The sequence below is a fragment of the Panicum virgatum genome, chromosome 2K, assembly GCF_016808335.1.
Source record: "Panicum virgatum strain AP13 chromosome 2K, P.virgatum_v5, whole genome shotgun sequence".
NCBI classification, from domain to species: Eukaryota; Viridiplantae; Streptophyta; class Magnoliopsida; order Poales; family Poaceae; genus Panicum; species Panicum virgatum.
In genome coordinates, this window is record NC_053137.1 from 57,636,394 (window position 1) to 57,707,178 (window position 70,785).

Consider the following 70,785-nt stretch of genomic DNA (forward strand, 5'->3'; position numbering starts at 1 on the left):
CTGGTTACGTTAAAACTTGAGCTAAAATATTGAAAGTAAAGATCCACTATTATTCGCTTTCCAGCAAAATAAACCCCAGAGCCAAAAGCCTTGCATACTAGGAGTCGGCTAAGTATATACCATAGTCGGGTAAGTCTTGCTGAGTATTAGTATACTCAGGGTTTGTTGTCACCCTGTTTTCAGGTAACTGCTGCTGGTGGGAGCTAACTAGGAATCACATTGGTGGGCTCGATGTGACGTCCTCACGTCATCGTAATTATCATTGTTTTTCTAAACTAAACTTCTATTTAAATTTTGCTGCATGTTGAACTCTGATAATTTGTTTAAAACTTATTTGGTAAAGCTCTGCTTGTAAGTTAAACTTGAGAATTATTGTCTACTTGTAATTATCTGTGCTCGTCTTCGTGCGAGACTTCCAGTGTTTTTCGATCCTTAACCCAACAGACGACTGGATTACACCGTTTTAAGTGCGTGGTAATTTGATTAACCATTAAGATGATAGTTAGCGCACTTAAGCCGGTTTAATTTGGGCGGTTCTGTTACACCCATGCCCGCCGAGGGTCCTGCAAGGGAAAAAGGTACAAGGGGTAGGCAGCACAGTGGGAGGAGGTGTCAGGCAAGTCCGCATAGGGCACCGCAGACTTGCACCACACTAGAAATAGCGGCACAGTAGCGGGCGCAGGTTGAGGGGACTCCGGTCACGTCCGCTGTGTGGCATGATGGCCGACGCCAGACCGCCTGACACCGCCTGACCCCCGCCCCATACCGTGGAGTGGTGGGCGAGTAAATGCGCCCCGTCCCGTCGGGTGGTTGAGCCACCGCCTCAGTCTGCCGAGGGGGGTCTCGAGCGAGGCGGAGTTTCCCCCCGTGCCGAGGCCCTGCGGGGGGCTCGGTTGAGGGATCCTCGAGCGAGGCGGAGATTGCCTGCGCTTCGAGGGGTCTCGGCGGAGGACCCTCGAGCGAGGCGGAGGTTGCCTGCGCTTCGAGGGGTCTCGGCGGAGGACCCACGGGCGAGGCGGAGGTGGTTCCACGGCTAGCGAAGCCTCGAGGGGATGTACCGTGGTGCTAGGCCGTGGGCCGATCGTGACTTGGGCTTCTCGTACCTGAAGAGGCTTCGGGTGTCCGAGTTTGGGGAAAGATCCGTCCCGAGGGCCAAATCCCATTTTGCGCATATTGAGGATGTTTTAGCCCTGGGATAGGGTGCCCCCATGGTAATGGTACCCGACAGTAGGCTCCAAGCCTTTGGTCGAGTCAGGGGACTCGGCCAGAGGGTGCTTTGGCGATTTTACTCCTTGATGTGATTGGTCGGCGTAGCGCTCCCGCTGGGCGCGTCTGAGCGCTCGCCTGCGTGATGTGACGACTCACGCGTCGGGGTAGTGCGCCTGCAGAAAAAGCACTCCGAGGCACGTGCCCCTTCTTGTTTTGTTTCGGTGACGAGACGCGTCACCGCACTGAGCGGGCCAAGGCCATGATAGCGCCTGCCGCTCTGCGTCCAGCGCTGGCGCCGCGTTGTCCGGCGCGCTGGGTCTCAGTTCTGCCTTGCCTGGTTGCCTTGCGATGCGCCGTTCGAGGGCAGTCGGCCAGCATTGATGCTATGCTGCTCGGCGTCCAGAGGCTCGGCTTTGCCTTGTCTGGTCGCGTCTCGGCGCTGTAACCGAGGGCATCCTTTGTTCGTGGAGTGCCGCGCCGTCTCGGGCGGTCCAAACCTTGCCCCTGCGGCAGGCTAAGGCTTGACGCCCGATGTGGCTATAAATAGGGGTCCTGGGACTTCTTTTCTTCTCCAACTTTTCCTGCTATTGCTTCTAGCTTCGCCTGAGTCTCTTAATGTTTCCTTTCGCCTTTCGCGGCCGACCCCCAGACAGGGTGGCCTGGCTTCTTTAGGCCTTGATGCTAGAATAATGCTTGCGAGCGGCGGGCGAATGTTGGAGAGGGCGTGCTCACCATCCCTCAGCTTCAGTGGAATCAGCAGAAGAACATCGAGCCCGTGGGGACCTGCTTCTGCGATGTCCTTCAGCCTGAAGGGGCGTTGAGACGCCTGACCATGGCGTTGGCGCCAGGTTTGGCGGCCGTTCTTTGCACCGTCCCTCTCGGCGACAAGGTCGCTCTCGGGGAGGTGGCGTAGAGGGTGCTGTCCGCCAGCTTGACCCCCCGCAAGGTCTCGGTCGTAATGTCAGCCAAGGACTCGGTGCTCTTCGTTGGCACTCGTTCCTCCCCAAGACAGAAAAGATTGCCACGTTAGTGGCAACGCGTTTGTATCTTTCGACGGCTTCGAGCCAGTAACCCTTTGCAATCTTTGTTTGCAAGAAGTAATGAAATCTTCATTTTCTTGGTGTGGTTTTGCTTCCTGCTTGATTACTAGGGGTTTTTTTTAACTCGAACTGGTGAAGTTCTTACCATGGGGGCGCATCAGCGCACCCACAGGTGTAGTCCCCGAGGCCTAAGGAGGAGTGGAATCACTCGTCCAAGGTGTAAGGATCGATGGACCAAGAGGGGGGTGAATTGGGCCTTTTCAAAATTCTAAAACAAAGTAAAGCAACCTTAACCTATGCAATACTAGTGAGGCTCAATTCACCAACCGGCTAGCTAAGCAAACTACACAAGCTTATGAAGATACAACTAGATAAGAAACTAAGCAAGGTAGAGCTAAGCTATGATCTCTAAGGTCAAGCACATGAATAATTGCATGAAAGTAAGTGCTTGAAAGTAAAGAGTTGGCAAGAGACAACCGGATTTTTTCCCGTGGTGTCGATGTGTTGGCACACACCCCTGATCCACGTTGTGACACTCACTAAGAGTCTTGTCACCTCCCAAGTCACCGAGACGAGGGCGCTCACTAAGAGTCTCCGTTCACCATCCCGGCGTGGTGGAGCTCAAGCCACGTACAACCTTCTTCGGGCTCCCACAATCGTTGGCAAGCTCCGGAAGAAACACCTTCAATCACCAAGATCGCCTAGGTGCTGCCAATCACCAAGAGTAACAAGCTAGGGTCTTCACTTGAGCAAGAACCAATCACCAAGAACGGATGCACACAAGCTTCTCTCTACTCAAGTCCTTAGTCTTGCTTCTTGAATGATTGAATGAACAAATATGTGAATGATGAAGCTCAAGATGGCTCTCAACAATATATGAGTGTATGAATGTTGCCTGGTGTCAAGAGAGTGCAAAATGACCCATTGGAGGGGTATATATAGGCAGCTCACACGAATAGAGCCGTTGGAGAAAGGCTGCCAGAAAACTGCGTAGCGCCGGTTAATCCGACGATCCTCCAATAGCCAGCGTCGGTTTAACCGATGAATGTAAACTGCCCATTCTGAAAACTAGCCGTTAGAACTCGGGCAGATTAACTGACGTATCATCGGTTTAACCGGTGAGTGTAGTTGTCCACTGATCAACTGAAAAACCAAGTCTCTGGACAACTGCACCGACGTTAACTCAAATCTATCGTCGGTTTAACCGGTGAGTACAACTTCTGAAATCCCTGAAGAAACCATCTCACTGGTCAATTGCACTGACGTCTCATTTCAAACAGCGTCGGTTTAACCGGTGTATTGAACCTATCCAGACTCTGCTGACTGCGTTTAACCGACGTATAGAAAAGTGGAAGCATCGGTTAAACTGGTGTATAGACTTTTTCTGATTTTGCCTTTTCTGATTTGAGTCTTGAGTGAAATCCAAATATTCTTGAGATATAAGTTGAAAACCACTTATTTGAACTTCTAGAAACCTGAGTGACCATAGTGTGCATCCATTTTCAAATGACAATGTCCATGCTCAAGTTACTTGACCTTAACCCCTCTTAATAGTGCGATCACTACAAAACTACAAAACCTATACTAACCTAAGTGTCCTTCTCAACCTTACGACACTTAGGACTAGAAAGATCCTTAGTCTTGTTATATATTTGAGATGAATACCGAGATCGCCTTTTTTGAATAACGAAATTGAGGGGCCTCTTTTGACATATGACCAAATGAGTGATAATGATCTATTAAGCTGCACAAACTCATTAGTCACAATAATGGTTGTCATTAATCACCGAAACATACCTTGAGGGCCTAGATTCTTACAATCTCCCCCTTTTTGGTGATTAATGACAACACAAACATAAATAACGAGAGAGCGAGAAAGATAAAACAGGATAAACACAAGCAAACTCGAAAAAAAGACCAAAGAGCTCAACGGCTCAAACGAAATCCATAGATATGTCTCAAACCACAGCATACTCAAGCGACAAAAGTACATATCCATGAATTAACATCAAATGAGATAAAATATCAAAGTACTGATAACTACGAGCTCTCTCTATCTCTACGCTCCCCCTGACTCTCTCCCTCTTTGGCATCAAAGCACCAAAAAGGCGAGCTACTGATCCGGCTGTCGTGGCATGGCAAGGAAGCGGTCCGGGTCGTCGTCGTCGGACGGCGAACCCTCGGTGACAGACGGAAGCTGCTGGTCGGAGCTGACTGGGGGTGTAGCTGTCGTCGAGGCTCTCGTGCTAGCACTGCCTGGAAGGGGGTCCATAGACGTGGTAACCGGCTCAGCAAAAGATGTGTCAACATCTGAAGTAGTAAGTGCTGAAGCTGCCGGCTGTGTCGACTGCTGAAGTAAAGACCCCTCTCTTCCTCCCCCTGAAGGTAGTGCATGTGGTACGACGGGGAGAGCGACTGACTGAACTGCCGACGGTGAGTCCTGGAAGAGTGAAGTCGCTGGCAGTGGTGAGAAGAGCGGACGACCGGCAGACCCAAGGAGTGCGGACATCGAGAACGTGGTCTCCGGTGTCACTGTAGTAGCTGGGGCTACATTAGGGGCTGGAGCTGGAGTGATTGCAAGCTGAGGTGCTCCAACACCCTGAAGGCCTGGCTGTCCTGGCTGCTGCGGGGCGAGTCCGGTGTGAGTGTAAAGCTGTGTAATCATCCCGAACATCGCCATCATGCCCTGCTGCATCTGCTGGAACTAAGCGTCTGTCCTCTGTGATACTCGATCAATGAGCCCGACAAAACGCTCCTCTGCTGCAGCACGCTCTCGGGCAGCCTCTCTCTGAATGGCTGCTAGCTGAGCCTCATGGGCTCTCCTGGCCTCCTCCTGTGCTATCCGATCCTCTCGCTGCTGAGTGACAAGCTGATGAAGAAGAGAGGTAAACTCGGACGACTGAGTCACCTGGGACTCTGTAACAGTAGCCGCTGCTGGTGACTCTGGAGCTGGCTCTCGGGACCCTCCTGCCTCGTGGTCGTGACTGGCGAGTGCTGCAGGAAAGTACTCGGCATCCTCGGAGGAGTCTGACTCAAGCTCAGACCAGTGTATCTCATCATCTCCTCCGGGAAGCTGTGCCTCGGCAGCTAGCAGTGCCTCATCCTCCTCTGCCACTCGGGCATGTGCCTCAGGTGACAACTGTGCCTTGGCAGCTCTCTCTGCCTGTCTGCCTCTCCTCCGGTCCTGGGGAGCTGTCGGACGGTAAACTGGGAACCGGGGAGCCTCATCCTGACGGTAAACTGCACTGACGGGTGACTCAGCTGGCACAATCATAGAACAGATATAGCTGATCCAGTGAGCATAAGGAAACTGACGCACAACACCCATCCCGTCAATGATCACATCCTCGATCTCAGCCAAAATGAAGTCAACAATGTCAAAAGGCTCGTGAGTAAGGATGTGTAGAAGTAGTAGCTGCTGCAGCCCTGTTAACCCCTCTGGGTAGGCACTCCTCGGTAACAGAGTCCTCCGGAGTGCCATGTGAATAGCATACGCCTCTGGGGTCAGCAAGCTAGGTACTCTGGCATACGACGCTGGAAACGGCTGGCGGAAGCACTGAGAGATCGCCTCGTGAGAAGGAGCAATCCCGCCAATCATAGCTCTGCGCGGTGGATCTGCGTCTCCATATACCATCTCGTGCAGGGAGACATCAACCAAATCAACTCCAAGTATCCCTGCAATCATCGCCCTCGACAAACCAAAGACCTGGCCTCCAAAAACAAAGTGTACGGCTCTACGCTCAGGAGCTATCCAGGCTGTGGCATAGAAAACTCTGACCCAGTCCTCGATATATCTGTTCTGCTCTATCTGAAGTAACCTGGGTAGGCCTCTGAAGTGAGTGAAGTGCTCTCTGACGTCTGCACCCCTGCGGCTGTCCTCAGTGAACCCAGTCAAGCACTCTGTGTGGGAAGATCCTGTGGCCTTGCCTCTGGTAGGTTTCGTAGAAGCTGGCCTGAAGTAGTGTCCAGAACCTACGGTCGACCCTGCTATCACGGGTCACGGGGAACCAGTCCTCCTCCCCAACACTCCACCTGAGCCTCTTGACCTTCGCCGCATTGGCCTTGGTCAAGTTCTAGAGCAGCACACCTGGCTCCAGACGCACAACAGTGTCCATACGGAACACTGCGCGCTCGGCCTCTAGGGCCTCGGCTCTACGGGCTGCTGCTGCTGCTGCGGCGGACCTGCGAGGCTCCTGTGGCTGGTGACCTCCTCGCGTCCTCGGTCTAGTGCGATGCTCGGTCGCTGGCGAAGAGTCTCCTGCTGGGGACGTCTGCCGAGTACGGCCAGACCGTCGTGGAGTCGGTGACCCCTGAGTGCTCTGCCCCTGAGACTGCTCAGACTGCTCTGCCTCTGAATCTGCATCTGACTCTGCAGCTGTATCTGAGTGATCTGACTCTGCTGCTGCCTCAGTCGTGGCTCTGGTGGCCCTGGCACCTCTGACTCGGCCCATACCTCGACCTCTGCCCCTGGCTGGCTGCTCTCTGATTGCGAACGGGCGAGCACGGCCTGATGCCTGCTCCTCGGCGGCCTTGGCCACCATCTCGGCCCTCTCGGCCTCTCTCTCTGCGCGAGTCCGCTTGCGGACGGGCTTCTCGACCATGACCTCCTTTCCCTTCCTCTTCTCGCGACCCATCTCGACTGGCGGTGGCTAGAACGTGGCGCGGGAGTGCAGGAACGTGAACGCGGCACGAAAACAGCACAAGAAGCGGCTCGGGCAATATCTCAAACACCATGTGAGCACTGGGTGTGAGGGCTGCGCGGGCGAGTGCAGTTGGGCGGCGTAGGCTGCGCTGCGGCGTGGGCGTGTGCGAGTGGCGCGCGGTGGCGTGGAGTTGCATGGCGGCGCGTGGCGGCGGTGGTGACGGCGTGGAGCGGCGCGGGCGCACGGGCGGCGATCGACTTGCGGTGGTGCAAGGTGCGGCGGCGGCTTGGCGTCGGCGGCGTGGATGACCGACGGCGCATGGAGCGTGCAGGGCGCGGCGGCTGTGGCGGACACGGCGGCGTGCAGGCGAGCGGCGACGCGGGATCGGCGAGTTAGGGCGCGGCGGCGGCTCGAGACGAACACGGGTGAAACAGAGGAAAGAAAAGGCGGCGGCACGAGCAAGATACATATATGACATGTGGACCCCGCATTTTTTTCTTTAACGCCGGTTAAACCGATGCCTAGGTTTAGAATGCCGGTTGATTGCATCAGTGCAGTTCACCCGAGACTCTAGCAAAATTCATCTGAGCGCCGGTTGATCCGACGTAATGCATTTTGAACTCGCCGGTTGAACGGTGGTATCACCGGTTGATTGCTGGGATAGAACTTTATTACGTTCACTGGTTGATCCGATGTCCTGACTTTTGCATACGCCGGTTGAACGCCTGAAACTGACTGAGCTGAGACAACACTTAGTAACGCTGGTTAAACCGATGGGTATAGATCCATTAAATGTCGGTTTAACCGGTGAACCCGAAAAACCTTCTCTCAGCTCACTCTTCTATGCTAAGTCCAATGAACTTATAAAATTCAAATAAACTCAAGTTAATGGACTTGCATAGGCGACTTTACCCCTCAAAATAAATAGGATAGCACACTAGCTTAAATAATTTTCTTTTCAAACACAAGGAAAAGCCGCAAAGCGAGACAAAGCGCCAAATAAAATGTATGAGCCTTGTCATAGGAATATTGAAGATAGAGAGCTTCAAATTCATCATGACATGACTCACTAGGCAATAACGCACCTAACACTTTGCTCTTTTCACTTTTCATGAATTAAGATCTTGTATATGAAGCAAGTCTCATTTTCATCAAGTGATCTCCTTTGTGACCCTTACGCATGCAATGATGGTGCAAGTTACAACCACATGCGAAAGTAAAGTAAACATGAAGTGCACATCTATATGACAAGAAATGCATAACAAGAATTCAAGATCTACTTGTCAAGTTTGAACCCACGGGAAGCTTCTTCATGATGAGCCTTTCTTCAAGCCTAGAGGAAAATAAGTGGACCACCACCTCTAGCTAAACCCTTGCTCATCACTATCTTACCATGGTTAGACAAGTGTCCTATATGTATGCATTTTTCAATATGACATGGCAACTTACATGACGTTTGCCGCATCTAACACATTAAGCTCATTCCTTAGCCTAACAAAAGTACTCTCGTCTAATGGTTTTGTGAAAATATCCGCCAATTGCTCCTCGGATCTCACACCTTGAAGAGATATGTCTCCCTTAGCTTCGTGATCACGCAAGAAGTGATGGCGAATATCAATGTGCTTTGTGCGAGAGTGTTGAACCGGATTTTTGGCAATTTTTACGGCACTTTCATTGTCACAAAGGAGTGGGATCCTATCTAGTTTCACACCAAAGTCCAAAAGAGTTTGCTTCATATATAGAATTTGGGCACAACATGCACCGGCCGCTATATATTCCGCTTCCGCGGTGGACAAAGCCACGGAATTTTGCTTCTTACTCGACCAAGAAACTAGAGAACGCCCAAGCAAGTGGCAACCCCCGGAGGTACTCTTGCGATCCACCCGGCTTCCGGCAAAATCCGAATCCGAGTATCCCAAGAGATCTAAGCTAGCGCCTTTGGGGTACCACAAGCCTATGCTAGGGGTGTGCTTGAGATACCGAAGGATCCTATTCATAGCCGAGAGGTGTGATTCCTTTGGGTTTGCTTGAAAGCGGGCACACAAGCACACACTAAATATTATATCGGGCCTAGATGCGGTAAGGTAAAGCAAAGACCCTATCATAGAACGATAGATGGATTGATCAACCGGTTTACCGTCCACATCCAAGTCGAGATGCCCATTGGTTGCCATGGGTGTCTTGATTGGCTTGCACTCATCCATCTTGAATTTCTTCAAGATATCTTTAGTATACTTTTCTTGATGGATGAATGTCCCTTCCTTCAATTGTTTGACTTGAAAACCAAGGAAGAAGGTCAATTCTCCAATCATGGACATCTCGAATTCTCTAGACATCATGGTAGCAAACTCATGGCTTAGTGAATCATTAGTTGAGCCAAAGATAATATCGTCAACATAAATTTGACAAATGAAAAGATCCACGTTGACGTCTTTTGTGAGCAATGTGGTGTCCACCCTCCCAATCTTGAAGCCTTGCATGATTAGGAAGTCACGAAACCTCTCATACCAAGCCCTTGGAGCTTGTTTGAGCCCATAGAGTGCCTTGTGCAACCTATAAACATGGTTAGGATTCCTCGGATCTTCAAACCCGGGAGGTTGCTCAACATAAACAAGTTCATTAATAACGCTATTTAAGAATGCACTTTTCACATCCATTTGATATAACTTAATATTATGATGTGAAGAGTAAGCAAGAAGGATGCAGATAGCTTCAAGTCTTGCGACCGAAGCAAAAGTTTCACCAAAATCCAAACCTTCTACTTGAGAAAACCCTTTTGCCACAAGTCTTGCTTTGTTGCGTATCACCACCCCATGTTCATCTTGCTTGTTTCGAACATAGTGCCGATGATGTTCTTGTCTTTCGGAGGAGCTTCGAGGACCCAAACTTCATTGCGGGTGAAGTTGTTCAATTCTTCTTGCATGGCCATCACCCAATCCGAGTCCTCAAGTGCTTCCTCTATGCTAGTGGATTCAATACAAGAAACAAACGAGACATATTCGCAAAATGAAGCATGCTTAAAGCGAGTTCTTACTCCCTTGGAAGGACTACCAATGATTTGACCAATTGGATGATCCTTGGAGATGCGACCATGCTTCACTAGCGGAACTTGCGTGGATGCTTGTTGGGGTGGATCATGGGTGACTTGTGCTTGTGGTGGAACAATTTGCTCTACTTGTTCTTGGACTTGGGGTGTTGGTGTTGGCACATTTTCTTGAGGTTATGTATCATCTTTTTCTTGATCTTCATCCACTTGGGGTGCCGTGGAGGTGCTTGGTGTAGATGAGGAAGGTCCTCCCCCTTGATCATTGCCTTCATGCACCTCTTCCGGCTTGATATCCCCAATGGACATCTTCATCAAAGCTTCATCAATCTCCTCATCACCTACATTGTCATAGCCAACAACCTCCTCTTGGGAGCCATTAGATTCATCAAACTCCACATCACATGTTTCTTCAACTAACCCGGAGGTTTGATTGAATACTCTATATGCTTTGTAGTTTGATGCATAACCAATAAAGAAACCTTCATCACATCTACTCTCAAACTTACCGAGCCTTTTCTTCTTATAGATGAAGCATTTGCAACCAAAGACTCGAAAGTATGATATATTTGGTTTCTTCCCGGTGATGAGCTCATATGGAGTTTTCTTGAGGAGTCGGTGGGGATACACTCGGTTGGATGCATGACACGCCATGTTGATTGCTTCCGCCCAAAACTTCTCGGATGTGCCATAATCATCCAACATTTCTCTTGCTAGAGTGATGAGTGTTTTGTTCTTTCTTTCCACCACCCTATTTTGTTGAGACGTGTAGGTGGCGGAGAATTCATGCTTGATGCCCTCTTCATCGCACCATTCTTCAATCTTCATATTTTTGAACTCGGTGCCGTTGTCACTCCGGATCTTCACAATTGGGGAGTTGTACTCCCTTTGAGCTCTTCTTGCAAATGTCTTGAAGACTTCCGGAGTTTCACCCTTATCGCCTAGAAACATGACCCAAGTATAGCGTGAAAAATCATCAACGATTACTAGGCAATAGAGGTTATCACCAATGCTCTTGTATGTAGTTGGACCAAAGAGATCCCTGTGTTGTAGCTCGAGCGGCTTGGAGGTAGACAACATCGTCTTGATGGGATGATGTGTTGCAACTTGCTTTCCGGCTTGACATGCTTTACATAACTTGTTCTTGTCAAATGTGACATCCTTCAAGCCGGTGATCATCCCTCTCTTGTGGGCTTTCTTGAGGTTGCTCATGCCAATATGAGCAATTCTTCTATGCCAAAGCCACCCAAGAGACGACTTGGTGAAGAGGCATGTCATGGAGCTTGTTTGCTTTGAAGAGAAATCTACCAAGTAAATGTTACCATGCATAAACCCTGTGAATACTAATGACTTGTCTTCTTCAAGAGTTACTACAACACCATTCTTGTCAAAGGTACACGTTAGTCCAAGATCACATAATTGAGCAATAGAAATGAGATTGAAATTAAGTGCTTCTACAAACAAGACATTAGAAATAGATAAATCTTTAGAGATTGCTATTCTACCCAAACCTAAGACTTTCCCCCTTGAGTTATCACCATAGGTGACATGTTCATGATCGCCGGGGTCTTCAAGAGAGGTGAACATGCTATCATTGCCGGTCATGTGTTGAGAGCAACCGCTATCAAGTACCCAATATTTTTCACCGGCTTTGTAGTTCACCTACACACATGAGAATTCACTTTTGAGTTTTAGGAACCCAAACAAGCTCTGAGCCTTGCACATGTGTGACAAGAGCTTTTGGGACCCAAAGTTGCTTGGGGAGCTTCTTCTTTGACTCCTTAGTGATTTTGCCAATGAATTTGGCCTTCACCTTGCCCTTCACTTTACTCAAAAGAAAATGGTTATTTTGAAATATTGATGAGTAATTCTTAGGTAAGGTAGGGAAAGAACGTGATGGCGAGGTGCACTCCCTAGTGTGGTGCCCGGTGACTTGGCAATGTTGGCAATATGTACCAACTTCCTTGATGAAGCTAGTCTTGATCTCCGGAGAAGGAGTAGTGCCTTGATTTGGCTCCGGAAATGAACCAAGACCTCTTTTGCCATAGTCACGAGCATTGTTGAAGAGAATTTCCTTGTGGATGTATTCTCCTCTTGAGAGTTTCTCCACACTACTCTTGAGGCTTGCCACTTGATCCATCAATTCCTTTTCCCTAGAAGGGGCAAGCTCGGGCACAATATTAGTGGTATTTGCATTAATGAGTAGGTCATCACATGAAGTAGAATCATTGACCTTTTCAATAGTTTCATTGACAAAGTTCTCAAGACTTGGGTCAATTGCTTCATAGGCAAATTCAAGTTCTTGATATTTGTGAGCCAATTCCCTATACTCTTGTTTAAGCTTTTTGTGGCTCTCTTCAACTTACTTAGCAAGTACAAGTGACTCATTGTGCTTTTTGAGCAAGTCATTGTACTTGCCAAGCAAATCGGAGTGGGCAAGCTCTAACTTGGCATGAGTGCTCTCAAGAATCTTGACTTTGCCCTTTTCCCTCTTGATAACGGATGTATACTCATTAATGAGGTTAGTGAACTCATAAGAGTCAAGCTCTTCATCACTATCATTGTCACTATCCACCTCACATACCTTTGTTTTACCTTTTGCCATGAGGCACATGGGAGGTGGAGGTAGCGATGATTCTTCATTGGTGAGGGCGATGGTGATGATATCTTCTTCCTCATCACTTGACTCTTCGCTTGATGAGACATCGGTCACCCATTCTTGTTTTTCTACCAAGAAGCTTCTCTAGGTGTTGCCCTTTTTCTTTGGGAAGAGCTTGGTCTTCTTGTCATGGCTCTTCTTCTTCCGAAGTTTCTTGTTTTTTTTCTTCTTCTCATCATCATCATCATCGCTTTAATCATGGCGATGCTTGCTCTTGTTGTCCTTCTTTCTCTTGTCCGGTTTGGGGCAATTTGGAGCAATGTGACCTTTTTCTCCACAATTGTAGCAATTTTTGTTCTTGACATCTCCCCATGGCCGGAACATTCTTCTTTTAGGATCAAAGTTGAAACCCTTCTTGTTGATCTTGTCATTCAAGCGTGTGAACTTTCTCATCATGAGAGCAAGTTCTCCATCATCTTCGTCATCGGATGAGCTTTCATGATGATCTTCTTCTTCATTGCTTGAGCTTGATTCTTGCTTGACCATCTTGAGCTTGCAGTGCTTGTTGGCCTTGGTTTTGAGAGCAATTGTTTTGCTTGTAGTTGGCTCTTCGGACATACCAAGGATCCCCATTTCATGAGCACGGATTTCACCCACAAACTCTCCCACTTCTATTGTATCAAGATTCTCCTTTTGAAGCATAGCATTTATGATGTTGTATTTGGGCTTTGGTAGGAGCATGAGAATTTTGCGGTTGATGGAGCCACTGTCAATTTTAGAAACTTCAAGTGCATTAATGTCCTTGACAATGACATTCAAGCGAGAATACATATCATTGCAATTTTCATGAGCTATCATCTTAAAGGAATCATATTTAACTCTAAACAAGTGATACTTTTGTTCACGAACTTTTGTAGAGCCTTCATGAATTTCAATTAGCTCTTTCCAAATATCACTTGCTAAGTCCATGCCATTTACTCTAGCAAAGACTTCCTCACTAATGGCTTCAAAAATTGCATTTCTAGCCTTTGCATTCCATTTTAATTGTTCCGTGGTGGGAGTTCCGGTGAACCCGGTCTTAGTTGCCAACCACACTTCGGGGGCAATCGCATCAAGATATGCGGCCATGCGAACTTTCCAATAAGCAAAGTTCTTGCCCTCGAAGTGAGGCGGCGAACCACCCATCTTGGCCATAGCTCTAGGCGGTGAAGCCTAATGATCCAAATGAGCAACGAAGCTCTGATACCAATTGTAAGGATCGATGAACCAAGAGGGGGGGTGAATTGGGCCTTTTTCAAAATTCTAAAACAAAGTAAAGCAACCTTAACCTATGCAATACTAGTGAGGCTCAATTCACCAACCAGCTAGCTAAGCAAACTACACAAGCTTATGAAGATACAACTAGATAATAAACTAAGCAAGGTAGAGCTAAGCTATGATCTCTAAGGTCAAGCATATGAATAATTGCATGAAAGTAAGTGCTTGAAAGTAAAGAGTGGGCAAGAGACAACCGGATTTTTTCCCGTGGTGTCGATGTGTTGGCACACACCCCTAATCCATGTTGTGACACTCACTAAGAGTCTTGTCACCTCCCAAGTCACCGAGACGAGGGCGCTCACTAAGAGTCTCCGTTCACCATCCCGGCGTGGTGGAGCTCAAGCCACGTACAACCTTCTTCGGGCTCCCATAATCGTTGGCAAGCTCCGGAAGAAACACCTTCAATCACCAAGATCGCATAGGTGCTGCCAATCACCAAGAGTAACAAGCTAGGGTCTTCACTTGAGCAAGAACCGATCACCAAGAACGGATGCACACAAGCTTCTCTCTACTCAAGTCCTTAGTCTTGCTTCTTGAATGATTGAATGAACAAATATGTGAATGATGAAGCTCAAGATGGCTCTCAACAATATATGAGTGTATGAATGTTGCCTGGTGTCAAGAGAGTGCAAAATGACCCATTGGAGGGGTATATATAGGCAGCTCACACGAATAGAGCCGTTGGAGAAAGGCTGCCAGAAAACTGCGTAGCGCCGGTTAATCCGACGATCCTCCAATAGCCAGCGTCGGTTTAACCGATGAATGTAAACTGCCTATTCTGAAAACTAGCCGTTAGAACTCGGGCAGATTAACCGACGTATCATCGGTTTAACCGGTGAGTGTAGTTGTCCACTGATCAACTGAAAAACCAAGTCTCTGGACAACTGCATCGACGTTAACTCAAATCTATCGTCGGTTTAACCGGTGAGTACAACTTCTGAAATCCCTGAAGAAACCATCTCACTGGTCAATTGCACCGACGTCTCATTTCAAACAGCGTCGGTTTAACGGGTGTTTTGAACCTGTCCAGACTCTGCTGACTGCGTTTAACCGACGTATAGAAAAGTGGAAGCGTCGGTTAAACCGGTGTATAGACTTTTTTCTAATTTTGCCTTTTCTGATTTGAGTCTTGAGTGAAATCCAAATATTCTTGAAATATAAGTTGAAAACCACTTATTTGAACTTCTAGAAACCTGAGTGACCATAGTGTTCATCCATTTTCAAATGACCATGTCCATGCTCAAGTTACTTGACATTAACCCCTCTTAATAGTGCGATCACTACAAAACTATAAAACCTATACTAACCTAAGTGTCCTTCTCAACCTTACGACACTTAGGACTAGAAAGATCTTTAGTCTTGTTATATATTATAGATGAATACCGAGATCGCCTTTTTTGAATAACAAAATTGAGGGGCCTCTTTTGACATATGACCAAATGAGCGATAATGATCTATTAAGCTGAACAAACTCATTAGTCACAATAATGGTTATCATTAATCACCGAAACATACCTTGAGGGCCTAGATGCTTACACAAGGGCTATGAGCATTATGTTTGTTTGGTTGGTTGGGTGCCAGGGCCTCATAGTGTTCGTTTCAGCCGGCCTCGGCGTTATTTCAGCCGGCATCGGCATTCAGCTGGAAATGCGACCCGTGTCCCCTCTGGACCAATCCAAACAGCTCGTTGAGCGTGCAGGGGGGTTAGTCCGATACGCAGGACTTCACCATCGGGCAATGACCGGCTCATTCGAGGGTGTTGCTCTTTGCCGAGACGTGTGAGGACGCCCGTCGGTGCCGGGGGCCTGACACTCTAGTTGCGGGGAAAGAGGAAAGACGACTACATCCCCTGCAAAAAGACAACCAACAACAACGAGTGAGACCGAGGGTGGTTCTACCTTCGCAACGATGACGGGCGGCTCCCGGCGTACTCCGGCAAGGTGCTGCTGGAGAAGCAGGACGCCTGGGGGTACGGGGTGTCGCCCCCCGAGCGCCAGGCAAGGCTCGAGGTGTACACCAGCGCCCTGCGCCGCCTGGCGAACAAGGGGCTGACCGCGACCGTCGTCATCGCACGCTTCCACCAGCGGAGGGTGCTTCCCCTCATGGAGAGGAAGCTTCCTCTCTTTGGGATGACGAAGGATGCCCCATTCGAGGGTACCTGGATGGCGGCGGAGGAGCTTTCCCAGGAGGTCGCTTCATAGAGAGCCATTCGGGCGGTGTCCCACCCCGCGGGGGGCCACGGGGATCTGTGGAAGCTCCTAATGCGCCCCGACGAGGGGTACATCAAAGTAGTAAGTTTCGTCTCCCGGCTTCGACGTTGATGTTGCCCCTTTTTCTGATCCTGGTCTTGCTCACGGGGGGTGAGCTACAAGGGATACTCCTCGGTCCCTCCGCTCCCCGAAGTCCGAGCCGCGAACCGCGAGTTTGCAAAAAGGAAGAAGGAGCGGAAGGATGCGGAGAAGCAGCGGCGTGACCGGAAGAGGAAGGAGAAGGAGGTGAGGGAGAAGGCGAACCAGGCGCTGGGGAAGGAGGGCAAGCCGCCCATCCCGACACCCGATTCCACGCCGGAGCTAGAGTCTCCGTCCTCCGCGGTGGACACCGAGCCCCCAGTGCAGGCCGAGGGTGAGGACACGCGTGCTCGGTCGCCGGCCGAGGGGTCACTCGGGCAGCCGGACGTGGGGACCCTCGAACGGGCGTCGCCGTCGAGGGGTCGGACCAGCTCGGGCTCGGCACCCGGTGGTCGCTCGGCAGGAGCCAGTGGGTCATCGAGGGCCCCGAGGAGCGGCTCGAAGAAGCGCAAGCTCGACGCCACGTCGGGGTACGTTTCCTTCCACCCATTTCCTGCCATTTGTCAGCTGGTTTACCCAGTTTTAACGCCTTCCCTCCTTGGCTCAGCGTGAAGACCTCCGTCGCCCGGGTTCCCCCACTGGCGCCCACCAAGGCCCTTAAGACGGGGAGGACCGCGACGCCGAGCACGGCGCCGCAGACCCCGTGCGGGGGGCCTCGGTCAATGGAGGAGATGGCCGAGGAGCTCCGGGCGGCGTTAGCCCGAGGGGCTGCGTCGGCCGGGGCGCAGGCCGGCGCGGACGACGCCGGTGGGCGCACCCCGGAGGAGGACGCCCAGCCAAATGCCGAGGGAGAGGCTGGCCGAAGCGGTGCGGAGGAGGCCTCCCGGCCGAATGCCGGTGAAAGAGGTGGAGCCGACGGGGCTGCGCTGGAGCAGCCCGTCGGCCTAGTGGAAGGAGAGAGCCTCGTCCCAGGGCCCGAGGGGGCCAGGAACGAGGGGGCCACGACGGTGGCGGAGGAGACACCGGCGACGGGGCCGGTGGATGAGCCGGTGCTGCAGCCGGTGGTGGAGATGCCATCAGAGGAGGAGCCGGAGGTGTTGGTGTTGGGGCAATCTGCGGACCTGGAACAGGTTGCCCCGAGCACCGTACCTGGCACTGCCGGCGCTGCGGGAGTCGAGTGGGCGATGATCCAGCACGGGGGCGCCCCGGATCTTAATCGCAACGAGCGGGAGGAGGAAGTCTGGAAGGCGCAGTACGAGGTTGGTTCCCAAATCCAGGCCGCCCTCGACCACGCCTTTCAGCTTCATAAGACGATGGATTTCGAATACATATATATGTATATGTATATACATATATATGTATGGGATCGGAAACAACAAGTCCTTCCGCTCACACCCTCCGTCTGCAGCGGCCGAGGCAAATCTCGCGCGACAAGAGCGCCGAGCTGGCCCGGCAGTGCTCCAAGGTGCAATGGCTCGAGCAGTGGAACACCAAACTGATCACGCGACTGGGCGAGGCCAACACCTTGGTGTCCAACCTGGGAGCGCAAAATCGCGCGCGGCAAAAGGAGTTGGCCCGAGCCATCGAGGAGCACGACGCCCAGAGGGCCATGGTGGAGCATAAGGCCCAGGAGTTTGAGCTACTCAACGCTGCGCTGCGGTAGAAGGATGAGGCTCTCGAGGCAAAGGAGGCCCAGTGCGAGCGGCTGGAGAAGACTCTTGAAGCGCAGGCCGTCTCCCTCACGGAGAAGGAGGCCCTCATCAAGAGTCAGGGAAACGCCATCCTCACCGCCGAGACTACCCTCACTGCTGCGAATGCGGAGATAGAGGAGGGGAGGAAGTGCATCGCTAGTAAGTACCGGGATTAAGCTTAATTTGCTTGACTTTGCTGAGACTTATCTTTGTTTCTGCTCAGAGCTACGGAAGGAGGTGACGGAGGAGACCACGTCGAAGGAGGCTCTTCAAGCCGTGTACGCGTCTCTGCAGAGGGACTACGATGACTTGGAGGAAGCCGCCCTAGTCTACTGTGTTGATATGCTTTTATATCCACTTGCAGCCGCAAAAAGGATACTAGAACTTGAAGACATCATAGAGCCAGTTGCTTCTCAAACCACATCTCCAGTTGCTATTGAGAAGGGAAAGGCAAAAAAATTGAAGGTTGTCAGGTCCAGAAAATATTAGAGTGTGCTGAAAAAACATGAAGGCAATATTTTGGAGCACTATAGCTCAAATTATGTTATTTTCTATTGCTGCACTTGCTAGAGAAATGTGGCTGAAACATGTGATGTACTTGCTGCCAAATGTGACTGAAATCATGCCATTTTGTATTGCTGAATCTGACACTTAAATGTCGATGAACCATGTATTTTCTATTGTTGGATATGCTCCCGTTGCGGCTAATAGATCTATTTGAAGGGTAGGGGTATTTTTATCCAGATTTATATGTCTTGTGACTTGTTTGAGGTGAAATTGTTATTATATGAGCTATAGTATCTTTCTACAAAAGAATATGTATTTATAATAGCTTTGAGAAAAACAAACATTTTTAGTGGTTTTCAGCAAAGTCACGCTTCTAACAATGTCCTATGACAAATTTTGCCTAGCCCGAATGTAGTAGCGTTGTTTAACACAAGATCCGAGGTGGTTCGGGCAAAATTCATCCTTTGCTGAGCTCCCGAAAAACGTCTTTGGGGAAAACAGACTCTACCCGGCCCTCCACCACGCCATCGGTAGGGTTCCGGCGACTAGCCATGGCCGGCCGCCACCGCAACCCACTTCCACACTCCTACCCCGGCGGCAGCGGCGCTGGCAACCACCCGCATCATCCTCCGCTCCGCCACCCGCATCACCCCCACCTCCTGCCCCATCACCACATCGACGACTACCGCGAGCCGCCGCGCCTGCCCCCGCGCCACCACCCCGACGACTTCCGCGACCCGACCCGCCTGCCGCCCGGCCACCCCGACAGCTTCCTCGAGCAGCAGCCGCCGCATCTCCGCCACTTCGCGGGCCATGGCCACGGCGGCGGTCCCCTGCCGCCCCAGCCGCACATGCTGGCGGCGCTGGAGGAGCGGCTCGGTGCTGAGATCGACGAGGCGCACGCGCTGCTCGCGCAGAACCAGCGGCTGGCCGCGACGCACGTCGCGCTCGTGCAGGAGGTCGCCGCCGCGCGGCACGAGCTCGGCCGCACCGCGCGCGCGCTCACCTCCGCTCAAGAGGAGGGCAACCTACGTCTTCGCGAGGTGCGGATGCTCTCCCCCCACGAGCTTCAGCGTGCTGAAGCCTGAATGTATCTTCGTTTCTACGCATTACAAGTTTGTTTGCAAATACATACTTATCTGGAAACAGCGTGCTCAATTTAACCCAAGAATTGAAGCTATGTAGAGCTTCAGCCCTGGCCTGGAGGCTCTCTTATGTTTGTTTGGTGTCTACACAGACATAAGATTCTCCCAAGCTTGCAAATTTAGGTCTAATATGACTTCTCAGTGTATATTGTGTGGCAGTGGATCTATTTGGGACTGGGTCATGTGAACTTGAAACTTGTAATGCCATTAAATCAACATTCTGTTTTGTTTAAGTTTATAACACTCCCTTGGGCACCGTATTTGGAGACCACCACCCTTTCATGATAAGTTTGTGCATGACATCCTAGGCCACTAAAATTGCCAAAATAAAAAATAAAAACATGCATGTGCACCTTTTTTTTGGGTCTTGTATAGGACCATCAGTTGGAAAATATGAAAGAGGATATAGAAATGCAACCTGGGCACACATCTGCTAATCTTTTTTGCCGGGTCAAGCACCCCAAACCAGTGTTTGTTTCCTAGTGGTATTTGGTGTGTCCCAAAATAAAATCTGCAAATCGCTCACCTGCACTCAGATTAAACAACTAACACCCGCAACCGTGCCAATGAAACACGACATATAATTGAAAAAGAGGCAAGTTCGCCTTGGGTTTTGGCTGCCTGTGGGTTTGGTGGCTGGCAAGGCAGGGAGGGAGCTGGGTTGCAATTGGGTACTAGATAGGAGAGCCTCCTAAGTAGAAGAGACAAGCCACAGAATTAGAACCTAAGTTTCTTTATGCTATACTTTTTATTAGTTACACTTGTATGTGCGTTTTCCAAGAAATTGCATTAGGTTTGAAACTGCATAACTTGAATAAGTGGGATTTTTATGTTTTAGCTTGACACAAAACCTCTTTTTCAGGTGACATTTTCAAATACTTACATGCTATATTATCATGTAAATTCATGTATCTTTGAGTCTATGACCCGCCTGGCTTAGTTGAATAAGATAGCTCTGCTCCCTATCACATGATAAAGAGAAGCGATTGCGGAAGAATTGTAAACAGAGCAGACTGCCAGAAAGATTGTAAACGTGTCAAATAAAATTATGGTTGTTTTGGTTGTAATGTCCAAAATAATTTATAGGTCTATGAGCGATCAATGAAGATGGAAGCAGAGCTCCGGGCAGTACATGAAATGAGAGCAGAGCTTGCACAAGTTTGTCTGGACATTCAAAACCTGGGTGCAGAGCGACATGAACTCATGGGCCAGGTGCAGGGACTAACACAGGATTTGGCTCGTTCAGCAGAAGACTTGCAGAAGGTGTCTGCACTAAAAGCTGAGATCCAGGAGATCAAACACGAAACACAGCATTTGAGGTAGATCTCTATTAAATCTTTGACCAATTCCCGTTTTTCAAAACAGGTCTAAGGTTTTTCAATCCATGGCATATATGAAAATTGCATTCAGACTTATAGTGGCATTTTCTTTTCTTTTCCCTGGTTTATCTTTATTTCCTCCCCAATAGCATTATCGGTAATCATTGTCGTAGCCATTTTGTTCTTCATTCAGACTTATAGTGGCACTTTCTCTTCTTTTCCCTGGTTTATCTTTATTACCCCCCCCCCCCCCCCCCCCCCCCCCCACAATAGCATTATCGGTAATCATTGTCATAGCCATTTTGTTCTTCCCTTTCACCTGGTCCTTTAACCGTCTTGGCTGTTCTGCCTACAGTCAAAACACACCTCCAAACTGGAATGATATGTCCCTCAAGTAGATCCAATGGAATTTCAATCATCTGTTGAGTAATACAGCGAAAGGCAACTTTACAATGAATGCCTTTGCTTTCTTCAACTTGTATGGTACTTAATTATGGATCAACATGCAGATCTCGTATTGAGCTTGAGAAGAAAGGATATGCCGAGAGTTATGAGCAGGGACAAGAGATGCAGAAGAATTTAATTTCAGTGGCTTCTGAAGTGGAGAAACTCCGAGCTGAGGTTGCTAATGCAGAGAACAGGTCACGGGCTGTCATGTCCGCAGGAAATCAAGGTATGATCTGAGTAGGAGGAAGCTTATATTTTTATTTTTTCTGTCCAGAACAGCATTTGAGTATGTGAATAATAGGCGGGATTGCCTTGGCAATAAATCTAGCCAAATGTTAAGATAGTGTTTTAAAAGATGCTTCCGAGTGATTATGAATTTGAGATGTGAAAAATCTGTGTGCTAAATCCTGACCTATCTATATTCCTTATTCTTTATGAACTACTAGTAACTACCATCCTGTTGTGAAACTTAATGGTGTGTTGGCTGTTCTGTATCAGGCATAATAGGTGAACCTGATTACCTAGTTCAATCTTTGTATGTGGTATGTGTGATATAATTTGTGCTGACTACCATGCAGGTTATGTTGGAAGCTATGGGAATCCCAAGGGCAATTTTGCCCCAAATCCTTATAACACTGGGTACAGCATGAATCAAGTATGTCTTCTGGCCTCTAGTTCATTTTATGCAGGACCAGCCCTCACATCCCTTAATCCTCATTTGAAGGGGCTTCTCTACTGCAGGCAAATGCTGCCGATTCTGCCTCTCAGTATGGACCTGGCGCAACACACGCTTCATGGGGTGCCTATGACATGCAAAGGGCATCTGGGCGGAGATAAATACCAATTTGCTTGCCCATTCAGTAAAGTGTACACACATAACTCCGGCCGTGCATTCCATGCAAGTGTTGTGGTGGATAGAGCACAGCTTGACAAATGGCACACAGATTTACTTCTAGCTTATCTTCCCATCAGCCTGTATAAGGGAATATATACACTTTTTGCCGATGAAGTCGATGTGATGATTGTGTTTGTGTATGAGATATTGACTCTAGCCCAAATGGTTATCAGTGGGGTACGAGTGATGCGATGTTCAATTGTGCATAACGTTTAACATGTACGGCATTTTTGGGATATTCAAGCGTGCAAAACCCAACTCAACAGTTCATAAGAATTGGATTGAATTTCATTATGATAACTGCCATATTGCCAGAAATCTCATATGCCATCTCTTGCCATCTAACGATCTCAACTATCTGTTGGCCGTCCAATGATCTCAACTGCTGAAGTCGAGTAAACAAAAATAGTTTAACATGGCAGTAACTGATGGAAGACTTCTCACATGAGAAGCATTCTGAAATTCTGCGGGCTGAGTAAACAGGTCGCAGGATCACAGCCCCTGATGCACGATGGTATCAATAGAAAAAAACATAGAACAACGAACCACTTGATACATTATAGCAAAAAGAGAGAGAGAGAGAGAGAGAGAGAGAGAGAGAGAGAGAGCAAGAACCACTTTACATTCGGCGTCAGTAGCAGAGGAAGTGATAAGCTCAGTCTTCGACCTATGCTTCCGCACTAACATGATGGATACATCAAGGGTAGTTATACATACGCAAGGCGAAATCTTCAGTGTGCTTGCAGGCACAGTGTGCAGACAGGCCTTATCTAAAATCTAGACCACCACAAGAGTATAAGATGTACAAGATACAAGCATCAAACAGTCCACAAGTTACACACAAACTTACCGCTCCCTAATGCCAAACTGTGCAATGGCGTCATGGAATGTTATTTGCTACCAGTAAGCACTGCACAGTGGAAACAGATGACACGCTTATGATCTTATGCTTGTGGGAAAACTTTATTGGGTGGGATATTTTCACGCCGCTCAACATAGGCGGCCGGGAACCACCCGGCCTTCCCTCGGCATTCTCCTTCAGCCCAACCATTGGGAGCAATCTGTTGCAGGCACGGAAAGAATAAGTTGTCATACAGTAAAATAGTACTGACAGTCAATTAGTTGAATAGTTTCTGTGTTTATTGGTTGAACGGGCAAATTCATCCCTATATTGCTTCCACCACAATATGATTATTTTCTTTAGTAACTGATAGACTGATTCATCCATGAAAGCCTGTAGGCAGTCATTCTGCACTCACTGCAGGAGGGCATGTTCCCACATGCTAATTTGTTAATCTTTGACCTGATAGTTTCTTATGATCACATAACAATTCTGAAAGACAGAGGGAACTACATTACTTCCACAGCTGAAATTGTTAAGAACACACTAACCTGACGAACAACAACATAATCACCAACAATTAAGCTCAGTTCCTTCTCTGTGGTTCCATTGAAGTTATGCACTGCCTGCAGCACAAAGAAAAAAAAAGGTCAACATAAACGGAAGTATATGTATTCTCTCTTTACTGCTGATTACTCATTTTCACCTCAGCAAGGAAATATTGGGATTTCTCAGCACGCTTATGAGAAGATATAATAGGTGGTGCAGATTCTCTCTTTTGCTTCTCAGAGGACATCTACAGAAAAAGAATTCATGAAAAAATAGAAATGCAAGAGAACTTTCATAACCTACCAATCAAAGTGAAAAGTGAAAACTCTACCTCAGCCTCAACGTCATCAAGTATTGCAGCTAATCTCAGATGGAATAATTTTTCTGCTTCTACCTTCAACAAGATGAATGGCCAAGGATAAGAAACAGATGAATGAAAACAAATGCAAACATAATGACCATTATTATGAGCAGGCAGTCTCACCATGCCAACCAGACGCTGAAGGGTTACCCGTTGCTGCTGAGATTCAACAGCCGCAAGAGCAGCTGCTGCTTCCTTTCCTAACACAGCCATACTTGCCTTGTGCTCTATCATTTTAGCTTCGGACTGTTGAAGCTTTGTAGTGTGCTCCGGAATTGGAGCTTCTCTGACCCGTGCCTTTCTTCTAGCAATTTCAGCAGACTGTTGCACAAACAAGAAGGATCAGGGTGCATGCAAGTAATGAAGTAACAATAATCAAAACTAGCTCACATACAAGGATCTCAGCTTCATGTCTCATCCGGCTATAACGCTGTGCAAGACCACGAGCATCTTCCAGGGGTGTGCCCATAGACATTGCCCTCAATGGGTCTATAGTCTGAAACGCCAACAATTGGAAGAATGTATCTAAATGAAATCAAATAAAATCAAAATATAATATCTAACGCATAATGAGGCTCTTATACTTGTATCAAACGGAATATATTTCAGAGTCTGAGCTCAAATTTGAACTGATAAATGCTGTTCTACAACCACAATATTTTCAAAATTATTGTGCAATGTGCATGGTTACCAATTCCATACAGAAAGTAGTGAAGTCACATGGAAGTAAAGGACAAACAGATACAGAACGATATAGATTTTTAACATTCTGGTTTTGAAAAACTAGATAATTCTATTTTAATTGAATCACATGGGCTCGCGAAAATTTTACTAAAATAAATCCAACATTTTCGATATTCTGGGGCTGTCAGTACAATCTCTGGTTGCCAATTGCAACTTCCAATACAAAATACATGCTAAAAATCAATAGAATTTCTAGAATTTCCAGAAAGTAAAATCATGCTAAAAATAAGTCACTTTAAAGGGCTTACATGCATCTAATTTCCATTAAAAGCTATTTGATTCCACTAATATTAGCAACCCTACCCATAGGTTTGTGGTAGTTATACCCTGGAATATGCGCATTCCTCATACCACCAGGCAACCAAACAAGAGACTTCAAAAGCCCCTACCCCTAAATTCCAAAAATTGTCTTCAAACAAAGAGGACATATGTGGGAAATTAACCCAAAGAACAAACAACACTTACCTGGGAAGATAAAGTTCTGTTGAAATCTTCATACTCTTTCTCAATATTTCTCAAAGCACCTCCGTATAATGATGCTGCTTTTGCAAGGGCTTCATCACTTGCATTATTTTCACCTCCATATCTATAGCAGTCCTCCGAAAATTTTGTTCCTGTAACCAAAAGAAAGAACAGATGCAACTGTTTAACAAACCATTTCACTAGATCTTCAGTTAGGGGATTCGCATATGAGCTTCAAAGCACAATTGGAGCGACTAAGCTGAATTTTTTTTATAAATATCCTAGCAATAACTATGAAAAGAATTAAAGGCATGCTTGGTTGGCTACCAAATGTGGACATGCCAAAACGTGGGCATGCCTATAAGTTTTGACACTCATTTGGTTGGATTCCAAAAAGTAGCCCACCTAACTAAGTGTTATTCTAAAATCTCAGGTTAGCAAGGCATAGCAATAACTCCTTCAATTCCTTTTTATAAGACATTAGGATATGAGGAAGTCTTCCAAGTATACTTTGACCATTAACTTATGATATATTATCAATTGGTATAAAACAAATCCTACTCAAAGATATTTAAAATACGAATCTAACAATACATATTTTATTTACTAAACATGTTAAGATTTGATTTGTTCAAAATTTGTAATTTTGAATCCCAATACACCCTGTATTCTGAAATGGAGGGAGTACTGTCTGTGATAACTACAGGCAGAAGTTGTTATTCTAGCTCATAGCCTCATACTAAACTAAATTCTGGAAGGTGGACATCCAATTTCAAACCCTAACTAATGGCTCTGCCATGTGGGAAAATGTAAATAAGACATTTTTTTTGCGTTTTTCCTATTCTGTGAGGAAATCTTATCCTGACAGAATAAAAAAAGGATAACTGACATGAACCACATAGGCACCTACCCACTTCAATATGCTTGTTTCCAATAGATACCAAACCTTCAGCTGCTCTAACAATGTCCTTCTGGAAATCCTGTTAATGTGTATACATCAGTTAAATTTAGCAACTACCATCATAAAACTCAATAAAGCATATATTGCAATCATATAGTTTTCACTTCCATATTCAATTTCAATGACTTAGAAAAAGTATTGTCTAATGCATTGAATATACAAAAATTATGTGTGATGTAGTACAGATGGTTAAGTTCATTAAGCTTAGCATTCTATAGTGAACAATGCTAATATAACATCAATTTTTGTCCACATGTTCACATCACATAGGTAGGTCTTATGGCTATCTAGAATCTCCCAGTCTTACCCTTCCAGAACGAGTAGAGCTATACAATTTGTCGAGCTGTTGATGTCTCTGTAGTTCAACCTCATCGATTACAACGGAATCTGAGCGCTCATAACCAGTAGTGCTGAACTGCTTTATAACAGCCTGATAATGTAAAATCGCAAAATGTCAGCAAGGAAATAATTAATTTTAAAGCACCAGTAAACATTGCATCCACAAAAATTGTAATTTTAAAACAATAGAATCAGCTATAAGGCCATAAATGAGGTCATTTTCATGTTCTCTGCAATTAATGCCTTGATTGAGGGTGTGTACAGAAGAACTTGAGTAAACTACACATAATCAAACTCTAGGATACCCTCTTTAGTCAGACTGCTTCAGATTTATAAGCATGGTTTTAGGCAACAAGTAACAATATAGCAGGGATCGTTTATGTTTATTGCCTTCTTGTAATTAACAAAGAAAAAAAGGCTGGAAAAAGAAACTTCAAAAATGCGGAAAAAAGCTGCAAGTAGTCAATTCCATATGTAGTAGCATGACACCTTTTCTATTGATACCAATATACCATTATGGTAGTATAAGTTCAGATAGACAACAAGGAAAAGTTGTGTTGTTAGAACACATGATTGTTCAAGTACAAGAGAAAACTATAGCGCAGGCAATTTACAATATAAAAAGTGACTACTAGGAATGCAATCAATACACGGAAACAATTGTAAGAAACAAAAAAGCATTCATTATCCCATGAAGCTAGGCATGCCATTCCTGTCTATTTGTGTGAATATGATGTCAATCAGACCGCCACATTACAAAATAGGCACATGTTTCTGATTCCTAATGCAAACATGGCGCCTCAACCCTAAACATAATGAGATACTAAATCTTAATTTACAGAAGGGACATGTTTCACATAACTACTCACAGAAGTCAAATCAGCATGGCACGGTACCCTTCAACTAACATATAATCATCCAATTTGTCCTTACCACGCTTCCATCAGGTAAGGACTTCGCAATCCATAGAGCGCCATAATTATTACACGTGCCTTGGCTACTATAAGTCTAGAACTCCAAGTGCCGAATTCAGTGCCTACTGAAACACAAAACCTTATAAAAAATGTTTCTTTCCTCCGCAGCCATGGAATCAATTAACTGCAACAGTGGTTTCACACTAGAGCCACAATGACCAATTCACATTCCAAGAAGTGCCATTCATCCTGGAAACGCAGCCAGTGGGTCCAAGCTCCAAACCCACGGCATGCAGATCCACGCGGCCCAAGAAGCACAAATTCGCATCGAACACACAAGATCCAACCGCAGGACAAGCGCGACACCCCCCTAAATCCGGCAGCAAAATCTCGCTTCCATATCCTGGCGGCAGCCTCGCAACACATTGCCCAAAACTAAACGAAGCGAGATCGCGCCCATTTTCTTCGCGCACCGGCAGTAACACAGAATCGCGAGGCGCAAGGAAGAATTGGGGTGTTCGGGTGTGGGATCCTGACCTGCTGCTGCTTGGCGACCTGCTCCTTGAACTTGCTCGCCTGCTTCCTCAGCGCCTCCATCCCTCCCCCAGCTCCCCCTCTCGCTCCGCTGTCGCTCTGACGCCCACGCACAATTGCACAAACCGCCGTCGACCCTACTCGGACGGCGCGGCACCGGCACCAACACGCTGCTGTTCCAAACGATCACGGCCGTCCGTCCGTCGCTTCTAGACTCTGGAGAGACGTCGGCATAAACGGGGGCTCCTATATTAATTTCTGGAACATGTACAAGCTATTAATCTATAAAAGTCCATTAGACCCAAATTAAATTCAATATTTTTAAAAAAATAATTCAACATTTAAAAATAGTAGATCTAATATTTTTTATAAATTATTTCAACATCTCAACAAAATAGATTCAACAAATCAAAATTTAGATCAACATTTCAATCCATCTTCTCCGGTGCCGGCGGGGAACAGGGGCGGCGGTGCGCGGCGCGGCGGCGGCAGCAGGGCGGCACAGTGAGCGGGGCAGTAGCAACAGGGCGGCATAGCACGCGCGGCAGCAATAGGCCAGCAGCAGCGCGCACGGCGGCGGCAGGCCAGCACAGCAGCAGCGCGCCGCGACAGGGCGCAGCGGCGGCGGGCGGGGTGACGGCGGCGCTGGCGAGGAAGCACAAAGGAAGAAGGTTAGGATTAAAGAGATCTAACGCACGAGAAAGTTTGTACGAATCTCAAAGACTGTAAGATAGAGATAGAGAAGTAAAAATATTATGGAAGATAGATAGGATTTCCGGTCATGAACGCGGTGTCGCCTTGCCCGACCCAGGAAAGCCCAGCTCGACCTTCTTACGAGGAGTTTTTAAAATTTTTATATTATTTAATTTTTGATTTTTCAAAAATATATGCCGCAATTTTTTTTGCAGATCTGGCCTCCTGTCGCCAGTTTAACTGGCGGTAAGGACATACCGCCGGATGAACCGGCGATATCGCTACAATACCCTATCGCCGGTTCATCCGGCAGAATTTTTTTGACCTGGGCAGGTCATTTTCAAAAAAACATAACTAATATATATAAACTCGGATGGTGATAAACTTTAAATGAAAATTATAGATCTCGACGAGATCTACAACTTTGTAGTTCAAACTTTTTTCATTTGGAGCCATCTTGGTGCTCAAATAATCGATAAATGCTCCAGATCTAACATTTAATTTTGGATCTGAAACTTGTGACAATTATTTGAGCACCAAGATGGCTTCAAATGAAATAATTTTAAACTACAAAGTTGTAGATCTTGTTGATTTCTATAATTTCTATATAAAGTTTATCTCCATACGAGTTCATATAAATTAATTATGATTTTTTGAAGGTGTGTTGTCCAGTGTTGAGACCAAAATTTAAATTTTAGATCTAAAATTTGTGTCGATTATTTGAGCACCAAGATGACTCCAAATGAAAAAATTTTGAACTACAAAGTCGTAGATCGCATCGAGATCTACAATTTTCTTTTGACCTGGGCAGTTTATTTTTAAAAAATCATAACTAATTTATATGAACTGGTGTTATCGCCAGTTCATCCGGCGGTATGTCCTTGCCGCCAGTTGAACTGGCGACAGGAGGCCAGATCTGAAAAAAAAAAAATTTGCGGCATATATTTTTGAAAAATAAAAAATTAAATAATATAAAAATTAAAAAAAGTCTCTTACGAGGGAAGAAAGATAATAGCCCACTACACTTCCAGCCAATGGAAGCGCAGATCAACCGACAAATGGCCCAACTAGGGACGCCTCAGGCTCGCGCCCACAGCAAGGGGCGGGCCGGGGCTCTCTCTCTCTCTCAAAAAAGGGCAAGTCCCTCAAAAAAAAAAAGGGCAACGGCCAGGGCGGTTCAAAATTTCCCCTTCTTGCCGAGCTGCCAACCATCTTCTCTTCCGGTCATCTCCACTCTCGCCGTTCCCCCAGCTTCGTTTGACTCACGCGTGAGAGAGGAACGGAGAGCCGCTCGTAGCCGTCTCGTCTCGCGTGCGGCGATCGCTGCAGGGTTCGATCCAGAGGCTCTCCGTCGCCGGCCATGGTGATTCTGGACCGCACGCCGGGGGTCACCTCCAGCCCGCTCCAGATGTCCTCTCCTAGGGTTCCGCGGGAGGAGGCCTCGCCGCCCTCCGACCCCATTCTCCCGTACCTCAGGTTCTCCCGAATCCCCCTCGATACCTGCCTCAGTCACTTGGATTTCGCTTAGTGTTTGTGCGAATCCGTGTGGAAGTTTGCTTCCTCAGAGTGTTTCAGTGAGAGATTCCGCCGAACGGGCGCGTGTGCTTGTATCTGAGGGTCCGCCGTTGACTACTTAAGCGTGTTCAGTTTCGGGGGTAGTAGTTTGGGCGTGTGATTTAGCTTGCGCGGTCTGGCTCCGCGGTTCCGCCTGTGGTTGCTCATGCGTATGATGTGGGATTGAACTGGGATGCACAACTATGGCGACTCCGGACTCGAGGCTGCAATGGTGTGATAGCTTGATTTCAGCTCCGATTTTGCCACGCTTTGTTGTTTTTGTTGATTGTTCGTAGTTATGAATCACGCACATCTTATAAGATTATCACTTATCAGCGTGATGTGCTTCCCTGTTGGCATGAGCTTCTATAAATGTCCTTGGTTTGCTTAGGTTGGTTTCTGGGTTTGTGTTCAGGTCTATCAGCAGGGCGATGGATGAGCTTGGGACAGGGCCACAGTGTGACCCATCAGCCTTAGACCAGCTCAAGTGTTACTTGACCGAATGCATTAGAAAATATGGGGATGAGTACCAGTACTCCACTGATCCACGCCTCCTGAAGATCTGGATTCTCTATGTAAATTTTTACCAACTCTGACCTCATTCCTTCAGGGTTACTGGTTGTTCTATTGCTTATTTTCTCCAGGGTCTTTTGTGATTCATGCTGTTTAGGCAGATGCAACTGATGCCTTCCCCAAGGTTTACAAGCAGCTGGAAGAGAAACGAATGTTCTTGGAGCATGCACTGCTCTATGAATCATATGCATTGTATCTATGTGCTGAAGGGAAACTGCAGGAGGCTGACAAGGTGTATGCGATTGGTATCTCCAGGTTAGTATTCCACTCGAAGTTCACTTCTTTCTGAGAAGATACAGCCTGATGTTCTCATGTCGATGTGATGGTAAATTATTTTTTGTGGCTTAACTAGGAAAGCGGAGCCCCTCGACCATTTGCAGAAAACACACTTGACATTTCTGAAACATCTGGAGAATTTTGTAGAAGAGGCAGACGTGGATGCACAGGTATGATGATGTGATTTAGTTGTTTTTATCCTGCATGTTGAGCACCACACTTTCGTATTCATCAAACCTTTCAATATTCCATATTGTTTGCATCCATGAGTATGTTGACCATCGAAAATAGCTCATGGGTATGTTGCCTATTTCAAATAGCTCATGGACTCTGTATTGAATTGCAACCTTCATATCAGGATCTCATGGTTGCACTGTGCCATTTGACCTATGGTCATTAGACTGTCAGTTCTGTATTGTCACTGGAGTTCTCAGCACTCTCCAGCAAATGTTCTTAACTGCTGTCCAATCGGAAAATTCCACATTGTCTATTTTAAATCATGCCCATACATTACTTCAAAGTCTATCAATAGATTTGTATGACCAGAAACTGGACTAGCTTGCTACTGTGAAAAACTTGCTTTAATTTCTCTGCAGGGTTCATGTGAATTTTGTACTACAGAGAAGAGATAATATGGTCTTTCAACTACTTTTCGTTTTATTTGAATTGTACTTGATTTTACAGATATGTGGTATATACACATGTAGAGTCTTTTGCTCCTGTGTGATGAGTAAGTCTTAGCTTAAGGCACTCTCCTAAGATAGCAGCATTGTATAAGCTGCACATGTAATCCTGTGATGTCACCCATGACCTATATTAGTATAGGAGATCAGCAGTGACATGTAGTTTCCTTAACTAGTAAGTATATCTGCTGTACACAACAGAAGTAGCAGTAGTCAAAATAGATTTTACCACTTCAGGCAAGTAGTAAGTCTACCGACTTGTACCAGTTTATATATGCCCCTTTGGGCTAGCAATCGAGGAAGCATTCTGCTTCTATACTATCATTTGGCACCAGAGCTAAAAAAAAATTCTGAGAGACCTGTGCTCCTTGCCGTGTTGCTTTCTTCTCTGTCTTGCTGCTGAGAGAGTGAGGCGCCATGTCTTCAGCTCCAGGCGATGCCCGGCTCCGCACCTATCGCCGCCGTTCCCCTTCTCCACCACACCGGCGTGGCAGAACGCAGAGACAGACCAGAGAGGTGGTTGTCCAGCGCGTCGTGAAGGAAGTCAGCAGCACCCCTTACCCGCAGCTCACTCGCACAAACTATGAGGACTGGAGCCTCTTGATGCGGGTGAAGCTGGAGGCCAGAGGGTTATGGGATGCAGTGGAGCATGGTGATGCTGATCGGCAGGAAGACCGGATGGCGGTAGATGCCATCCTCTCTGCTGTGCCAGCGGAGATGATCCTCCCGCTCGCCAGCAAGCACACAGCGAAGGAAGCTTGGGAGGCGATCAAGTCAATCCATGTTGGCTCTGACCGTGCAAGGAAGATGACCCTACAGCGCCTCCGCCGCGACTGGGAACTGCTCTCCTTCCACGACGGCGAGCAGGTTGACGACTTCGCCCTACGCCTCTCCGGGATGATGAGCTCGCTCTCCATTTATGGTGAGCAAGTCTCGGAGCAGAACGCCGTCGAGAAGCTACTTCGAGTGGTTCCAGACAAGTATGCGCAGATAGCCCTGTCTATCATGACGCTACTTGACACTGACACACTCACCATTGAGGAGGTGACCGGGCGCTTGAAGATGGTGGACGAGCGCCCTGCAGCGACCTCTTCCTCGGTGGAACAACCCCAAGCGGGAGGCAAGCTGTACCTCACCGAGGAGCAGTGGGAGGCACGCTGGAAGGAACGCTACTCCGGCGAGGGGACTTTTGCTGGAGGCTGCAGGACCAGCCACACCGGCCATCACCGACCGCCACGCAAGCAAAAGAAGCAAGGTGGCTCAGGAGGAAACAGGGCGCCCCGCTGTGATTCCTCTCGCGATCCACCTCGCGATCAGAGGCAGTCCTATCGGTGCCTCAACTGCGGCAAATACGGCCATTAGGCCAAGGATTGCCGCAAGCCTTGCAGGGAACGGGCCAATCTTGCCGAAGAGGAAGACGATGGCCCAGCGCTGCTCATGGCGGAGGTCTGCGCACCGCTGGAACAGAGCACTTTGTTGTGCTGTTCTAGAACAGAGGAGGGAGATGTTGCTTCACCAAAACAGAGCACTTTGCTCTGCTGTTCCAGACCAAAGAAAGGGGGCTCTACTTCGCCAAAACAGAGCACACCTACTCTGTTTGAAGTCCATCTGGAGGAGCCACGCGCCCAACTCCACCTCAACTCTGATGGCGACCGCCATGCTGATAAGTGGTACCTTGATACCGGTGCAACGAACCACATGACCGGCCGGCGAGATGTCTTCTCCGAGCTTCATCCACCTCTAGCGGCGAGCAGCAAGCTCTAACAGGCGTCCACTTCATCCCGCGCCTGAAGAGCAACCTCATCAGTGTTGGGCAGCTTGATGAGAGTGATGCCACGGTGGAGATCAAGCGTGGGGTCATGCGCATTTGAGATCTGCATCAGCGGCTACTGGCCAGTATCGAGCGGGGCTGCAATCGGCTCTACACCCTGCACCTCGACATCGACAGGCCTCTATCCCTTGCTGCCCGCGCCAACGACAATGCCTGGAAGTGGCACGAACGCTTTGGCCACATCAACTTCAACGCCCTGCAGCAGTTGGCGAAGAAGCAGATGGTCTACGGCCTGCCAGCGATCGAGCACGCAAATTAGTTCTGCGACACTTGCGTCCTCACCAAGCAGAAGCGGACGCCATTCCCTGCTCAGGCGAAGTTCCGCGCTGAGCACGCCCTCGACTTGGTTCATGGCGACATCTGTGGCCCCGTCACGCCTGCAACTCCCGGCGGCAAGAAGCATTTCTTGTTGCTGGTCGACGATTATAGCCGTTTCATGTGGCTGCTTCTACTGGAAGCGAAGAGCGACGCACCAGCAGCCATAAAAAGGTTCCGGGCTGCAGCAGAACTTGAAAGCGGGAGGAAATTGAAGGTCCTACGCACTGACTATGGTGGGGAGTTCACCTCCCTCGAGTTCGGTGATTACTGCGCGGCGAAGGGGGTACAACGCCATCACTCGGCGCCATACTCGCCGCAGCAGAATGGCGTTGTGGAGCGGCGCAATCAGATCGTCATGGCGACGGCACGCAACCTGCTCAAGCAACGCAACATGCCCGCCAAGTTTTGGGGAGAGGCTGTGTCAACAACCGTGTTCCTCTTGAATCGGGCGCCAACCAAGGCGCTCAATGGCAAAACGCCATATGAGGCATAGTACGGCAAGAAGCCGGCCGTAAGCTTTCTCCGCACCTTCGGGTGCTTGGCGTTCATGAAGAAGACGCGGCCTCATCAGTCCAAGCTAGAAGATCGCAGCACTGTCGTTGTCTTCATCGGCTATGAAGCTGGAACCAAGGCATACAGGGTGTTTGACCCTGTGTCCCAGCGCGTCCACATCATGAGAGACGTGGTGTTCGACGAGAAAAGGGGCTGGGACTGGAGCAAGGTGGAAGAATCAGCAAATGGCGAGTGGCGGACCCAGGAGTTCACCGTCGAGTCAACCACCATGCTGTATAATGCTCCAGCACCTGCTGCTCCAACACCAATAGCAGCAGCATCACCGACTCCAACTGATGGGGGTGCAGAGCAAACAGCTCATACACCACCACCAGCGCCATCTGCAGCACCTACTGCAGAACAAGCTCCGGTGGAATTCGCCACACCACCACCTGATGCTGAAGACCAGCTTGATGTAGAGCACAGCGACACGCCTGTGCGCTTCCGCCGCCTGGACAATGTCCTCGGCGATGACGCACCACTGCCCGGCATGGCGGAGCGTGAGCTGGCTGAAGGTGAGCTACACATGGTTTCATCACTGGAACCTGCATCTTTTGCTGAAGCAGAGAAGAAGTTGGAGTGGCAGCAAGCAATGAATGAAGAAATCAGGGCAGTCGAGGAGAACAAGACATGGCGGCTTGTTGAACTCCCACCAGGACATCGGCCAATTGGGCACCGGTGGGTTTACAAGGTGAAGAAGGACGCTGCTGGCAACATTGTTTGCCACAAGGCCCGGCTCGTCGCCAAGGGATATGTGCAGCGCGCCGGCATTGACTTTGATGAAGTGTTTGCGCCGGTAGCCCGACTTGAGTCTGTTCGGCTCTTGGTCGCTACAGCTGCACACGCCGGCTGGTCACTCCACCACCTCGACATCAAGTCGGCTTTCCTCAATGGCGAGCTCCGAGAAGAGGTCTACGTCGAGCAGCCGCCGGGCTTCACCATCAAAGGCAAGCAACACCTTGTCTACCGGCTGGACAAGGCCCTGCATGGCCTACGCCAAGCACCACGCGCATGGAACATCAAACTTGATGCCAGCCTGCTGGAACTCGGTTTCAAGCAGTGTGCCACTGAACATGGCATATACACACGTGGCTGCAGAGATCAAAGGCTCCTAATTGGGGTCTATGTGGATGATCTCATCGTTACCGGCAGTAATCCAAAGGAGATTGAAAGATTCAAGGCAGAGATGAAGGCAAAATTCAAGATGAGTGACTTGGGACTGCTCTCCTTCTATCGGTGTCCTGACCCGGCGGTCCGGATCCCAACTAGTAAATGCTGCGTGTTTCCTCGTCCCAGATGTTTATGCAAGAGGCAACACAGTAACGCACGGGTTTATCCTGGTTCCGGCCACGGGGCCGTACGTCCAGCAAGGGGGTGTGCGAGGGCACTGTATTATCTTGCACCGGTGGTGCCTATAGTAGGGGGATACAGGCGTGGCGAGAGAGGGAGGAAAGCTCCCAGGTCTCTGCTAGAGGAGAAGTCGATTGAGGCGAGTGCCAATATCGAGTGCTGAGCGTCGTGTTCGCGTGATGATGATTGCGACGTCCCAGGTGATGATCCCCCTTAAAGGAAGCCCGTCTCCTCCTTTTATAGTCACAAGGAGGGGCAGTGCACATGAGCAGGGGATCGTGGAAGTCGTCGTTTTCCCCCGAATCGCGGGGGTGCAGTGGTCGAATACTGTTGGAAGTACACTGTGGGGCATGGCGTCGGGCGTGGCAGTCGTCCTAGATATCGTCCTTGGTCTTGCAGAGATCGCGCCGGCGTCCTGCCAGCCCCGGCAGGCGGCGTGGTCGTCGCTGTGGGGTGTACAGTCCTCCAGATGTGGCGTGGTGGCGCTCCGTGGGCCTTGCAGGTCAGGGTCTTGCGTGCACCAACGGTAGCGGGGCACGCGGCTGTCCCGGACCCCTCTGGACGTAGTGCTGGCGTGTGCACTAAGGAGATCCGGGGGTCACGTGGAGATCCCGGACCCCTCGAGGGGGAGGTCCGGGACTCCGGCTGCGAGTGCTGAGCGTCCCTCCTTGAGGGGCACGTGGCACGCCGGACCCCTTCCCGAGCAGGGGGCGGGTCCGGGGCCATACGTGTGGTGAGGTGGAGTTCGGTCAGCCGGAGTTGGCAGAATAGTAACGGAAACTGTGCCGAGCACGTCTCGTCCCGCGTCGCAGGTACCCAGTGCCGCCATAGCGTCCGGGATAGCGAAGCAGTGGCCGGAGTTGGCGGACGGGACTCCGGTCACAGCCACTGTGGGGAATGGCGGCCTGACGCCGTCTGTCCTGGGCGCTGTGGAGGAGTGGTTGGCATTCAATGCCTCCGTACGACGAGCGGGTGAGCGGCAGGGACGTTTGTCTTCTTTGTCGAGGGGTGGCCTCGAGCGAGGCGGAGATGTTTTGCCCGCTCGAGGGTAGATTCGCTACCCTCGAGCGAGGCGGAGATGCGGGGCGCAGTCGAGGGTCCTGATGGGAGCCCTCGAGCGAGGCGGAGATCGCCCCGCGGGTCCGAGGGGGTCGCAGATGGGCTGCATGCTGGGCTTCTTTGAGTTCTTTCCTTTCTTCCAGATTGGAAAGAGGCCGTGGGCCTTCGTCGGCTCAGTCGCCTAACATGTGTTTGTGTTTTTTAGGGTGATCTTAGTACCCCGATTAGGGTGTCCCTAATTGTGGTACCCGACACCTTCTACCTTGGCATTGAAGTGAAACAGGAGAAGGACAAGATCACACTATCTCAGTCTGCCTATGCTGCCAAGATCCTCACTGCTGGTGGAATGCAAGGCTGCAATCCCTGCATAGTGCCCATGGAGCCACGGTTCAAGCTGAGCAAGGTTAGCTTAGCACCTGCAGCAGATGCAACCTTGTATAGAAGCATTGTGGTGAGCCTGCGCTACCTCACACACACTCGACCTGACATCAGCTTTGCTGTGGGCTATTTCAGTCGCTTCATGGAAGCCCCAACAGCAGAGCACCTTGCTGCTGTAAAGCGAATTCTGCGCTACCTAGCAGGAACTCTGTCCTATGGGCTCCAGTACAAGGAGGAAGAAGAAAAGAAGAACATGAAGCTGGTCGGCTACACTGATAGTGATATGGCTGGTGACATTAACACTCGCAAGAGCACGAGTGGCTGCATCTTCTTCCTCGGCAGCTGTCCTATCAGCTGGTACTCGCTGAAACAGCGAGTTGTGGCACTCTCCTCATGTGAGGCAGAGTACATTGCAGCCACATCTGCTGCCTGCCAAGGCATTTGGCTGTCAAGGCTGCTCGGGGAGCTCCAAGATGAAGAACCTGCTCCCTTTGAGCTAAGGATGGACAACAAAGCAGCAATCAAGTTGTGCAAGAATCCTGTCTTCCATGAGCGCAGCAAACACATCGACACAAGATACCACTTCATCAGGAACTGTGTTGATCAAGGGAAGACAAGGGTGAGCTACATCAACACTAAAGATCAGCTAGCTGACATCCTAACCAAGGCATTGGGAAGGATCCAATTTGAAGAGCTGCGCAGCAAAATTGGCATGACCAAGATTGCAAAACTAGAAGAAGCCAAGACTTAGGGGGTGATTGATGATTAAGTCTTAGCTTAAGGCACTCTCCTAAGCTAGCAGCATTGTATAAGCTGCACATGTAATCCTGTGATGTCACCCATGACCTATATTAGTATATGAGATCAGCAGTGACATGTAGTTTCCTTAACTAGTAAGTATATCTGCTGTACACAGCAGAAGTAACAGTAGTCAAAATAGATTTTACCACTTCAGGCAAGTAGTAAGTCTACCGACTTGTACCAGTTTATATATGCCCCTTTGGGCTAGCAATCGAGGAAGCATTCTGCTTCTATACTATCACTGTGCAAGGTAGCTTAGACCTTAGACTTCCTAGTAACGTTAACTACAGGGTGAGAAACAGAAACCAATGTGGGATATTTTGTGGAGTTTATAAACAGGGCAGTTCATTTTTTAGTTATCTTGGTCTGCATGAAGATTCTTAGATAATTTTATCACCTCAGTGAGCTAATGAATTGCTGGCCTATCAGGCAGTCAACAATGCGTTAGCTTATATAATACAACAATAATATCTGTTTTACCTAGATCCATGTTAATTAGCTGGAAGCTTGTCATTTCAATTCCTATGGCCTGCAGTATAATAAGATTATACGAAAAAGAGCACATCTCTTATTGCTTAGACTGGTAATCATGTTATGAGTGAGAAATACAGTTGATTCTGGATTAGTCATAACTGCGAATGAATTTCAGAATGCACTTTTCTTTTTATTCATATCCTTCATATGTTCTATCATGAATTTAATAGTATCTGCTACAGAAATTTTTGTTATATGGTAAGACGAAATTAATTTGCATAGATTTAGTGTACCAAGTGTTATGGAGTATAAAAAAGGAAAAGGGATATGTGAGTTTTTTTGTGTAAAGATATAGCACTCCACAAGCCTGTGAAGTAATTTATTCAAAATATTATTATATTCTTTTCTATTAACTACGCATACTCTTTGTTTAAAGTTCTCATCATTGTTCATTCTTTTACATAGCATTATTTTCATGCATATAGTTGCCTCATGCCTGTCATCCTGGTGGATTATTCTTCACTCTGTTTTTTGTTTCTTGTCTCCAGCCATCAAAAAAACAGAAGAATGAACCTAGTGTGGTAGATCCGTGGTCTGTATCTTCTAGGAACACTTTACTGGAAACAGTTAACGATGACCTCAGGACGTTTGCTGTAAGTTCGCATACTAGCATGTGGAGTTTTTCTATGTATCACTTAACTCTCATCATGGGTTTGAAAAATCCTTAACAGGGCTATCACAAGAGTAACAAGGTCTACTACGGAAAGGTGGCCTTAACTTCTTCACAGCATATTTTAAGAAACAAGGTCATTGAATTAGGTATAACTCAAATTATTTTGTTTCAGTCTTGCACAAAGTTGTCATACATTCTGAACCATGTTCCTAGTTTGACTAATTGATGATTGATACTCCCAAGTTGCAATGAATAAATTAAGATTTCACAGATATATATATCCTCTTCTTTTGTTTCAATAAGCTCATTTGTGTTGTTATTACCAAATGCAACAAGGTGGCAGAAAGTATCAGATCAAAGGATCTACTGGCACTGGTGCTTTTGCTAAAGTATACAAAGCCACTGTTGATGGTAATGCAGAAGAAATTGTTGCTCTGAAGGTGAACAACGTTTCAATTGTCTTAGTGAAACTTGACTTTTCATAGTTTGTTGCACTGCTAAATGTCATTCATCACTTGCAGATTCAGAATCCCCCATTTCCTTGGGAATTTTACATGTATCGCCAACTTGATATGCGTATACCTGAAGTTGAGGTACAAAATTTTAGTTTTAGATAAGCCTCGACATTCTTCCATTATACCATAATGATGTTTATACTATGAAATGTTTTACTTCCAGCGACCAAGCTTTGGATACGCGCATGAAGTGCATATCTTCTCTGATGTTAGCGTGCTAGTCTGTGATTACCTGCCATATGGAACGCTTCTGGTAATTACAATAAAAGTCCTTTAGAAATCAGCTCTATCAAAACTACTTGATTATCTATGTTAGGGAATATGTAAGTACAGACAATTGATGTTTGCAATGATGTGATGAGATATAACTTGAACCTTCTGCAGGATGTCATAAACTCCCACATAGTAGTTGAGCGGCATATGGATGAAGTTTTATGCATGTATTATACCATTGAGATGCTGAGAATGCTGGAAACACTGCATAGTGTTGGCATAATCCATGGTGATTTCAAACCTGACAACATGCTCGTTTGCTATCCAAGGTAATCATATCATTGCTGTTGCCACTTTATGTGCCCCCTTTTCCTGTGATATCATTTACTCGGTAAGAAATATGCAAAATGCATTTCTTTCCTCTAGTATTAAGGCTTCAAACTGCAAATCCCCAAACATAATACCTGTACAGTTGGCCTGTTGTTGCCATTCATGTTCTTGGAGACTTGTTTTGGGTATATCACGGTGCTTGTATTCTTAGGAAGTTAGGATAACATATAGTTATGAGTCCCACAAACATATGCAATGCCTACAACTACAGGTAGGTATGGTGCTAGACTTAATTCGAGCTAAGAAAGATAAGTATTGGTGTGAACATTTGAGTTGTTTGGCCATGAGAGAAAACATAAAGTTCGTAATCGCTCCATTTGCTAGCCGTAACGGCTGAATTGATGGGTGGACAAACCTTAATCGTTTGCTGTAGTTCAAGTAGGCTTTCTATTTGGAACATGATTTTGATCCCTTTTATCTAAGGTAATTCATAATAAAATTTTCTTAATAAGTCTATAGCCCAGTCCTTGACCTTTCCCCCCATGTTTCAGTTCAACATGTAGCCTTGGTCAAGTCGTTTTTATTAACTTATTTCTAACCGTTTACTAATCATTGTCATTCTTGTACTCTTGGTACGTGAAGTGGGGATATCACAGAAGAAACCTTCAGAAGCGAAACAAGAGACGTGCAGAATCAGGCAAGCATATCCATCCTAAATACATTGGGCAACTTGCTTAGAGGGCATTGGAGCCCGGTTTCTGATGCTTTATGAAATCTGCGTTCCAGGGGCTCTGCCTTGTTGACTGGGGCCGCGGCATTGACATGAATCTTTTCCGCCCTGGCACCGTGTTCCACGGGGACTGCGGAACGTCGGGATTCAGCTGCGTCGAGATGCAAGAAAATAGGAACTGGACGTATCAGGTCAGGAGCCTGAGGTTTCCTCTGCTGCTCGAACAGTCACTGACTGAGTGACGCTCCCTGATGCAAGCGCGCTGGTCTCTTCTGCCGTTGTGCGTGCAGGTCGACACGTACGGCCTCTGCGTCATCGCGCACATGATGCTACACGGGGTGGCCATGAGCGTCGAGAAGGTGCCCAGGGCAGTGGGAGGCTACGAGTACCAGCCAAAGCTGCCGTTTAGGAGGTGCGCCCCCACCATTTCGAATTCTTCATTCGCCTCTCGCGCGCGGCGAACGATGTTACCGAGGAAGACGCGTAACCCCCAGACTCCCGTTGTCGCAGGTATTGGAACGTGGAGCTGTGGAAGAAGCTGTTCTCCACGCTGCTGAACGCGCCCTCCAACGGCAGCGACGTGGCGGCGCTCCGGGGCCTGCGCGCGTCGTTCCGGGAGCACATGTGCAGCAGCCGGCAGCTCGTCGGCAAGCTGAGCCAGATGCTGGCGAAGCAGAAGGCCTCCCTGTGCTCGGCCTGAGGCGCGCCGGCCGATCGCGTCCGCCCGGCTCCCTGCCTGTTCCGGAGCACCGCTGGTGCCTGGGATCTCCGTGTACTGTATCTCCGACTAGTATGGACGGGAAATCTGTCACGTCACCCTAAGGACTGTTTGACTGAGGGGACTGCTTTTGGAGCTTTTGATTTTTATCAGCTTGGTAAGTTTTGTATGTAATAACCATTGATCAAATCGGAACAACAGCGCCCAAAAGTCAAACGAGCTTGCGAGTCAGGCGAGCCACGGATCGCCTCGCTTGGAGCTCGCGCCGACGCTTCCCATGTCGATAAGAGACGGTTCCACCACGGAAAGACGTGGCGTGGCCGGCGCGGGCAAGCAAGCGACGGCCACGACGAACAGGGCTCCGCTCTCTCGTCCTGCCGGCGGCGCGGCGTGCTCGCCCGGCTCGTTTGCCTGGGTGCGCGTCCAGATCACGCCCACGCGCTCTTCCGCCGGCCATTTTCCCGGGTTGTGTCTGTGTGGCTGTGTTGCCTCTTGCTCGTTGGGTGGAGTCGTGGGCTCGTTGGGCGGGTCGGCGAGAGCCGAGAGGCCTCTACTACGTTGACGCCGTGGTGTTGGTTGGGCTTTTGGCTCTTGGCTGTGGCCAGGACTCTATCTCCTTCGCGATCAGGATTCAGGAGGAGAGGTTTGGAAGAAAGGGTTTGAATTACGTGCAGGGCAGGCCTCTGTTGCCTGTATTTCCTGGATGATGCGGGGCAGTCCAAAAATCGCGCAAGTCCATGTCCATGCCGTCACCGGAGAAAATTCTCGACCAAAGCTTACGAAAATTAGTGACAGGGCCTCCGGGAACGCCTCGATGCTTCTCTTCTAGTTATCCTTTGGCAAAATGTGCGGTAGTCGTTATAGGCGTGTGTCGTCACCGAGACAGTAACCGGATGACACTACCAGAATGATCGTGGAAATTCTACAGTGGACGATCGAGGGGCGGAGCCGACAGCATATACATCCATCGATGTCGTCAGCTGACAACGACGACTGGTTGTTGAAACTAAGCAAACTCTAGAGCATAATTAGCAAATAATGCCACTTATTGGTCACTAATGGTAATAGTAACACGTAGTAATGTGAGTGACACCAACATTCCAACAATGTTGTAGTTGTAGTACATGGGTGTGCCCTGCCCGGCCGTAGCATGCATGGACCGCAAGGTGCCTCACCGGCGATGGGCCGAAGGTGGCCGGGTCCGTCGGGGCATTGTCTTTTTTTTTGAAATAAAACATGGCATTGTCTTGGTAGGTGCATATGCGGAGCCAACACAACAATTCGGCTGCTGTTTGGATGCCCTCCAAACTTCGGCTCACCCAGCCCACTCCGCGCCCACACTAATTTTTTTCTATCGCTATAAATCGCTGGCAAACATACAAGACTTTCGGTCCAGGAATGATTACGAAGCTGGCCAGCGCCTCACCGGTGTGGTCATAGTAGCCTAGTAACAATGAGCGGTGAAAAGTAAAAATTACAGGGATCCTCACGGCGGCGATCGCCTGATTGCCAAGCTGACCGACCGGTGCTGTGTTCAAACGGTCCAAACTGCCCCTGACCAGATTACCGACTTACCGTCCGAGTTCACTTGCGCCGAGACCCGTCCGTCCATGCACCAAGCTCCCTGCTGCTGCTGCTGCTGCTGCTGCTGCAATGGAGCAACAGGGGTGCAGAGGAGAGAGAGAACCAGGCACGTACGTACGAGATCAGACCGCCGACCTACCGGGTTGACCTGTACGCGTGTCGCCGGTACAGGCCAAACACCCTGCTGTAGTTGTAGGCATGTAGCGACAGGGCCGGCTGTAGAGGGCAACAGCCCCACATCGATCGGCGCCAGGGAGAAAAAGTCGGCCTTGGATTCTAGCTAAGCTCCCCCCGCGGCGTCTGTGCACCGTAGTGCCGTAGGAGGGCTAGCACGGTAACCGCGCGGTAAGCCGGCCGGTAATGTAAAACCGGCCGGCGTCGTGCGGCCGGCCAACGGCGAGACCAGGCGTCGACCACACCAGCCATGGCTGGGGTCCAAGCTCTACAGCGCTTCTTCTTCGGCGCTGCAGTGCAGAGCAGCTGCCAATGATGCCGCGATGCAAGCCTGTCCGCTCTGCCTGCTTCTCTTAATTTCGAGCCGGGCCGGCCCGCCGCGCTCTGTTGGGGCCCGGCGCCGGCCGTACCGCCCCAGCCGGCGTGGGCCTCCCGTCCGTCGTCGACCGGCCGACCGATCGCCCGGAGACCTAGTGGCGAGGCCCCTGCCTGCCAGGACGGTCGGGGTCGGTGGCTCGCCGTCACGTGGCTGGACCCCGGCCGGAGTAGGTATGTGCATGCCGGCCGGGCCCCGTACGAGCGCGGGCGCCGCTGGCCCTGATGGAGGAGGATGAGTCCCTGACGCTGCTCGCCACCTTCGAGGCTGCGATCCTACCTACCTGCATGCATGCACTCCACGCCCGCATGGACCGATCTGTCGTTGACGTCGGGGGCGGCCCATGGGCCCCGTCCGTCGCCGTCTCCGCCTGCGCCGTGCAAGATAATGCAGTTGCTTGCTTGCATTATCTAGTTTTCATGACCGCCGCCACAGTTCTTACTATGGACTCCTTACAAAATACTTTGGGTCAAAATAACTGCTACCGAGCATAGCTTATTTGGTTAGATTTCTTACGGTGAAGGCTGCACACGAGTTCGAGTTTTGGGACTAATAAATACAATATTATTCTTTTGGGAAGAAATTCATCTAGTTCTACCACACTGAAACCTACTACCATGTGAAAACATCCCATATGAATTTTCCCCGAGTGACGAACAGAGACGTTACGCTATATAAGAACAGTCAGACGACGTCTGAACTCTGAATTTTTTTTTGATGCAAAGCCTGAACTCTGAATTAGGTCTGATAGATGCAGAATTGCGGATGAAAATTGTTGACCTTCTTCCTCTACCTGTCGGTTGGCCTGTAATCTCCCACACCAGCGTGCATGATTGCACCACCAAACGTCGTCAGCCCCAGCAGCCGTCACCGTCCCGTTGATATTGTCCTACTCCTATACGTACAGGCGAGCCACTGATATGATGCCAACTGTGCATAGACGCTGCGGCCAAGGGCCGGGGTTCACCCGCGCACGTCGGCCGGTTGTTCTGCGGCCATGAAGCGCGCGGCGCTGCGACGTCCGGCGGCGGCGGCGCTGTCGTGCCTGACCGTGGCCGGAGCTAGCTCGCCCGCCGTCCACCTTTCCTCGGCCGGCCGCGCGGTGGCTCGATCAGCTCAACTGTACACCGCCACCGCATCGATTGGGCCACTGCACACGATCGCCACCAACACAAGGCGCAATAATGCGCATACGTGACTCGAGGCTGTCTCTTCATTATTGAGGGCAGTCTCAATGGAAGAAACTGACACAGTTTCCATAACATAAAAAATTATGAATAAAATCCACTGTAGGTCTTTAAATTAGTTGAGATATTCTGTTGAGGTCCATCAACTTTCGAATTGCATTTTTAGGTCCAGAATCTATTTAAGTGACTCACTTTAGGTCTAAAACGCCTCTGACCATCTACGTGGACGGCCAACTTGGATCCAACGTGGACTCGGATCCAACAAATTTGCAATTCCACCCTCCACTGCTACAGTAAAATCTCTTTATTTGTCTCGATTCTATTCCTCCCGTGTTCTCCCCTTCCCATGTTCTTCCTCTGTTCTCCCCTCCTCTGTTCTCCTCACCCGCTGCGCCTACCTCTGACCCCAGATCCATGCCATGGCTCGCGAATCTAGTGCATCAGCGGCGGATCAGTGGGCTGCGGATGAGCTCCTGCTTATCCTTTGCACTGAATGTGGGCGGCGGAATGTGGTGCGTCGCAGATCGAAGCAAGAATGGAGCCTAGGGAGAGTGTTTTACTGCTGCCCGTTGCACAAGGTGAGTTAGGGTGTGAGTTGTTGTGTTGATTTGTTGAATCCTTGATGTTATTGATGAACAAGCTTTGTTCTTGTTTGAGTTATTGGTCTATGTAGCGTGATGGAACCGGATGCCCTTTTTGGTTCTGGGAAGAAGATTACGTTGCAAAGTTAAGGAGTCTTCGGTTACTAAGGGAAGGATGTCCAATGCGGGTGGAAGGCAATGTTGGAGATTCAAGGATGGAGTTTTTTAATGCTAGAGAAGTAGAAGGGAAGAAGAATGATGGCACCGAAGTAGTTAGGTTGCTCAAGGCATTATGTCTTGTATGTGTGTGTATTTTGTGTGTGCAATGTGTGATGCTGTTGCTCTTATTGTGCAAGAACTGAGCATGGAATGTATGAAATTCAAAGCCCTTAGTGAGCAAGAGAATGGAATGTATGGAATTTCAAGCTCTATGAGCAAAATATGACAGACTTGTGAATCTATGATTGCACATAATTATGTCTTGGCAAAATATATGCAATGCAGCTCACATGAGCAACAACCATTACATAAAATTTGAATTGTCACAGAGTCATTTCAAAGAAACTATCACAACCATCACAGTTGTTCACTGCTACCACAACTGTTCCATCGCAGAAGCTATGTTTGACTAATGTTTTGCTCTATGTCAGCAATCACCAAAAGCTATCACACCGTATTGTGATGATTCACAGCAGGATAGACAAAACGCAAAAGGACACAAAAGCTTTGAACTTATCACAGAAGCTATCAGGTCTACTTCTTGGTTGCCTTCCTCTTCTTGGTTGGCTCCTGTCCACCTCTAGTTTTTGTACTTCTCTTGGTTGCCTTCCTCTTCTTGGATGACTCCTGTTACTCTCCACCAGTTTGACTATTTTTTTGGAGGCCTTCCCTTTCTTTGCTGCTGCAGCCTGCCTCCCAACCTTGCTTGCAGTTGTTAATTGGACTCCAGGTCTTTCCCCTGGACCGTTGTTCAAAACAAATTCAGAATCAGGTAGTGGTCCATGATTCAGTACAAGGCTGCTGGATTGAGATCTTTCAACAGTCATCTAGCTCATCATTGTCGAACTTAGTTGTGACATAAGTTGGGAACTCCCTACTGCTTGCTGGATGTTTGCCTCCTGCATAGAATCAGAAGACAATAAGAATTCATTTAGTTTAACAATTGGACATGTTAGCTTGACTGACAGAAACTTACCATGTCGGCTTGAGTGGTGTTGGTTTCATTTTCTTTGTCTTGGACTGTTTGGGCCTTCCTGAGTGGTGGTTGTTTGGGCCTCAAGCCTAGCTTCTTCAATTCACATGTGGCCTGGTTATGTTGATCTGATAGACAGTACCTACAATGCATGACCACTCCATGCTTTGTCATTTTGGGCCCATATTTTCCTTGCACCTCATGAGGTTGCTTCCTCCTTTACTTCTTGGGCCTTCCTACTTTCTTTTCATAGATAGGGGCTAGAACTTGTGGCCCATTCACATGCTCCTATTCTCTCTTGTCTCTGCATGGCCAAATGTTGAACTCATAGGCTTTACTGAAACTTTATATAGAATAGCAGCTAGGTACAACTGATTCAGTTGGAATTCTCTCATGCCTTAAGGCAGCTATAGCATGGTTACATGGTATCCCAGTTAGGTCCCACCTCCTACAATCACAGTGCTGGGTGGTCAATTCAACAATGTATTGATTATCCCTCTCATTTACTTGGAAAACACCCTGGCCTCCAGGCAGTGCATAACACAAGTTGGCCCATTCAGACCTCTTCAGGATCTTCTTTTTGATCTTGGGGCACAAGGTGCCTTGAAACTTTTATCTCATCTCATTCTGCTTGTTGACAATCCTAGTCATTAGTTGACACTTGATCTTCTCAAACATAGAGAGGATAGGCAATTCCCTAGCTTCCAGTATGTACTTGTTGAAAACCTCACAACTATTGTTCAACAAGATGTCACATTTAGGGAACTCAGAAAAGAAGGCTTTTACCCATGTGTTTGGTGGCATCTTCTCTAGCCAGTTATAGGCAGCTTCATTCAAAGTCTTCATTTGGTCCATGTTTTTGTTCTAATCCAGCACGGTAGTGGATCTTGCACACATCCATAGCTGATTCTTCAGTGTTTCTCCCTTGAAGTGCTGCTGGAAGTTGGAGTACAAGTGTCTAACACAGAACACATGCTCTACTTCTGGAAAGACTTGCTCCACAGCTGGAATCAAACCCTGAAATCAGATCAAACATTATTACAAGCATGAGTACAAGCATGGCAATCTGATCAGAACCTATGAGTTCCAATCCAGCAATCAGGACAAGTGTTTACTTTTTGTTTATCAGTCATTATAGTCCAAGGATAAGTGTTTTCAATTCCAAGATCACTCTTCAAGGTATTCAAGAACCACATCCATGAATCCTTACACTCAACCTCAACCACAGCCATTACAATAGGATATATGCAGTCATTAGGATCAATACCTACTGCAGTCAATAGAATTCCTCCAGTCCTGGTTTTTATGTGGCACCCATCCAAGCATATCAAGGGCCTACATGCACTCAGAAATCCCCTTTTGGATGCATCCATTGAAAAATAGCAGGTGCTGAAATGATTGCTAACTATGTTCAGATAGAAAGATGTGCCAGGATTACTTCTCCTTAGCTCTTGATCATAATCCCATAATTGGTTGTACTGTTCTTCCTCATCTCCATGGACCTTCTTCAGAGCAATGCGCCTAGCTCTTGCCAACTTGGTTCTAGTTGGGGTTAGATTCCATTCTCTCTGCACAACCTTTGTAAAGTTTGCCAAACTCATTTTGTCATTACTTCTGAACACCTCAATGTACTTCTCTGCTAGCCACTTGGAAGTGCATCTCTGCAAAACCCATTCCTTTTGACAGTTGTGCTCACTCTGATATGTCTTAACCATGAAACATTTGGCCCTGCTATCATGGGAATCATACAACCTCCATGGACATCCTGGAGCACAGTGAGCCTCTATTCTTGTTCTATCATTTCTTGGCATCTTTATTTGCACCCTATTCTTCAAACTATATTCAGTGATTGCCTTCCTCAATACCTCAACTGAAGGAAACACCATCCCTAATTTGAATACTGGATTGCTAAAGTCCTCTGCAGTCCAAGACTTGAACCTTAATCTCTCTTCTCCTTCATCCTCAGAATCTGGAAGGTCTAAGCAGTCCTCATCTATAGATATGTCGTCACCACCTGCACTTGATGATGCATTTGTCCATGGCCGATTCACAGCTGCACCCTCATCATGCACCCCTTCATCAACATTCTGAACAAATAAGTCATCATCATCCGCATCTATTTCATAATCACTGTCCATGAAATCAGAGTCTTCAGAACTGCCATCATCACCACTGCTTGAGTCATTGCCTTCATCATCTACCATGCCTCTACTAGTGCTCTGTAGATCACTGTAAAATTTTGGTAAATTCTGATTCACCTTCTTTGGAACAGTCTGCACCTTGTGAGGGCTTAGTACTTTGGACAAATATGCAACTGGGTTGACTAAAATATCATCAAAGTCCAAGCCTGCAATAATGTCATCATGATCAAAGTATAGAACAAGGTTCTTGACCCTGTCTACAAATGACACCATCACATTAGTGTCTAAGTCATTAGCAATAACTCTTAATCCATCAGCAATATCCTTCCCAGGCAACAGCTAGTAAATCCTCATGCTTTGATTCCTCTCATAACCAAGTTGCTCTATGAAATCATCAAACCATAAAGGAGACCAAGTGTCTGACTCACAGTAATCGAACCAAGAAACCTTCCCATCCACATAGCTCCTCAATTGGCCATGCCCAACAAAAAAACCCGCCATGTCTGACCTCAACTGTGAACTCATCACTACCAGAACCTACACAAAATGGCACATGAATCATGAACACAAGATTGGGGCTTCAATCGACTCACCATAGACGGGCACAGGTTCGCCTTTTGGGCGCAATCGCGGCGCCATCGCTGACCTCCAAGCGCCACAGGTGGTTCCTCCTCGCCTCCCTTCAGATCCTCTCGCGACCAGTGACGGCCGCCATCCCCTCACTATCTTCGATGGATGCCGATCACCGCCACCCTAATCGCCCCCTTCTGCCTCGTCGACGAGGAAGAGGAAAGAACAGGGAAGAAGAGAGGACGAGTCGGTTCGGGAGGATGGAATTACAAATTTGTTGGATCCGAGTTGGCCGTCCACGTAGATGGTCAGAGGCGGTCAGAGGCGTTTTGGACCTAAAGTGAGTCACTTAAATAGATCCTGGACTTAAAAATGCATTTCGAAAGTTGATGGACCTGAACAGAACATCTCAACTAGTTTAAGGGCCCACAGTGCATTTTACTCAAAAATTATCTATAGAAACTATCTTCCACAATGAGGGTGTATTTGAGTAATAAATATTTTCTCTTTATCTCTTCTAACTCTATCTTCTTCCTCCAATAGCAAGCCAGCATGAACCCCTTAGAAACTAGTGGTTTCTCCCCAATGGTGATTTTATGGTTTCTTGGTGCATTGGGTGAAGTGAAGACTTGGTTTCTTCCTTAAGAAACCGTTTCTATGATTTTTGCTCTCTTTCTTCATTAATGATGTTGTCATGTCAACATTTTGCTTAGGTGGCAAGCAGTGGCGGACCTAGAACTTTTTTAGAGCCCGGGCCAAACATAGTAACTATAATAAATTGATGGCGTTGTTCTTTGCTACCTTAGATCGTGGTGATGATTTATAGCTTTGTGTCAGATACAAGGTTATCCTGGACGTGCAGCTCATAGGCGCAGCGGCGAAATTATCATGCACAAGCAATTATATTATATATTTCTACTATTGTCTATTACTCCCTCCTTCCCCGTTTATAAGGCATGGTGGAACATGACACGGTCTTCTAAACAACACTTTGACCATTTATTTATCATATATTATATCACTTTTGATTATAAACTTATAATCATTGTAAAATATATTTGATTATGAATCCAATCATATGAAATTTGCATTATAAAAATAAAAATTTAATAGTCAAATTATTGATCAAAGATGACAAGGTTTGAATCTTGATATACGTGTATGCCTTATAAACAGGGAAGGAGGGAGTATTTTTTACCTGGACAAATTGTATTGTGCACATACAAGCTAGTGCACGGCTCAGCAGGGAACCCGGACACGTGCCTAGGGTGGCCGGGCCTTGGGACCGCCAATGGTGGCAAGTTATTTAATGAGGATAGAAACCATCATCAATATACCATTGGGACTGCTCTGAGTGATGGCAAAACTAAATGAGCCCTAGTGATGAGCAGTCTCTTGATTGGTTTCCTAATGACGTGTTCGTGCTGCGTCGCGGACATGGTCGAGGTAGGATCAGGGTACGATGAACACAAGCTACCGGCTACGCAGCCCGAGGAGAGCTAGGACACGACAGCGACCCGGTCTCCCGTGGAGCACACCGATCGAGCCCCGGACAGGCCACCGGCCGGCTCTCGACACCGACCTGTGGTGATCGGGATCGACCGGCCGGTACCGCGCGTGTTGGTAGTTTCCGCCGGGGCCGCGCCGTCCGGCAACCGATCGATCGGTGGCGCAGAGCATGTAGCACGAGCACGACGGCCACCGCCGGCGGCCGGGCCGGGCGGCGGTGGCGGCGGGATCCTCCCGCGGTTGGAGGGCGGTCGCCTGTCAGGGGCTTGGCGTGTTCGTGTCGGCTACCGCCGCGGGCGACCAGCGTTCGTTGGAGCGTCAACGTTGCGTCGTCTTGTGCTATGACCAGCGCGCTCCGATCTGCGTCCTGGCGCGAGGACACCCGTGGCTATCGGGTATCGGCGTCAGGGCGATATCGTTGGTGTTGGGGAACACTGACAGACCCTTTGCTTGTTTCAGAAGTATTCAGAGGTGTAGCGGCACCACCATTGGTGTACATGTGTGCACGCAGCTGATCGATCATGTGTTGCAACTTGTACGTGTGGCACGTCCTGGAAACAAGGCAGCACATGGCACTACTGGGATCGCACTCTTCAAGGATCATGCATGCTGTACACCTTGAAACATGGGTGGTGTGTCACCGTTCAGAAAGAAACATGGGTGGTGGCATGAAACCTGATCCGATACTCTGCTCGATCAGTGGGGAGGAAAAATAGTGGGATGCTGCTTCAAAAGGAGCAGCACACAAATCTCTCTGCTTCCGATCGAGTTGCTATCCTAGCCAGCAGTACTGGTCCTATTCCTATCTCCTACGAGAGGAAAAGAGATTCCGTGTGAATGGGGGCTCCGGCGAGCTGCGGCCGCCGCGGCGCTACCATGGCATGGGATGCCGCGCGCCGGCCGGCTGCTGTACGTCTGGCGGGGTGGGGACTGACACCGGGCGATGCGCGACGGGGACAGGCCGATCGGTGGGCGCGGCGTGGCGCCGACCGGCCGCGCCCGGCCGACATTCCTTTCTCGAGTCCCCAACCAACGGATCGGATCGGATGGAAGGAATCGGATGCCTTCTCGTCTTTTCACCACGCGCCTCCCCTCCCCTCCGATCGATCCCCCCCTCCACACGCCACGAATAAGATTAATTAGCAGCTCGCCGCGCCGATCCACCGGCTACTAGCAGAGATGGAGCTGATGCAGAGACGACAGTGCTGCCGGCCGGGGCAAGTAATTAACATTGTTTTCTTCTTTTAAGGCCATGCTGCTGCTGTTAGGCGAGCTAATCCTCTCCATTGTTCGCTGATCTCCAATCTCGAAGCAAAGAAAAAGAGATTTAAGTACAGGAATTAGCAGTGCTGTCCTGACAGCAGGGCCTTTCATCCAGATCTCACTTGGTTATTTATATGTATTCTCGTCCAATCCAAGGATGCACCTGGCCGGCGGTTTGACAGCTATGGTTGTTTTGGTGGCGAGCTCAATCGATCTTTCAGAGATGGACCGGTATATGTGTGTCTCTGAATTGAAGTAAAGAACTGGGCTTCATCATCTGGGTCCCAAAAACCAAAATATTGTGCGCGAAATGAGTAATTAGGATGGCACAGCTACCGCGACCAACTTGTGGTCATATCAAGTCAAGCAACTTGTCTATATGTATGACGTGGAAACGACAGCTAGAGGACAAGGTCAAGCTTTCCTAATCAGCTGAGAGGCCAGTTACCTAATACTAAAGGCAGCTTTTCTCTTTCCAGTTTTTGTTTGCGTTCCATGCATCAGATTATTTAGCCATGAGGGGTGAAATTATTACTCACTAGCATGTTTTAGTAATAATGTATATGTGGAAATGCATGCGAGCAAAGATAAGTACATCTTTGCACTGAAATTTCTGAGAGCCTCTGGCATGGCATACTACAGTTCCTTCTCCATGAATAAAGTCCAGCTCTACATGACGCATGTATCACTGATAGAAAGTGCAAAGAGACAAGAACGGAATGCTAGCTTAGCCAAACACACACACAGCTCGATGCTGCAAGTGCAGCACCCTACTACCCATAATTGGCAGACAGGGCATCCTTCTCCAGGAAGCAAAGCCACAGACAGCAGTCAAGATCAAATTCCCAGAGGGGCTAGGGCCCTTTGGTTCTCCCTCTGTCTGGAGCCTGGACACTACTAACTCGCCTAGAACACTGCACATCACCTGGCTAGCCATCTAGGTGATCTCGCACTATACTTAACAGTAATCAACCACTATCTACAGCGGCATGATCGAAGAAGAACAAGCTAGACACATGCATATGCTGCCAGTATCCGTGTAACATAGCTGCTCATATAGATCCGGTGCCCACTGATCGAGTATAGCGGCCCTAGTTATTTTTTATTGTTTTTATTTCTGTCCTGTCATTTCTAGGGCATCTTTGTTCCATCATTAGGCCACGGGAGTTGGCATTCCATGTGAGGCATGCGAGCATCCAATTATATATATATATATATATATATATATATATATATATATATATATATATATATATATATATATATATATATAATGTGTGTGGCTTGCATGAGCAGCAGTGTAGGGATGCGTGTGAGATTCTTGGCAGCTAGAACCAATCTCTTTGTTGGGGGGCCACCAATCCATAACCATACCCCCCCCCCCCCACACCCGGCCCCCCACAAGATGAGGATGATGCACCGCATACTCCTTTAATTTAGAACGAAGCTGGTTTTGCATTGTGTCAAGTGGTAGATTTGGTTGTCGTCTAACAAAGAGTACTGTTGCATGACTAAAGAATCATTATGAGTGTTTTGTGTGACCCATTTGCTGCTACATTATTCTAAGAGTGTCCTTGATGAAAGTAAGAATATTAGACTATTGTTAACATGACATGTAAAGATGCATGTTCTAATGAATTTGATGTATATTTTTCTACAGTTAGACCCATTCAAACCTTATTAACCTCTATATAAAACCTTATTAACCCATTCACACGAATTAAAACCTTGTTTCGGAGAATTATCTTTATATAAAAGAACTATAGATGGGATCGAACACCTAATTTCATTATAGGAGTTATAAATTAGCCATAGTAATTAATCTATTAGCAATTAAACTATTAAGAGGAAAAATGAATCAATAGCATATATACACACTCAAAATAAACCCACTACTATATAACTATATACCGACTAGGCGACTACTGCCTCCGTCCTGAAATGCAGGGCATTCTAGGTTGAGAGAGGATCAAATCATCTTAATTGTGCATCGTTTTCGGGTCTTTCCCAATAGAAAGACATGCATTTAGCCATGTAGGAGGAGATGCATGTGGGGGAGGTACATGGAAAAGAGCATGCTACTTTAATTAACACATATTTAGTTACCCAAATAGAGTCCCAATGCTTAATAATCAGAGTAGGTGAGTCTTTTCTCCATCTCCATAATCTGTTGGAAAAATTTTAGAATGACTTAAGTTTCAGGACGGAGGGAGTATACAACAAGAACACGACATCATTATGTGCACAAATTAAACTACAACCAGTCCAGGAAGAAGATCGATGCACATATATTTTAAAATGCGCCCGGCCGGCCCAGCATTGGTCGAAAGGGCACGCACCATCCAGTACAACATGTTTATTAACCCTTTGAAAAAAAAATTAAAATGACACCAAAATCTCGATCAGGTGATGGCATGGCCCCCAGAGCCGATTGCGATCGGTTCCCAACGCCAACGCCAACGCGAGCTAAACACATCACACACCGACCGAAAGAAAACAAATTAATAAGGGGGCAGCTAGCGCCTAGCGGCAAACAAACATTCCCCTCGGCCTCGCTCGGCGGCCGCGCGCGCCGGAACAGCAAGAGAACAAAGCACAAGTGACCGACATTCCCCTGGGAATCCGCGCCGGTTCGCCATCGCAGCGGGCTAATAAAGAAACGGCGTCCGTGCAGGCAATTTGCAAGGAAGCGCGGGCTAAACAATCTGATCCGCACAGCGCATCCCGGCCCGGCCGTAAACAAATGGCACGCGCAGGGAGGCGGCGCCCTGGCCTGCCGCTACTCTCTTCTCTGGATCGGCATGTGTCCGCGTACCTAATCTTGGCTGCAGTATTTTTTTGGCTGTCGACTGCTATCTACTACTCGCTCCCCGGCTTTGTATATTGCGCATGCACACTGCCCAAGCTCTGATCTAATCTCTCTCTCTCTTCTCTCCACGCCAGGAGAGAGAATTGTTCTGATGTCGAGTTGGATTGTAACGTTAGGAGAGAGATGAGAGAGAGAGTAGAGAGATATTGAATAATAAAGAAAGGGTTTTATTAAATAGTTTGATGAGAGAATGTTTTGTAGGATTTGTGTGCAGGGTGGTTGCGAGGAAGATCCACCTGTTCTTCTCCCACACACGCCATTGTTAGGGCGTGTTTAGTTCCCAAACCAAAAATTTTTGGTTATCAAATCAACAATTTGACCAGATGTCGGGAGGATTTTTCGAACACTAATTAAAAAACTAATTTCAGAACTCACCTGGAAACTGCGAAACAAATCTTTAGCACAAGTGGGTTATTGTAGCACTTATGGCTAATCATGCACTAATTAGGCTCAAAAGATTCATCTCGCTGTATACATCCAAACTGTGCAATTAGTTTTGTTGTTTAACTACATTTAGTACTCCATACACGTGTCTAAAGGGAGAGACACAAATTTCGAGGCGAAAATTTTTGGAACTAAACGCGCCCTTAATTTAGTCCGGTCCTGCAGTGCATGCTAGCTTAGCCCGGCCTCCCATGGACTGGACGCCGGTCCTATTGTATAACAATCCTATGCATAGCCTATGCGATGCGTTAGGCAGGCTGCTCTGACATTCCTTTGGGTCCCACAGTGACAGCGCTCCCTTCGACTCCGATCCCCCTCCTCTCCTCTCTCTCTCCGCCAATGGTTGCCATGCGTCGGTGGCAGCTGGTCCTCGTGGCTCGTTCGGCATGGTGCATCGAGTAATTTGCGATCCAATTTTCAGTAAAGAAGTAGCTAGTATGGCTTTCCTAGTACCAACGCAGGCAGAAAAATCCTTTACTGAAGATCGTCATGATGTGCCCACTCTTTTCTGCTTCCTGATCAACATTGTTATCTGTCAATCTCGATTGATGACGTACAAATTCATCATCAACAAAAAAGCCTGACTGTTACAGCAGGCAGGTGAATGACGCCATATTTGCTTTCCAGAAGTTCCAGCGTTATTACACGCACAGGCCAACTTCTATGGGAGGGCGAGGCTTTCAGGGATTTATATTATGTTACATATGTTGCAGGAAGTGACATTTCACTTCACAAATGAGACACACTACAAGAAAAATGACCTTACGTCTCTACACTGCACGTTAGTACCGGATATAATTTAGTTTGGTACTAAAGTTGGCATGGAGCCATTTTAGTACCGGGTCCAAATTTTAAAGCTCCCGAAGTCATTTTAGTACCGGATCATAACACCACCCGGTACTAAAAATCATCTTTTAGTACCGGTTGGTATTTTGGCCCAGTACTAAAAGGTGACATAGTACCGGTTGGCGTCTTGGTCTAGTACTAAATAGTTCTCCACGACTTATTTAAAAGGAAAGCATCTCGCACACAGTTATATGTGATGCATAAGTGAGATGGCAAAGGAAGTTATACGCGTGGCCTAAGGTTGTGGGCTCGAATCATCACAATTTGCGTGTATTTTTTCTTCTTTAGGTGACGTGTTTAGTACCAGTTCTGTGACCGGTACTGTTCTGTGACCGGTACTAATGCCTCATTTTCCGGATGTGACATGACACATTGTTTTATATTTGACACCTACTAGGACTGCTGTTAATCTTTCGTTTTATTTACCTAAACCTCCAGAATTAACCACGCCATGAGTTCCACGTGACATGTGACTTGTTTTGGCATTAAGTTTGGCTGCTCTTAATATTTCGTTTTACCTTACCTAATCAACTTCGGAATTTACCTCGCTCGATCGTCATGTGATTCGAAGGACATCTATATACCAAATCAGCATGAGGTTGCTTCACTTATAGGATACAATGCAAGAATACACATGGTGAACTACTCTCAGTCATTTTCTTACTACCAACAAGATGCAAATACACTCAAACACACCTAGAAATAAACACTCGCAGTCACATTCTTTTTCACTATTGAAAGTGATTGTGCATATGCTAGGTGTGTGACACTAGACCACACAGCAAGGGGAGGCTTCCGAACCTCGCAAGACCGAACTGTTTGGAACAAAGAATTTATTGATTTAAATTATGGTTGTATGCGATCCTTTCATCACGCACTCTTATTACACACCTAGCAGTTTTAACCTATAGTAGCCATTTTGAGCATACTGCAGCTTGTTAATTTTTATACCTGAATAGTATATTTTATTTGAATTAATGTAAGTATATATAAATAATATTACGTTTCATCAAAAAAATGACATGTATTTGAGACTAGAGGAAGTATGATGCAAATAGTTACACATTCAAGTCATGCCAGCATGAATTTAATTTTTTTCGTGTTTGGGATTTGGGAGCTTTCAAATTACCTCAGATGACCTGCAACTTTTGTATTGCATTGTAGCTGTAGAAATGTAAAATAGAGCTAGTCGTGGTATAAATTAAGAACATCCACAGATATATCAATTTAGAGATAATAATCACCTTAATCATTATTAATCAGCTAAAAAATAAGCAAGCCTTCTCACAGTGTACACAGTAATTAGTAAGTGATATGCATGAAACGCACCTAATACCTACAAACATCCGCTACAGTTAGTCAATAATTAGCAGAGCATATATATCAGCATGCATCGTATAACTTGTAGGGTTTGCCTACATACATACAAATTAAGAGTGGACCACTATAGCAAGTTTTTATGAGGATTTTGCAACAGAAACAATTACTGAAACTGAACTCCATGCCACTCAACAAAACAGAAACCTAAACTCCATGAAGTATCACAATCCAGTGTCATATGTACTGGTACTTGTGGCCGGCCGCCCGCTCCGCTCCAATACTTCCACCCATATGTGTGTTTAGAACAACTTAATTAGCTAGCTAGGCTCTGTATTATGCCACCTCTGCACAAGCAATAATGCGTTTCTCTGCTTGGTGCACCGGACCAATCAGCATGTGTGCCCCAACTCCCAACTCAGAGAGAGAGAGAGAGAGAGAGAGAGAGAGAGAGAGAGAGAGAGAGAGAGAGAGAGAGAGAGAGAGAGATTCCAAGGAAACAAGCATGGCAGGGGCGGGCCAGGGGCAAAGGTTGTTCCCCTGTGATGCGAGAGTGAGAGCAAGAGGGTTGGATGAGAGAGAGAATAGAAGAGCTGAGGGCATGGTGTGGTCCGTCCCATGCACTGGTCCATTCTGGCTGCAGCACTTTGGGAGGTGGGGGTGATCTCCGCCACTGGGGCAGCAGTGTTGAAAATCACTAGACACATGCAGTTGATCCCCCACACGGTACTGTACTGCCACTGACTGTCAGTTGGGTGCTGGCCATGGTCCATGGCTCTCCATGCCGGCCGGCCTCACTACATGGATGTGGATGGACAAGTGGGCCAGCATCAGGAGGAGGGGCCATATGGTCCACTACATGCCCTGTCAAAAGAAAAAACCCATTCTCTAGACGCTCCTATCTTGAGAGAGAAAGAGAGGGAGATGCGTCATCATGGCTAATGAGAATTATTAGGGCCTTGACCATGATGGCTTTGTGAGAGGAACTAATCCACATGCAGCCCCTTATGCAGGGCATCATGATATGGCATGGCAGTGCTCTGCTCAGCTGGGACGGACGATTAGTCCATGGATTGGAATGTTGGACATGATTAGCACTGACATGCAACCTTGACACCTCAACCTAATCAATTATTAATTATTGTTCAATCAGCTAGCTAGCTAAGCTAGCAAAGTGTTCTGGGCTATATATTGCCATGAATAGAAATGTTTTCCCTGCTGGAATGATCCCTTTCTTAGCAGCACAGAAATCTGTTTGGGGTAGCCGGCAGATAGCTAGTCAATTAGTAACATGCTTGCATCATATAGTCATCAGGGCCAAATAAAAACATAGGGAAGCATGCTGATGAACTCAAAAGAAACAAAGGTTTATTTCACTGCCTTTTGGCTGTTGGCATATTGTGTTAGTTGCGCCCTGGAATCTAGCTAGCCAGCTCTCTCTATTATCCGTGAATTGTTACAGCTCAATAATTCTGTTGATGAATTTTATTGTAGGCTTGACGCATGCAATGGGTGTGACTATTCTTCAGGTGTTTGAAATGATCATGTTTTTTTACCTTTATCCTTGCTCTTTATTAGGTCAAATCTGACCATCTTAATTAACCACCGGTACTTGACAGTTGGATGTTGATGAAGGAGAATTGCGTATTTTGTAGAACCATTTGAGTACACATTGAGTGTATATATACAACCATGTAATCAAACAAATAATGTAATAGGACCAGCCTGAGAAATAAAACTAGAAAAAGAAAATATTAGTTTTAGGATACTATTAAAATACTGCTTTAGTTGTGACAATCTTAATTATTTGTAATATTAGGTGCAGGTCATTGCTTTAAAAAAAGGGTCAGTTGGATCCATGCCACTCCAATTTCTTGAAATTGGATCTCATGTTGAAAATCATGCCATTGAGTGGCATGATTTTCAACATGACACCCAATTTCACGGAGTTGTGGTGGCATGAATCGAATTTTCCCTTAAAAAAAAGGTTCAGGACACTGCGAGATCGTGGCACCGATTGATCATAAGAATGACCATTATGCCCTTTTATTTATTTTTGAAGCGGAACCTTTCTTTGATCTACAAATATTTCTAGCTTGGAACCATTTCTTCGATGTACTTGCTTCAAACCCTTTTCCCGTCTCAATTCAATTTTTTTTTTCAGCTCAGGAAGAGAGGTGCGAAGCCGAAAGCAAGACAGTCCCCCCCCCCCCCCCCCTTTCTCTCTTCTATATCTTCTCAGCGTCTATGGCCAAATTCTACGGTGCCATGGAACTCGATTGTCTAGGTCTTTAAAAAAAACTCGATTGTCTAGCTAGTAATAACTAATATTTTCATTTTCCACGCCGTTTTTATGTTGCACCTTTTTTGTCAAAATTTCAGAAGTTACCCATTTATCTATATATACGCGAGAGTATAACAAGCCGCGCTACAGTGTGCACTGTCCGTGGTCACATACATGCATGTACACCCCTCTAGCGAGTACCACCAAAAATATAGCTCAGGGGGTGGGTGCACTGGTCCCTGTCACTATATGCTGAGACTGTTGCGGGCGACGGCCACATGTACATGGCGTGTACTTGCCGACCGATGCTACCTGTACAAGCATACTATACCCCCCCCCCCCCCACACACACACACCTGCTAGGCAGCGGTAAAACGAGCAAGCAAGTTACCTAGCTAGCTAGAACAGTGCGCACACCACTCGGCCAGCCAGGAGCCCCGGGCGGCGGACACGGTGAGCACGCGCGGCCATGTCGCGTGGCGGCGACACGCCGCGCCGGCGGCGCGGCGTCGCCCGGAGCGGCGGAGCCACGGCGGAATGAAATGTGTTCGCCGGACGGATGCGCCGCCACGCACGCCGCGCCCAGTCATCTCGATCGGCCATGGCCTGGGTGTGTCACGTGATCGGCACTCACTGTACCAGCTCCCTGTTAAAATATAAGAGCAAGCTGATTGGCCTGTTAGACTAGAGTAGTGGGATGGAGCTGTCAGCAGGCTCGGCTGTCTCGGTTCGTGTGGATCGCAGTGGAATGTGCATGGAATGGAAAGGGGATGGAAGGAGTTGATGAGACGGCCGGGTCGGGGGGAATTTGTTCGTGTGTCTGGCCATAGGAAATGCATCGAATGCCGCGGCGGCGTCGGGCCGGGTTGGAGACTGAGATCGTTGTCGCCGCGCTGTCCGGCTTGGAACATCGCGTGTTGCTTTCCGTGTGGCCCGGCCACAGCCGGTCGTCGTTGCCTTGTTTGATTCTCTCTCTGTGCATCTGGGATTTGTTTACTTGCCAAGAGGGAGAAACTCAAGTGCTGTGCGCCTCTCCTTATCGATGATCCTTTCCTTCACGAGCACGGGTTTAGCTAACAAGGAGAATCTCTCTCTCTCTCTCTCTCTCTCTCTCTCTCTCTCTCTCTCTCTCTCCAGAGCTATCTCAATCAATCTAATTCTCTCTCTCTATAGCTAGTACCACCCACCAGTGGCAGCTAGCTAGCTAGCAAGTACTACGTGTAGCGCAGCGCATATACGGGCACGCGATGGATGGAGGCGTGAGTGGAGGTGGGTGGTGGCGCCGTGGAGGCCACTAGCCAACGCAAGTACTCCCTCCTTCCCCGTTTTTTAGGCGCATGACTATTTTCAATTTTTCTTCCAATATAAGGCGTGCAGCCTTGGGATTCATGCTGCAGTAATCACCATTCTTGTTCCGAGGAATTAACTCACGGAAAGGGCGGGAGAACATTTGCATGCGGCCATGCAAAATTCAATTTGCATTGGCCATGCGAGCCCAGCAGGCTGCATGAGGCCATGCAAGATATCTGAGATCGAGATGTTGTTTGCTCTTCATGTAAACTTTCACAGCATTAATGCAAATCTTGGTACCTGTGTTATTTGGTCATGCGCCTAAGAAATGGGGAAGGAGGGAGTAGTAGCGATCGATCGGCGGAGCTAGCAGCCCGTCCCCATCCACACGGTTTTGACCGGACCCGTACACCGAGCGAATCGTCGTCGCCCGCGGCGCTGATCAGTCGCCGGCCGGCCGGTCGCGGCCTCACATCGATCTCGTGCCTGCGCGCGCCGCGCCGCGCCCACACACCCCCTATCCCATCTCACCCTGCAAATGGGTTGAAAACCAAACTATACCCACACCACCCCATTCTCATGAGAAAAATTATATGAACCCACTCTACCCCAAACCACCACCACCACACACCAATCCAACCTAAATATTTGAGCTCATAATGTAATAACTATTAGCCAAACTATGATTACAACCCAATAAGAACTCGTTTCTCAAAAAAAATTATAATATAGATCTTGTCACATTATTTTTCACAAAGTAGCTGCCAATTATACTGAGTCATCTCAAAAAATTTCGGTCAATTTCGATTAAATTTTATAGTGTGAACGTGAGGTTTTAATTTCAGTGTCCGGCTCTTGACATGGACCCACGTGTAGGTCTAGCCATACTGTTTTGCACAGAGTAGCTGCCAGTCATACTGAGTCATCTCCAACAAATTTTGGTCAATTTCGATAAAATTTTATAGTGTGAACGCGAGGTTTTAATTCTAGTGTCCAGCTCTTGATATAGGGCCCACGTGTAGGTCTAGCCCACTGCTTTGCACAGAGTAGCTGCCAGTCGTACTGAGTCATCTCCAACAAATTTTGGTCAATTTCGATAAAATTTTATAGTGTGAACGCGAGATTTTAATTCCAGGGTCCGGCTCTTGACATGGGGCACACGTGTAGGTCTAGCCACACTGCTTTGCACAGAGTAGCTGCAACTCATACTGAGTCATCTCCAACAAATTTTGGTCAATTTCGATAAAATTTTATAGTGTGAACGCGAGGTTTTAATTCCAGGGTTCGGCTCTTGATATGGGGTCCACGTGTAGGTCTAGCCACACTGCTTTGCACAAAGTAGCTGCCAGTCATACTGAGTCATCTCCAACAAATTTTGGTCAATTTCGATAAAATTATATAGTGTGAACGCGAGGTTTTAATTCCGGGGCCCGGCTCTTGACATAGGACCCACGTGTAGGTCTAGCCACACTGCTTTGTACAGAGTAGCTGCCAGTCATACTGAGTCATCTCCAACAAATTTTGATCAATTTCGATAAAATTTTATAGTGTGAACTTGAGGTTTTAATTCCAGGGTCCAGCTCTTGACATGGGGCCTACGTGTAGGTCTAGCCACACTGCTTTGCACAGAGTAGCTGCCAGTCATATTGAGTCATCTCCAACAAATTTCTGTCAATTTTGATAAAATTGTATAGTGTGAACGCGAGATTTTAATTCCAGGATCCGGCTCTACACAAAGAATCAATTTCAACCCAACCCAACCCAACTCAACCCGCATTTACATAGAACTTGTTTCACCCTGCTCCATTAACTAATATAACCTATATCAACCCCTCAAATATACTCCACATCAAAACCCAACTCATTAAACTCATTTGAACCCACACCGTTTGGAGGGTGAATCCCATCTCTCTTGGGCGCGTGGCCTCGCCTCGCTTTCGGGCCCGTCGTCTCCTGCCCGACGGCGTCGATCCTTTCCTTCCGAGCAAAGACACGGGCAGATGCCCGAGTAGCTAGGCTCCAGTGCATGTGGCAGCGACGCCTCCGGCGCCACGCCGGTGGCGCGACGCTCAGCTCGCTCCCGGGCCGCGCCGTGTGACTGTGCGTGCGTAGTACGTACGTGACCGTGCCGTGTGCCACGCGAGTCAAGTGTCAGTCATCAGTCAGTCAGGCGTGATAGCGATCTCCGGTCGGCCGGCCGGTTTCGATCAGGAAACGGACGGCTCTCAGGCCGATTCATCACGACCGGACGATGATGATAAGTGGTGTGTGTGTGAGTGTCAAAAGTGTCAACCCCTGAAAATGTGGCGAAACTAGAAGGCAGCTAGCTAGTGCGCGCCCATCGCCACCATCGCCGTCACCGTCACCGGCACCGGTAGATCTCTGTACGTGCCCGTCCACCAGAGAAACTGTATCGGAACAAACAAGTAGAGTGCGTGCTCTTATCGGGCTAATTTCAATAGAAATGTCATAAAAGTATCATGATCATCAAATATCATATCACATTAGCAAATTTGCTGACATAGATATAACAGAGTCGTTTATGAGGAAAGACGAGGGGAAGTCTCATACCATGACACACTCCTTCAGCACAGTTACTAAATTCCTACTCTTGATAAATGGTAACTGTGCGACGACACTCCATTGAGATAGGCCTCGTACCGTACACGAACCACAAAAACTATTAGCTAGCGGACACCACTATCTACCCGTCACACTTAGGGGTGGTAAAGGGTCTTAAAATTTGGCCTAAAGAATCTAAGGGCCGGACCTTAAAAGAGTTGGGCTTTAATCCTATACAATTTTAAATTAAAATATTTAAGAGCCATGTTAGGCTGTGAAGAAGCCACCGGGGCCATAACCCATTATCACCCCAGTCACACTGTATTACTACTGGTGCCTCGCTCAGAACGACGACGCACTACCTAGCTACGAGCTACTACTGGCTATCAGGTAGCAGCTCGTCGTCGTCTCCCTCGACGGCGTGCGGCATCAGCGCAAAAGGCCGGCCGGCCGGTTCCGTGCGGAGTTCATGAGGGAGAGGGCCCGGAGAGACGAGCCGCCGGACGACAGGTCCCGGGCTGGCCGGACGGGGCAGAGGGGCCGCCCGCGGCTGCTCGCTGGCCGTCAATCGCATCCATCATGGCGACCTAGACCGCCGCCGTCGCGTCACCGTGCGTGCGTATGCGTACGTCGTGCCTGCCTGCCTGCCTGCCGCGCGGCCTGCGCCGCCCGCTGGATCGCTAGTCGAGCGCGGCGCGCGGCGGCGGGCACGGGCAGGCGGCGCCGGCGGGCCGGCCGGGTCCGTGTTGGTATCCGGCTTGTCCGCGAGCCCGGCGGCTTTATTCCGGCCGGCGCCTGCGGCTCGCGTGCCGTAGTAGCGCTCCTAGGAGGGGGGAGGACGGACGGACGAGGATCGGGGCGCGCTTGATTGCCTTGTCGGCTGCCTCTCCGGGCACTGCAATCCTCTCTCTCTCGTGTATAGTGGAACAAATGATTGCCGGTTGGTGGTAATCGATCGTCTCGGGATGCTACAACATGCGCGCCATCCATAACCCCATCTCTCTAGTTTCTCTCTCTACGTCGCTAAGCAATTGTTCATCTCGTGTCACTTTGTCACGCTGAGATGGGTTAGACTAATAATCAGAAGCTAAGCGTGCTTAGTCATGCTGCTGTCAGAGACTAAGAGGCAGGAGGCGGCAGCGGTCAAACCGTCAAAGTACCATGGAGGCAAAGAGTAGGAACCGAATAGCGGCCAAACGGCCGCCGTACGTCAAACAAACAAAGTTCGTTCAATTGTCGGTCACAAACTATGCATATATGTACGTGCTTTCAAACTGAGATTAGGATTGGAGTGAGATACGGTCGGATTTGGACACGTTATTCCTCCACACGCATATGACGAAATAGACGAAATAGTCAAGCTAAGTACTCCTTCCGTAGTCTTTTTACATGGTCATGGGGTTTTAAAGAGACCTTTCAAAAGAAGATACTAGAATGACACATCTACATCTTTTTTTCGGTGAGTCTTCTCTGCAGTTACTAAAGGGGGACTCGTCCACTGACATGCAGGCCCGTGGGCATGGGACCCACACATCAGTGAGGATAAACTACTTCCCTTTTTTTTTCTTCCTTCTTGAGCCGTAGTCTCCTATTTATCTTTCTTTAGACAAGAGGGCCACGCCCCTCGACCTATTTATCCTTTTTTCACTTTGTCCATCTTTGTGCTCGGTTCCCCTTTGCTTGTGCAAATAGCTCAATTTTTGCCTCTCCGCACCGCTAATCCCATTCACCACTTACAACGGTGGGTGTGCCGCAGTACAATCTCTAAACCAGAACAACAACGAAAACCCTAAACCAGAACACTCTGCATCCCCTAACCTCGCGTTTACGCGTTTACTTATTGTAGTACTTAATAGGGTCTAGACTAGAATTTACTATTTAGTTTGGGACGGAGGAAGGAGTATGATTTTATTATTTGTATCCAAATTTTACAAAGGAAGTACACACGATCACACGTACGCCCGGGGGTGAACGGTAAAAACGCAAAATCTTGACCGTTTACCGCGCCTTGCCTATCTGCTGTCGCCACCTACACACTGACTGGTGTGTGAGATACGCTGTGGCAGGGGCTCTGAATCGAAGGATTGTCAAGCGCGCAGAGAGAGCAGCAGGAGAAGGACGAATCGGGCGAGGCGAGCTATAGGTCATAGCCCGATAGCCGGACAAGGGTAGGTGGTGGGTAGCTCGCTGGCTATGCAAGGCTAGGCTATCAGGCTAGGCCGGCCGCCGGCGGGGGGGGGGGGGGGGGGGGGGGGGCGGCCTCCGATCCCAAGCCGCGAGCGCGCGCTCGAGAGACGAATCGCTCGACGGCGGTGGATGGATGGAATCTTACTGTTGTGTCAGCGGGCGAAGCTGGGGTCGCGCACGCGTACTGAGCGAGAGCTAGCGGGGGCATGCACCAACCACCACCGCCGCGCGGCCCTGCAGGCGCACAGTGCACCGGTACCCGAACGGCCGCGCACAGTGACGGCTAGCTAGCTGCAGGACGCGCGCACAGCACCCGGCCCGGTCCTCTCTCTCTCTCTCTGGCCAGCTCTTTGGCTGTGGACGATGTCTGGGCAACGCATGCATGTACGCAGCAAGACTTCCACGCACCTGGTGCGTTAACAGGAGAGAGAGATGGATGGGGTTGGGGAGCGAGGCTGCTGGTCCCGGGGCAGCGGCCCTGGTTGCTGCGTGCCAGCGACAAAACTGGTAGATACCAAACTCGCTGTGCCTCCCAGTACCCGCCCCCACCTGCGCTGCCTCCTCACAATAATCCATCTATCCCGGCCGTCTCTCTCTCTCACTCATCATCCGATATGGTGGCCGGCCGGGGGGCACTGCACGCTGACGCCGCAGTGCGCGCGCGCAGCGGCGAGCGAGGTAGCTGGAGCTGCAGATCGAGCGAGGCTGCGTTAGTTGCGACGGAGTGAGCTGCGGTGCAGCGCGGCGCGCCCGGGGGACGAGCGAGGCCTGGCGATCGATGGAGCTAGGGAGGGAGCGAGGGAGTGAGCTGTCCACATGCGCTGTCTGTGCGGGCGGCCGGTCGTGCACGCCTGCAGCGTGCACCACCACCGGCCACCGCGTAGGCCTAACGGCCGGCCGGGCCCGACCCCCGGGCGCTGGCCGGCTTGGCCTCTGAGATCCCACGCGAGCTGGAACCAACCGCGCAACCAACGCCGCACCGGCCGGCCTACTCGTACGTGCCATCGTCGATCGGACCCAGCCATCGCACGTACGTCCATCCGTTCGTACGTGCCGTCGACCCTATCTCGGCGTAGCAGCAGTAGGATTTTGGAAACTACTTTCTCCGTCCCAAAAAAATGTAAATCTCCATTCCCGAGGAGTCAAACAACTTCAATTTTGACCAACTTTATACAAAAAATTACTAACATTTGTATCTTCAAATAGATGTAGTATATAAATATATTATATTATTAATCTAAAGATACTTATGTTATAATACAAATATTAATACTATTTTATATAAATTTGATCAAACTTTAAATTGTTTGACTCCTCGAGAAGCGAGATTTACATTTTTTTTGGGACGGAGGAAGTATACCACACCACATACTCCAGCGCCCGGGTAAATTCTCCTGTATGTGACTAGTAGTTTCACCGCCAACAGTGACTGACAGACAGACAGGTGCTGTGTCGCGTAGGCTGCCAATGCAGGGTACATGCACACACGTACGTACATGATCATCGTCGATCTACTGTCTCCATCGATCGACTGGCTGGCATGGTACGTAGCTAGTGCCGCCGCTGCTGCTGCCGTCCCCTCTCCCCAGTAGTCCGCACTGCACAATGCCTCGCTCGCTCGCGCCGGCCCCGCCGTCTCGTACGTGCTGTGCGTCCGTCCGTCCGTACGTACGCCGACGTCGCCTTGTCGCTTTCCCTCCAGGGAACTCTCCCGTCTTGCATTCATCCCCAATGTTACCACACCATTGGGGCGGTGGGGGCACGCTCGCAGTCGCAGCAGCGAAAACTAACCATGCACGCCCAACCGATAGATAAACACACACCACCGGGCTCCATCTACGTACTAGCAATAGTACTACGTGTAAAACAAGAGCAAGGACGACATGAACAGGAGAAAAAAGGTCAGTGTCACAGAGAGAGAAGCAGGGAACGAAGTGGCCGCGACAGTGAGGGATTGTTCTTTTCGGGAGCCGCGCGAGAAAACTTCGGCCCGGGGCACCGGGATTCCGGATTCCCAACGCGCTAGCTGCGTGCCCGGCCAAGGGCCACCCCACCACCAGCACAAAATTCCCTCACCTCTTTCGATTTACATATACTCCATCTATCCATCTTGCCGCTACTACCTAGCTAGTATGTATGTTTATCTAGCTAGCCTACAAGATCTAAGCGCGCCGGTGTACAATCAGGCCGATAGATAGATGCCCTGCTGCTTATATTTACATATTTATATATGCTGTGTTTGGTTTGGGGTGTAAAAAATTTTCCGAAAATTTTTTGCATCTTTGACCATTAATTTAGAGTATTAAATAAACTCTAATTATAAAACAACCTCCACAGCCCCGTGTAAATCGCGAGATGTATTTAATGAGGTATTTGATCGTGTAATTAGAGGATAATTACTGTAACATCACTGTAGTAAATCATGAATTAATTATCGTCATTAGACTCATCGCAAAAAGTTACACTCATTTTTGAAAATTTTTTGCAAATAGACTCCATTTAGTACTGCGGACAAGATTCTCTTTCCTCGAAATGTGTGATCAGCGGACTCACCAGTGTGTGCGCGCGCGCATACGAGCCAGCGAGTGTGGTAGTGGTCCTATATAATACTAGTATACGTACTAGCTAGTAGGATTATTGTGTAGTATGGTGCAGGACACACTGCAGGCAGGGTACGGTGCAGCGCACACAGGACAATTATGTGCGCGTAACATCTGGGATTGAATCGGCAGCAGCTTTTCTGGCCGGCCGGGGAGCGTATGCGCATGCGCTGGCCGGCCGGTACGGTTAAGCGTACGCGGGCTAGGACGCAGTGGTGAATCCGTAGTTAGTTCGTCAGGAGCTAGCTAGCTTTGGTGAAAAAACGTACGCGAAGCACGTATGCGTGTGTGCACAGGCGGCGTGGCGATCGGCGGTGGGAGCTGCTGGTGAAGATGGCTGATGAAGAATCGGTTCCTTTCCCTCTGCTTTTGACCGCCCAATCGAGATGTCACGCGGCGGCGGCGCGTGGATTCGACGATGGGGCATGCGTCGCTGGCTACAAGATTCTGCAATTTCGAGCGACTTCGATCCACCCCAGGGCCAGGACTCGTGTGCGTACCTTCCGTCCCTCCAGAGAACTTGCTATCTGATCCGGCCGGATGAGTATAAGACCAGCTATTTCCCGAACTTTATAATACATATTATATTGCTGAAGGGAAAATAATTTAAATTTTATATACTGCTCTTTTTTAGGTGGCTAGCTAGCTAATGCAAAAGATGGCCATTTTGTGGTTGTACGTTATGTATATATATGTCACGTGCATATCAGCTTCATATGTATATATCACTAGCCAGCAGTTTTGCAAATTTTATCTGAACTAAATAACCCAGATTTTTATGAAAGTACATATAATAAGGCACAAATTAATTGTTCCTGAATCATTAAAAAATTCTACATGTCATGTGCATATCAGCTTCATATATATGCATTACTACCCATGATCTATATGTAGTAATAAAATAAAAGGACAAAGATAGAAAATTTAACAATTTTGCAAGAAGAATGACACATGATGGAAATGTGCTTTTAACTCCTAATTACATCAGAGTTGCACATCCATTTCAAGCAGCCATGATTCTCGGAGTAGCCACCCCGGTTGCGCGACTGGAGGTCTACCGGGTTCACAACACTTTGCTCCAGCTTTTGGGTATACCGAAAAATTTAATCGCATCCAGGCGCACTATTTCCATGCATTCCCTAACCCCCACAATTAACAAATAAACATGCCAAGCTAAAGCTCATTCCTTGCTCCTAAATCCAACTAGCTAGTGCTTCAGTCATATACACTCGAAGCACGTGTATTTGAAAACAAATGAGAAACGCGCTCTGCCACACCTGTCACACATACACTAAGTACCCCCCCCCCCCCCCCAACATTCCCTATATATACACATATACATATGCAAAGATATACATCTACACACACCACCGCGTATGCCACCAGTATCATATACGCATACGGTCATACGGATCTGCTAGTTGAATGAACCTTATCACTAGCTTGTTACGTCGTCGGCGGCGGCGGCGGCGTCGGCTATAAAACTGGCTAGGTTCGAGTGCGTGCGCCCCTTCTCTCCCCGGCCGCGCGCTTGCTCTCGTTCTCATCTCGTGGCGCTTGCTGGTTGCTAGCTTGGATCAGGCAGCGGAGTGGTTGCTGCCGGAACCCAAGCCCTGGCCAGCCGGTATTTCTAGCTTAGTGCGTAGTATCGCCATCAGCGCTCAATAATACCGCACGCCCGCTTTGTTTTCTAGCCCTTGTCAGCGAACCTTCCCCCTGAAAACCCCACCCACCCTTCCTCCTCGCCTCGCCTCACTTGCTTCTTCCATTCTTCCCACCACCACCCATCCCTCTCTCTCCTCCCCGCCCCGGCCCTTGTCTCTCTTTCTCTCTTTATCTACGCGGATCACCCCGACCGACCGGCGGCCGATCTGTGCTAGTTGCCTGTGAGCAAGTCCAATACATGGCTGGCGCAGGGGGTGCGACGGCGGTGCAGCAGCCGGCGGCGGGGGCGCCGCCGGCTGGGGCGAGGAGTGGCGGTGCCGGCGCGGCGGGGGCCCCGGTCGCCGACCCGCGCGCCGAGGCGCTGCGGTGCCCGCGCTGCGACTCGGCCAACACCAAGTTCTGCTACTACAACAACTACTCGCTGTCGCAGCCGCGGCACTTCTGCAAGGCCTGCAAGCGCTACTGGACGCGCGGGGGCACGCTCCGCAACGTCCCCGTCGGCGGCGGCTGCCGCAAGAACAAGCGCTCCAGGAGCAGCAGCGCGGCGGGCGCCGGCGGGAGGAGCGGATCCTCCG

At 48.3% G+C, this 70,785-nt stretch overlaps 4 protein-coding genes across 7 annotated transcripts in view; 3 read left to right on the forward strand and 1 right to left on the reverse strand.

The window, feature by feature from the left end:
- Nucleotides 1-18,791: 18,791 nt before the first annotated feature.
- On the forward strand, nt 18,792-22,352 carry LOC120689094 (protein FLX-like 1). The gene is made up of 5 exons (XM_039971432.1): nt 18,792-19,380; nt 20,569-20,801; nt 21,311-21,474; nt 21,827-21,903; nt 21,990-22,352. The coding sequence occupies exons 1-5, from the start codon at nt 18,889-18,891 to the stop codon at nt 22,083-22,085; spliced, it is 1,062 nt and encodes a 353-aa protein (XP_039827366.1). The 5' UTR covers nt 18,792-18,888; the 3' UTR covers nt 22,086-22,352.
- A 392-nt stretch (nt 22,353-22,744) lies between these two features.
- On the reverse strand, nt 22,745-28,105 carry LOC120689102 (SH3 domain-containing protein 3-like). Of its 4 annotated transcripts, XR_005681209.1 has the most exons (11): nt 27,852-28,088; nt 26,369-26,491; nt 26,011-26,080; nt 25,104-25,252; nt 24,289-24,390; nt 24,018-24,215; nt 23,865-23,927; nt 23,691-23,780; nt 23,536-23,610; nt 22,953-23,204; nt 22,745-22,899 (listed from the first exon to the last, which is right to left on the reverse strand). XR_005681209.1 is itself a non-coding variant. In XM_039971451.1 (10 exons), exons 1-10 carry the CDS (start codon nt 27,909-27,911, stop codon nt 23,088-23,090), a joined length of 1,029 nt encoding a protein of 342 aa, XP_039827385.1. In that variant the 5' UTR covers nt 27,912-28,105; the 3' UTR covers nt 22,745-23,087. The 4 variants fall into 4 exon arrangements, 3 of the variants coding, with proteins under 3 accessions (XP_039827385.1, XP_039827390.1, XP_039827374.1); XM_039971451.1 differs by having other exon boundaries at nt 22,745-23,204; nt 25,104-25,259; nt 26,394-26,491; nt 27,852-28,105; XM_039971456.1 differs by having other exon boundaries at nt 22,745-23,204; nt 25,104-25,259; nt 27,852-28,097.
- A 1,571-nt stretch (nt 28,106-29,676) lies between these two features.
- LOC120689126 (mitotic checkpoint serine/threonine-protein kinase BUB1-like) lies at nt 29,677-41,800 on the forward strand. The gene is made up of 14 exons (XM_039971464.1): nt 29,677-30,017; nt 30,511-30,670; nt 30,766-30,923; nt 31,021-31,114; nt 38,939-39,043; nt 39,122-39,209; nt 39,400-39,503; nt 39,585-39,656; nt 39,742-39,831; nt 39,963-40,120; nt 40,764-40,818; nt 40,908-41,042; nt 41,142-41,263; nt 41,362-41,800. Exons 1-14 carry the CDS (start codon nt 29,902-29,904, stop codon nt 41,549-41,551), a joined length of 1,647 nt encoding a protein of 548 aa, XP_039827398.1. The 5' UTR covers nt 29,677-29,901; the 3' UTR covers nt 41,552-41,800.
- A 28,241-nt stretch (nt 41,801-70,041) lies between these two features.
- LOC120689137 (dof zinc finger protein 2-like) overlaps nt 70,042-70,785 on the forward strand; it is a 2,309-nt gene continuing 1,565 nt past the window's right edge. Inside the window, exon 1 of the mRNA XM_039971470.1 lies at nt 70,042-70,785. This exon is cut by the window's right edge and continues 1,565 nt beyond it. Within this exon, the coding sequence (XP_039827404.1) occupies nt 70,449-70,785 (337 nt within the window). The 5' untranslated portion in view covers nt 70,042-70,448.

Bases quoted from the DNA above. Each gene is read 5' to 3' on its own strand.
- LOC120689126 (XM_039971464.1), top strand. From the start codon at position 29,902: ATGGTGATTCTGGACCGCACGCCGGGGGTCACCTCCAGCCCGCTCCAG. The intron at 40,121-40,763 runs GTAATCATATCA...TGGTACGTGAAG, and splicing joins ATGCTCGTTTGCTATCCAAG to TGGGGATATCACAGAAGAAA. The intron at 41,264-41,361 runs GTGCGCCCCCAC...CCGTTGTCGCAG, and splicing joins CCAAAGCTGCCGTTTAGGAG to GTATTGGAACGTGGAGCTGT.
- LOC120689102 (XM_039971440.1), bottom strand. From the start codon at position 27,911: ATGGAGGCGCTGAGGAAGCAGGCGAGCAAGTTCAAGGAGCAGGTCGCC. The intron at 26,081-26,368 runs GTAAGACTGGGA...ACACATTAACAG, and splicing joins GCTCTACTCGTTCTGGAAGG to GATTTCCAGAAGGACATTGT. The intron at 23,781-23,864 runs GTAGAGTTTTCA...CTTTTTCTGTAG, and splicing joins TTGATGACGTTGAGGCTGAG to ATGTCCTCTGAGAAGCAAAA.
- LOC120689094 (XM_039971432.1), top strand. From the start codon at position 18,889: ATGGCCGGCCGCCACCGCAACCCACTTCCACACTCCTACCCCGGCGGC. The intron at 20,802-21,310 runs GTAGATCTCTAT...ATCAACATGCAG, and splicing joins CACGAAACACAGCATTTGAG to ATCTCGTATTGAGCTTGAGA. The intron at 21,904-21,989 runs GTATGTCTTCTG...TCTCTACTGCAG, and splicing joins CTGGGTACAGCATGAATCAA to GCAAATGCTGCCGATTCTGC.